Source organism: Aedes aegypti, chromosome 2 (assembly GCF_002204515.2).
Source record: "Aedes aegypti strain LVP_AGWG chromosome 2, AaegL5.0 Primary Assembly, whole genome shotgun sequence".
NCBI lineage: Eukaryota > Metazoa > Arthropoda > Insecta > Diptera > Culicidae > Aedes > Aedes aegypti.
Genome location: NC_035108.1, coordinates 300,036,696 through 300,098,322, shown reverse-complemented (window position 1 = coordinate 300,098,322; position 61,627 = coordinate 300,036,696). Strand labels below are relative to the sequence as shown.

The window sequence follows — 61,627 nt, the reverse complement described above, 5'->3', positions numbered from 1 at the left end:
TCCAGAAGAATCACAGAGTTCTTTTTTCCCAAAGAATCTTAGAAAAAAAATTCTGGATATACAAAATTATCTCAAGCAGAAACAATAAATCAATAAAATGGTTAACAATAAATCTGTAAGAATATAAGAAGGATTTCTTGATAAGTGTTGAGGATTTCCAAACAATTTCCGAGGAATTTTCGGATGATTTCCATTAATAAAGATTTAAAAAAAATCCCTGACATCTGGAAATTTCTCAACAGGATTTTCGGAAGTATTCCACAGGGATTTCTGGGAGAATTCCATGAGGATTTACAAAAGAATCCCAGAGGCTTTTCCGAAAGAATCCCAAAAATTTGCATGGAAGAAAGTGAAGTGAAATAATAGATTTTAATCATAGTCCCAGGATTGAGTATAATCTAAGACATTTTTCTGAAAGAATCTGAGGAATTTTCGAAGAAGCTTCAAAGAGTTTCATGGAATAAATAATGAAGGATTACGAGGAAAATATCAGAATTTAAATAATAATTCCGGTTGGATTTCCAGAAGAAATCCCGAGAAATTTTGTGAGAGTTCCCGAACCCAGATTTTCAAAATAGATTCCATTCCACTGGAAAGCTATCATTAAATCATTTTCGGCAGAATTCCAGGGAAATTTTACGGAAATTTTTTCTGAAAGGATTTCTATAATAACCCAAGATGGGTTTCCGGGATAATCCAATAGGAAGTCCCAAGGAGGTTATTGGAAGAATCACTGAGCGATCAAAGAAATCCCAAGTAAATGCTTTGTAGCATTATTTTAATATAGCATTATGCTAAGCGTTTAGAGTAAATATACAGTTATGCTGTCATACAAGATTACATAACCTCATTAAACGCACTCGAATCTGTAATAAATAAGTAAGACGAACGAGCACGTTCGCACTCGCTCATTACGTTTTGTGGGATATGGAAGAATAATGAAATGACCCCCATTTCATGATCAATTATTGTATTTTATCTATGAGACTCTTTTATTCATAAGGAGCGAGAAGAAATGTCGATCAATTTCTCTCCCTTGAAATCTGTTTAATGCGCTAGGGCTTTGTTTTGTGGGTTATGTTCTGTTATTTCCTCTACGAGGAAGAATGGTTATCAAATTCTTTCTATTGATGTTTCATTTGGTGAGGAAAGGAAATCAACCGCCGAAGAGAATTCTTTCCATTCGTAATAACTGGGCGAATAGTAATGTTAACACACACAGTGGCTTCGTTAATAAGGAACTTTTATCTTACCTTATCACATCAGCAGCTTTAGCACATGACACCAACGCGCCAGGCATCCAGTACACCATCATCCTAGTTGTGGATTCGAATCCTGATTCCAACAAAAAAAAAATCATTGATATGGTAAAGATATCCAAAGGTAGCCAATGGATTCATTGTTTTGTTTATTTTTAACGCAAGCCCTAAACATACATTATTTTAAGCTCTTATACATCATGAACCCTAAATATACAAACATAAATGGTTTAGTAGGGCTTGTGCATTAAAACTGCTTTACCAAGTATTGCATTAATTTGGTTGTTGTGGGGCCCTTTCCCACTTTAATTATGCTTTATAAAGCTCTTGAAGGTTATGTCACTTTAAAACAAAATCTGATAGCACACTATAGAGCAAACATAAAGTATTCATATACAGCTTCGTGGTTATTTGGGATAACTACAATTAATAATTTCAGAAGGGTTTCTAAAAGAATCTCAGTGGATTTTCAAGAAGTCTTCTAGCACCACAGCTAATATATTAACATATATCATATATACGTCACGTACATGAATGCTCAATACATAATTACAAATTGCGACGAGCTGAGTGATTTGTACGCCATCCAATTTGAAGGCGGATCGACGGTATCGATTGGATTAAAAACAATTATAGGAGAACGTGTGGAAAATAAGTATGATCCGCGCAGAATCAGACCGATTTACCATTGCTGCGCACTTCTAAAAGCATTTTATTTTTATTAATAATATTGTTTGCAATATTTTGTCACGCAACGTGTGACAATAGTAGATCGACAATGGTCATCAGTTGATTTTCCCCTACAGATTTGCTATATTTTTTCCGTGCACGCGCTCGGGGAATGAATCTGGCCATGGTGCAACAACCGCGCTACATTCGATGAATCCTATGAATAGAAAAATTAGGATTCATTCATTTATTTCATAACGCTGAAAATGGCTAATGACTCCATGCATGGCAAACGATTTGTTATCGGGAATATCGTGTTGGTTAGATTCAAATCACAAGATCGATCGAAAGAAGTTATATTGAGTAATTTGTTAGGGATGATAAATCCTATAATGAAACATAAGCAAATGAACCAGTGTCGAACTAGGGCAAGTAGGGGGAGAACCATGCTAATCTTATGAGGTAAGGAACACGAAAAAGAAAATAAAATCAAAACTAATTAGTCATTTATTAAATGTCATTCGCATCCCAGTAAAATTTATATTTAAAATTATAATCAGCGTAGGGAGGTAGGAGTATTGCCCTAATCATGAACCATCTAAGGAAATCGTTGTGAAACGCATAGAAAAACAACAAAAAAATCGTTTCAATTTATGTAACTTATACTATAAAATGTTTTCTTCATTGTTATATTTGAGCAATGTTTTTGGAAACCATGTGTTTTGCGTGTTCATCAACATAATGGGGCAGAATGGGCCACCTCATTCAATCGAAAGATTTTTTTCGTGATTGAAGGGGTGGTAGCGACTGAGTGTCTTGAAAATAGAGGTTTTTTTTGCTAGTTGTACTGGAATCAGCAAACAAAAATGATCTTATCTGGAGTAGATAAGAGTTTTATTGCGGATTTTTCAAATAATCTAGCCATACATTTCGCTAAGTGTATTTTTGAGAGTTTCATTTCTCGAACTGCAACATGTATTACTCGTGATCTTACAAATATTGTTGTACTTTCTAATGTATGGGTTTTTCCTGGAAATTCGTCAGAAACTTATTTAGATATTTACTCAAAGATTCCTTCAGGCACCCCTACTAAAATTATTTCAGAAGTTCATTTAGGGATAAGGAATTTTTCCATGAATTTCACTTAAGATATTTCCAAGAATTCAACCTTTAGCTTTTCTGAGGCTAACTCAAAAAGTTACTCCAAAGTTTACACCAGCAATGTCCTCTGGAATTTTTCCAGAAAGTCTTTCAAGAAAGCCCTAAGTCCATTTTCATCTAATGTCGAATCACTTGCCAGATTTACGTCCGGTTAAGATTCTTTAAAAATCAAGCAGTAATGTCTCCAGAGCATGTATCTATGATTTCTCCAAAATTATTGTGTAGCTTTTTTGAATTCCTTCACAATTTTTCCAGATATTCTCGCCTAGAATATTGTTTTAAGTTGTTGGATAAATAGCTGAAAAAATGGTACGGTAATGTCAGATACAATTTCTGTAGAAATTTCCTGGACTCCTAAGAAAGTCTTGGTGGATTTTCCTGATATGCTTTTATAACCTATTCAAAAAATAATTTATCGTTTTTTTGGTTTTATGGCAGGTTTTAGTGAAGTAATTTCTTGATAAAATTTTGAATAAATTTGTATTTGAGGATTTCCAAGGAGAATAACTGCTCAAATCGGCGTAGAGAATCCTGGAGGAATTCTTTGCAAAATTTCCTTAACAAATTTCTGGTGGAAAAATCTCTAGGAAACATCCTAGAGTGTGCTGGAGACTACTGGGAACTAATGGGAAAATTGTCAGAGTAATCCCTGTAGAAATTACTGGAGAAAGTTGCGCAAGATTTCCTGAACCAAATTTTAATACTTTCTCTAAGCATACCTTGGAAATTCTCTGACTGAATTCCTGGAAAATTGTTCAGAAATCTTTGGAAAAATCACAAGAAAAGTTCCCTTAGCTTTTTCTCGAGCAACCTGAGAATGCATTCCTGGAGAAACTCACGTAATAGCTTATGAAGGGTTTTCTGCAGTCTCTAGATTTTTGTACCAGGGTTCAATGTAAGAAGAAGAAGGAATATATGGCTTAAGTGACTATTTTGATTAAAAAGAAACTTAAGAAAGCTACAATCGATAATAGAAACTTTATGAAAACTCGTATTAATATATTGACTGCCTATTGAAAGTCACATGCTACCAGCCCTGTGATTGGATTTCGACATAGATCAATAGGGTCCTAAAGCCCTGTCCTAATTTTAGTACCAAACGATTAAGTTTAGGCCAGAATCACATGTTTACTCAATTTTTGTATGATTTTCGTTGGTTTACGGCCAAAAAACATTTTGTTCGGATTTCTGGGATTTTGTCATACCCTTTGGTTTAAACTCAAATTTTGGGTGTATTTTGTTTTCCGTGTCCCTTCCGAAATGTCAAATAGGAACAACCCCAATGTTAAAAAGATGAGCCCCTGTGGCGTTTTTGCCGACTCAGGGAATGTCAAACATGATCTAAAGTGTCAAGGTTCAAATTTTGAACCTATTTTTGTAATTTAATTTTAAATGTGATATAACCGTTATTTGAACAGGAAAAATTGCTAAAGTGGTTGCAAGAACATACTCTTTCGTCTTATTAAATAAAAACAAGATTTCATTAAAAAATTTAGGACCCTATTGGCGAAGACAGTACTTAGTTGTAGGGTTCAACCCTGGGTTTCATTAATGATTAGATGATAATACGATCAGAGTAGGCATAGACTGGGCGAAAAAGGGGTTTCAGTTAGAAACAGTGTACGACAGAGCTTGGCAGGAAGAATAAAAACGTAGTGCGTGGAAATTGTTGAATAGTGAATTCAGTGGCTGCCCTGCATCCTCCAAATCTCCGAATACCCATATTCTACATTAGTTTAGTTTCAGAAGTTCCTAGAGAACAATGAGTCAAGAAACAAGCTATGTAACTGTTTAACCGTAACGTCAGAACCCATTGCTTCCGCTTGAGTTTTGTTGTGGGTTCCGTGGATAAATTTTTGTGTTACGCATGGAAACGATTTCCTTATTGGCCACTCCTATCTTTCCCCTTTCCTCCTGGTCTGCTTTCTCTTTATTGCGAGCTTCCGGTGAACCCCTTTTATTTTTCCTGAACGTTGGAGTTCACTCTACCTATCTGTGGAATATCTGCTTCGAACAAAATACATCCACCCACAACGCGCTGAGCATGGCTTATGAGCGATTCATTGCTCTTGACTCTGCCGAAGCTACACTTTTCTTCGTTTGGTAACTTTGGTATAGAGGTCTCCAAGCAAACTGCCACGAATACCAAAGCACAATCAATCTTACACAAGTCGATTTCCTCAGAATGAAAACATATCGATGTTTGTTTGACGTCATTGAGCTTTCGGTCCACGCCAGTCCAACAAGGAAGTGGTTGTTTTGCAGCAATTCTGTTTATATTTGTATTCTCACAGCAAACAAAAGCAAAGTTGTGACAGTTCTCACAGCAAACAAAGAAAATTTTGTCAACATTGCACTACTACGCAGGCAATTGGATGGGTCTATACTTTTCGGGATATCTGTTTGCAGCAACTCCACGGGAAACTCGACCTCAACTGCATCCTTTCCTCTTCTAACCACTCTAGTCTGCAACCATTGCTCACTGGAAAAATTTAAGAATGCTCTGCGGGAACATTTCGGCCGATAACGTGAGGCTTCGGAGGCTTCAGCGGAGGACGTTTTCTACCTGTAATTTTCTTAAAAACACTGTTATTTTTTCCTTGACCTGAAAAATGGTAAAACCGCCAGGGTATCGTTGTTACTAAATAAATTACAAATTACTAAATAAATAAAAATGCTTTGTAGAACATAAGGACTTGTTACTTACCTTTTTGGCTTGATTTCTTGTTTTTGATTCCATTTCAAACAGAATAGGGTCCTAAAGCCCTGTCCCAATTTTAAAGCCAAACGCTTAAATTTAGGTAAAAAACACATGTTTACTCAATTTTCTAATGTTTTCCTTTAGTTCAAGTCCAAAAAATATTTTTTTAGATTTTGTCAAACTTTTGGCTTAAACTCAAATTTTGTGTGTATTATGTTTAGCGTGTCCGTTCCAAAATGTCAGATAGGAACAATCCCAGTGTTAAAACTAAGACCCCTGTGGTGTTTTTGTCGACTAAGCGAACGTCAAACATGATCTAAAGTGTCAAGGTTCATTTATGGACCAATTTTTAAAATTAAAATTTAAATATGATATAGCCATTATTTGAGCGGGAAAAATTGCTAAAGTAGTTGCAGTAACATGCTCTTTCGTGTTATTAAATAAAAACAAGATTTCATTAAAAATTTTAGGACCCAATTACAGTCCCCAAAACATTTAGGTAATGCAAATTAGATTAACTTGATGATAACGATCTAGCGAAAAGTGGAAAACAGCTTGATGCGAATAATTCACGATCTGTCAAAAATAAGTCTCCTCTGAAGCAGACTTATTTTTGACAGATCGAAATCGGAGGGGAAATAATAGGGTCCTAAAATTTTTAATGAAATCTTGTTTTTATTTAATAAGACGAAAGAGTATGTTCTTGCAACCACTTTAGCAATTTTTCCTGTTCAAATAACGGTTATATCACATTTAAAATTAAATTACAAAAATAGGTTCAACATTTGAACCTTGACACTTTAGATCATGTTTGACATTCCCTGAGTCGGCAAAAACGCCACAGGGGCTCATCTTTTTAACATTGGGGTTGTTCCTATTTGACATTTCGGAAGGGACACGGAAAACAACATACACCAAAAATTTGAGTTTAAACCAAAGGGTATGACAAAATCCCATCACGCAGAGAATTCACAACGATTCAAAACAATAATTGTTCTTGTTGTTTGCAATAAGCTTTTTCAATTTGTTGTAAATCAACAAATTGTACTGATTTAACAATGACTTTTATCAGAACAAAACAAAAATTTTGTTGAATTTACTGGCAGCATTTCCAATTTAATTTTTGTTGAAACAACAAAATAAAACATTTATTTCAAAATATAGACTGATTTGTTTCCGCCACTTTTATTTTTAATTTAAATGAAAATTTTATTCAGTGTGTATGGCAGCTTACGACCCACCATTTTATTTGACAGAAACAGAGTTGAAGTAAAAATGTCCGTCAAGAGTTATTGAAGAACTGTCTGTGGAGGAAATATTCCAGTTAATAAAACTGCGCAACTGATTCGGAATGACCGAAATCGTTATTGGAACTTTTCTTGGTAAGCTGTAAACATTTTTGTAGAATTTGGATTCTCAACAGCTTTTGTAATTGCAGTCAACTCCTTCAGCAATACAGCCGCGAGAAATCGAGCTGCTGATTCCACCCCGTCGCTTGCGGAGCGAACCAAGTTTATTCATTAAGAAGACATTGAGATAGTCGCGCAAGTACTAATGCCATTTTTAATCTCCAATCATTTTGGTAAAATATAAGGATCTACCAAAAATCCAAGAAATTCCAGCAAATAGCGGCAGCTCTGAATCACGCGGGATTCATGAACGGCCTCCTATTTTTTGTAATGTTCTGCAGGCAGATTAAATCCTTACGTAAATTGTTGGATATATGATGAAAACAAAAATATAAGGTATTCAAAGTTGTATCTGTTTTCTTTATTTTAAAATAAGAGCAAAATAAAATTCGGCGGGAGGGGCAGGAGGAAAAAGTTGGTCTGGGATCAATAAAATCTTTTTTCATTTCAATTATAAGCATTTTAAAATTAAAAACCCAGTAAGATTTATTTTAAAAATATAAATTTTTATTTTAAAGCAAACATATTGTTATTTCAAAAGAAAAAAATATTGAATCAAAAATTAATTTTGTTGAACCCTATTGGACCCAGCTGTCAAATTCAACAATTAATATTTTTGAACTGAACTACTAGTCGTTATTAAAACAATGAAAGGCTATTATAAGCCGGCAAATAATACAGGAAAATGATTGTAATGATACAGAATATTTTTGGTATTAAAAATGTTTTCTTTGCGTGCAGAAATCCGAACAAAATGTTTTTTGGCCGTAAACCAACGAAAATCATACAAAAATTGAGTAAACATGTGATTCTGGCCTAAACTTAATCGTTTGGTACTAAAATTAGGACAGGGCTTTAGGACCCTATTTTCAAACTGTCAATTTTAAGTTCGATTTTGATTTGATTCACCAATTGGGTCCTAAAATTTTTAATGAAATCTTGTTTTTATTTAATAACACGAAAGAGCATGTTACTGCAACTACTTTAGCAATTTTTCCCGCTCAAATAATGGCTATATCATATTTAAATTTTAATTTTAAAAATTGGTCCATAAATGAACCTTGACACTTTAGATCATGTTTGACGTTCGCTTAGTCGACAAAAACACCACAGGGGTCTTAGTTTTAACACTGGGATTGTTCCTATCTGACATTTTGGAACGGACACGCTAAACATAATACACACAAAATTTGAGTTTAAGCCAAAAGTTTGACAAAATCTAAAAAAATATTTTTTGGACTTGAACTAAAGGAAAACATTAGAAAATTGAGTAAACATGTGTTTTTTACCTAAATTTAAGCGTTTGGCTTTAAAATTGGGACAGGGCTTTAGGACCCTATTGGGACAGACCTGGGAGGGAGGCACCGATACTACACACGAAATATGACACAACACTTTTCCAAATTGCAAGATAACTCCCGCTCACCAACGACAATCAAGGCAGGCTTGGGGAAAATCGCTAGTTTTCTTTTATTGTGTACCTTCGATCTTTCTGGACAAACTTGGAAAAAGGGCCATAGTTTTATGTGCATTCAATTTTAATGATGATTGAGAAACAGTAAAAAGATGCGTGTTTCATTACTTTATATTCGATCAAATTTAAAGGTACTATCGTGGCATTGCTTTTGGGTGTTGCAGGAATTGATTTTCAACCGACTAATGTCAACTTTGTTGGAATGCAAAAATTTGTTTTGATCAATTACGCGCTTTTATCAAGTTTGTCCATTCTTCAAGATCTGGGCTCACAGTGACAGTTCGTGACAGCAGAATCTCGGCTCACTATGACGTACATAAATTTTGTATTGGTTTCTCCCTCCCAGGGACAGACCCTTAGTTTAATCCTTCTACTATCCTATGCGACAAAAAATGTCGGCGCTATTTGTCAAATTCCTTCACCAAAGCCATTTTAGTGAATTTACCATCAGAGCTATTGTATTTGTAGACTTTATTCTACACCATAGATAAGATGGTGTTTGAATAATGTGCAACTTATCAAATAAGGGTTCATTCACAAATTTCATAACGCCAAAACGACTGTTTTCGACACCCACCGACCCCCGCAACGCATTTTATGTGGATTTGTGGAATGTTATGAAATTTCATTCGGGTGCCCAAACGGTTTGAAACACGTGTTTGTCCAAACCGAAAGGCGCGAAGCGTTTTGCGTGAAACACACCGAAGAATTCAACCCTGAAGGGTCATTATGCGAAATAATAATAATCAAAATGCACCACCAGGGACTGCTGTAACCAGCTGTCTAACTGCAAGAAATCGCTCCGCAGCGCCATCTCCGTTTTCGTGCAGTTTTTCTCGGCGACCACAATTTTGACAGGTCGCGCATTCTCTTCGCGGAGGCATCAAAACTTTTGGTAGAAAAATTTGTTACAAGCCGCAAAATCTTTTCCTCACGTTTCGGATAGCAATTTCATTCGGATTCGCTCGAACAGGGTGAGTTTTCGCTAGGTCCGGTGAGTGTATTCCGATCCGGTGTCGGTAGTTGCCAGAAATCGTCCGGAACGCAGTTCCCTAGGCGAATGTGTGTGTGATTGAAGTTTTGGGACAGCAAGCGGAAGCCAAACAGAGGGGCGATTTGTTTTCGTTTTCTCGGTCCGGAGGCTGCGGGATTGCAATTGGAAGGTGTGCGTGCGAATGGTTTAAGGCCTCTTTATCGCGTTCTCGATCCGAAAAGATTGTTCCGAAAGTGGTTATGTAGCCGGAACGGGTTTTACCTAGACAGCCGGAAGTCAAAAGTGCAAAGTGCGTTTTTGTTTACGTTCCTCCCGGGGAAAGATTCTTCTTGGAAGTGTTGTGCAAGTTTCCCGCTTTGATTGGCCTTGAAAAGGTGGTACTGCAGAGAAGAAAAGGAACGTGCCACGGAAGAGGCCTTCAATGGCTGGCCATAGCTGACGGGAACAAATCGAGCCAAATGCCCGTTTATGATGATGAGTGCAATTTGAGAAGAAGCTGAAACAAGATCGGGAAAACAGGAAGTTTAATTTAAGCAAAAAAATGTCCAAAACGACAACGCTTTCTGTGACTGCTACGGCAGCGGTAGGGAAAAGCAGTACTGGTGGAGGGGGAGGACGAAATGCAGCTACGGCAGGGGAGTTTGATGTCCCTGCTTTCGAACAGAAGCTCAAAGAGCTCAAGGACACCCAGGACAGTATCCAGCAGCTTTCGGCGTGGTGTCTGCAGAGAAGAACTCACCACAAGAAGATCGTCAGCAGCTGGCTGAATGTGCTGAAGCAGGGTGAGTAGTTTTGATTGTTTTCTGGCAGGGCTGGGAGCAGGTCTCTTATTAGAAACATGGTCACTATTTTGATGCATGTCTCTAAAATGTCCCTATTTTTTAAAAAAGTTTTCGTTTTTGGTCTTTGAAACACTTTTTTTTTATCTTTTCTCGTTGTCAATTTATCATGGCGCAAAGTTCTTGAGCAGTGACTCCCAACGCTTTTGAAGTTCCACAAAAATTCCGGGGAACCTTAAAATAAATCGAGAGGGATTAGCGATAAGGGCCTATCTGACAAATCAATAACAACAACAAAACATCCAATGAAATTCTCATGTGGATTTTTTATCCCAATAATTTGGTAATAAGTAATAGGGATACTGAAAATCCCTCCTCTTGGTTATGCGACCTTGCCGCGATGGGAGGGCATAATCCATTAGCCCATATGATGAAAACCAAAGGCGTAACCTGTAGTGGTGGTATCACAATTTGGCATTTTTTGCTTAAAGCCGCGTCGTAATTCATATGGCATAGACGCAATAATATCTCGGATGTGATCCAACGGACATTCTGCGTTATTGATAGAATTGATGCCCATTTCAAATAATTATTCTATTCGAAGTTGACATTGGTACTATTGGTGACGATCAGTTTGCCTTTTGCTAACCAGAACGATCCGTAGCCACTCTTACTATTAGCTAGCTAGACACATCGTTATCATATACGACGTAGGGAATATTACTCTGAGGAAAATGACTAGTAGATTCAAAGTAGAAATAAGTGGCGAGAATTTTATTTTAGGATGGTTTTTACATTGCCATAATAAGAAATACCTCTTTTGTAACAATGGTATAAATAATCTAATTCCAGCTTCATTTTCTCAAAATTTACAAGTAGAAGGTAGGCGTTGTGAAGCATTGCATTTGCCACCGAAAAGTGAATCTTGTAGAAGACTTTAATAGAAGCCACTATAATAATGACTATGGAAAGTAAGAGGCTGAGATCGATCATTGCTAATTTCGAGAAATTGTTGAACAGACAAGAAAGTGAATCATTTCTTCAAGGATATATGAATATAATGACCAATAAATACTACTACGAGAATAACGAAATTAACTAGAACTACAGCCTAATTTTATTGAGACTTGACGACAATTGATATTAAAGACTCTAATCTTACGTAAAAGACAGGAGTAATCACAATAGCATGACTAAAAAGGACACTTAAATGACAAATCATTTCGACTAAACAGTATTAGTAATGACACTACTACACTACTATTTCAAACAAATTCTGTTGGAGATGCTGATTTTCACAATGCTTTCTTTTCTCAGAAGAAAGGGATTATGGGTACAGCCACATTGAGATTATACATAAGCCTCATAATGTAGAAGTAATTAAATTTATATCAGAAATATTTTCACCCAGTTCACGCAGTATGTGATATGAGTTGTACAAAATTTCAGCCTCAAATAATCACTTTAGAGTTCCTGTTAATTATTCAAAATTCTAGTTTCTTCCCATACTACCATAAAATGCACAATTGGTATTCCATTTACTCAATGCCTACTTTTGTCGAATGTTACAAATATGCAGTTATGGGCAGCTAAGCTTATTAATAGTAAACAGCAAAAAACAAACGAAAACAATTTAAAACTTATAATTTTGTTTTATGGCTGTAGCGGTCATGCGACTCAAAGGTAAAGGGAGTCTATAGAAGCAAATGATGGAAACGAATAGGTGTCGATGCTTATAATGCATTCGATGCAGCCATAAAACAAAATAATACAAAACAATCACGGTCGAAACCTTCTCCTATGTATTTAAAATTTATCTCTTAAATCAGGGTGTCTACTACCTGGAAAAACCTAGAAAACCTGGGATTCTCAGGGAATTTTATTCAACCTGGAATTCTCAGGGAATTTTGGCCACACTCAGGGAAATAATTTTGAAACAGTAATTTATGGTTGAATATGTTCACGATTAACTATTTCGAAACTATTTTTGCACACTTTATTTAATATAAAAAATTTCGGCTGCGCCGCTTCAAATTGCTACTTGAACGATTCAGTTCATTAATAAACTTGGATGTTTTCCGTGAAATGCTCTCAAATAATGCACCATATATTTGTCATAAAGTACTATAATCATCGATTGTTCGTAGTTCCGGAAAAAAATATCTTTTTGTTGCAGGATATGAATCCGTATAATTAAAGATTTCAATATTACGCAGCTTAACAAAGATAACATTTTTGCGTGTCTCAAAGATCATATGAAAATGTTCCAGCACATTACAATTTTGAGCTACTGATCATCAAAGTAGTATGAAATGCTGTTTTTAATAATAAATCTGTCGAGTCTAGTACACGACACTGAAGACGGCCTTACAGTTGAGGTCGAAATACGCGTATCTGTCAAAGGATACAAACTCTAGTGGAATTAAATGGTATAGTACTAAATTCGGTTTTTTCATCTACTTGCTGTTTTTAATGTTGAAAGTTAAACTATGATTGGTATATAGTGATCTATCCCACCAATAATCACCAGAATAGGATTATGTAGGATTTGGTTTGAATGCACGAATAAATGTTGAATAAATTGATTTTTCAACATGCTGCCATCGTCACACAAAATTATTCGTTCCTATTATATGGCATATATGGCAAGATACCATACTTTTCTAATACATCTGTTTGAGAAAAATCTTGTACTCGACGCACCGCAGGATAGCAGGGTTTAAATGTGAGAGCTTTTCGTGTGTAGACTGTTTGCGCGCCTAGACTGAAAGCTTGCTAGCGTGTGTGAAGAGGTGAAAGGTACAGTGGATTCAAGAGAAAATGCAGCTGGATGGAAGACATGAATGAACAGGCAAAAGTCCACTAGCAGACTTCGCGGAGTGATATTCTCGCGGAGTAATCAAAGTTAATAAAGTTAAAGTTATCTTGAAAATCAACCCACGCGTTTCAGTGCAAGTTAAATCCAATCCGGAGAAAAACCAAATCCCCTGAGCTACTGTCGGAACAACATCAACAAATAAATTTTAAGCTTTGAAAGTATCATGAAACTCGTAGAAAAGTATTCTCTTACACATCAACTTTGAATTCTGTAGTAAACTAAGCAAATAAATCTTCATATAAGCTGGTTCTTGCATGTAAGTTGACTGTAGTCGTTAAACAATGCATTTCAACACCCAATATCCCAAAAACTAGAAAATATTTTTGAAAACGACCATGGTTTCAGTAAGTATAATTTAAGTAAATAGCAGTATTTAGATGCTTGAAACAAAGAAAATGTTCCGCAGTGTTTTTTGATTAATGTAAAAGATTCACGCATACACCAGTAAAAAGAATACTTTTTAATGGAACTTCTGAATAGACCTTTTTCGTCAGATCTCAGCCCGATCTCAGAATATATTTTAAGCATTCCTGTTTTTGTAGAAATTCTAATGAAATACAAAAAAAAAATCATTTTATTTCCTTTGCAGTGTTGGTAAACCTCTCTTTTAAGATATTTGGTGTCTATTTTGATGTAAGTCGAAAAAAATCCTAAAGATCTCTAAAGTCGTCGTTTTGAACAAAATTGTCTCTTAAGTTACTATATTCATTATATTGCTTGCAGTTAATCCTGATGCATAATTTTACACAGTAACATTCAAAGACTATAATTCGAATATTCAATAGGCTCATCTAGATTTTTTCTCAGATCCCTCAAGGAAAAGCTTCAAGAAATATCCCAGTAATTCCAAGAGATTTGATCTGGAATACTTTCAAAGATGTTCTCTAGACTTTTTTGTATAGAGTTCTCTCTACCAATTATCCCAGAAATTCATCCACCGAATTTACGAAGGATGTTTATTGGAATTTTTCCAGATTGTGCTCCCGTAATTTTTTGGTTTATTTCTTTGATTTATTTTTTTTTTCGAAAATTATCCCAAACTATGTACTAATTCTTCAATCGATTCCTCCAGTTGTTGCTCTAAAGATTTTTCCAAACATTCATATACAGAAATTTCTTCAATAAAACCCACCATAGTTTTGAAGAAATTCGCTTACATATTTTACCAAGGAATCGCACAAGAGAAAATTATTAAATTCGGCTGGTGAAACGGCTGGTGGTTTTTGATAAAAAATGCTTATAGCGGAAATAAAACGGACTATTCTGCACGCGTTCTGCTGGGCAGTGGTTTGTTAAAGGCCAAGCGGAAGGTGAATATGCATCGACGCCAAACATTAGATTTTCGGGAGCTCGAATCTGGAGAGCCGGTCAGCGGATCGGGCTGTGAACTTGATCGATTGGTCACTCGCTGGTGCTGACCAATGGATTAGGTTTTCAGCTTGAACCGCTATCTGGTACTCTAGCTTTGTGCTCTTGAAGGTTTGAGTTTTGGTTTCGTTTTATCTTCACCAGATAAATCGTTTGTTTTTGTGTCGTAGATCTTTCTTTTCTCATATTGGTTTGCACGCGATTTGAGTTCAAATCGAGTTCCCGTTTTCGCATCGCCGGAGTGATATTTTGCTATTGTGAAATGACCATGCTGATTTAAGTAGCTTATAGCTGCTCAATCAAGGACTGATGATCAATTTGGTGAGTTCGTTTCATGCTTTCATTTTAAATTTACAATATATTTAAAAAAAAACTTATATTTATCATGAGAACGATGGAAATGTTACTTAAATAATTTGTTTTAACAAAATAAGAACAGTTCGTTATAGTAAGTGTCGACATAGATTCTTGTACATTAACATTAAAAATCCCAAACCTTTCCTTTTATTTGATTTTATCATTATAAAAAATAACCTTTGAATGGTTCTAAAAGTGTCGACTTACCATATGTTCACGTTGTCTTTAAAGTGCTGATAGGTGATTTTTTGAACTGAGGTTGCATGAATCGCATCACTTACCAAGGAGTTTTGTTAGAGGGGAGGGATCATAGCTGCTTGATCAGGATTCACTGATCAAGCAGCTATGATCCCTCCCCTCTAACAAAACTCCTTCCCGTGACAACCATGGAGATGCAGAGGTGATCTCAGTTTCTGGATGTCACACTAACATTCCTTCCCTTCCCCGATGACCGTAATGACGTGGCCGGCGCCGTTATTGACTTTTCAATGTTTGGAGTTCTCGAAAGTGTACATTGAAGATGGAAAGCTACTCCCAAGCTACATCTCTTGCAGAGGCGACTCGTAACCGCACTTTTTACCTGTTCTACGCATCTAAAAATGTCGTTTTTCGACAAATTAAGATCATAAAGCCAATAGTAAATGATTGGAATCTTCCTTTCTAGCAAATCTTCAATTAATAGATGCAAATTGGTTGCATAAAATCAAGAATTTCTATTTGTGGAACAGGTAGATTTGAGGTTGGGGAATCGCCACTGATCTCTTGGTTCCTTGTGCAACTTCGATTATTCTGGTCAATCACGTAGTAGCAACTACGAATTGTACGGTCATCAATGCTCATGCTTATGCTTTAGATATTTTACCAAGGAATCGCACAAGAATTCCTACGCTTTTTCATGTTAATTCCTTTAGAGTTCATTTATGGTTACTTCCAGGAATCGTTCCAACAGTTTCTCGAGGGGTTATTCGAGGAAATCTAGTGGGAAGGAAGGACTTCCCAATAAACTCGATCGTCGATTAATCATAATGCTTCTATTAATTTTTTTCTAGATGTTTCTTCAGCATTTCATCCAAACGTTTTCCAATGAATTTCTCGAATAAAATACCCTTGGAATCTTCTAAAGTTTATTCAAGGTTCCACACCAGTTAACACCACTGCAAATTTTCCAATAATTACTCCGATCATTCTCTTACAAACTTCTTTGGAAATTCCTTCCGATGTTATTCAAGGAATTATAATTCTGAAAATCCTACGGGATAAGCTATTCGATCGATTTTTGTTTTCAATATCTTAACAATTGATCTAGGAAATCTTCTCAAACTTCCTCAAGTGTCTAGGAGTTCTTTCGGGGATCCTTGTTCATCAAGAGTTATGTACTTTGAACCTTACACAAGCTTCATCGGAGTTTACTTTAGGTTTTCTTCTAAAATATTACTCGTCCATGTATTTATCAAACATTTAACTAATAATATCTGAAAAATTTGCATGCAATTTCTTTAGAGATATTCTTTTAAAAATGCCTGAAAAAATATTCGACGACTTACTTGGGAAATATCTCAAAGAATTACTGGAGTAATTACTCAAGAAATCTTAGAAGGAATCTCTAGGGTACATTCAGAAAGTATCCACAGAGAAATTTCAAGTTGAAATGTTGAAGATATTCCTGAAAATCAATGTTGTAGGTGATTCTAAGAAAGACCCAGAGGTGCTTTCTGGAGACGATACTGTTTTTTAGATGTTCCAAACGGGTATTTTTGAGAGTGCCCAAAATAAAGCGATGGAAGAATCGTTGTCTGGAGAACTTAAGTCTTTGTTGGGGAATCTTTGGAGGAATTCCCAATGAAATCTCTGAGGTGTTTTCTGTGGTTCTTCTTCAAAAAACCCATATTGTATTCTTGAGGTTTCTAAAATAAAATTGTAGTGTTTTCAAGCCATTTAAGACCTATTGTTAGAAATGAATTCAAATTCATTCAAAATTTATAATTCAATAATCATCATAATTTAAGAGTTTTTCTTGAGCCTGGAATTATTTCTTAAGACCTGGAAAAAACCTGGAAATATCAGGGAATTTCATTTCAGTAAACGAGTAGACACTCTGCTCTTAAATAGTTGAGCTTAACATACACAATTGCTTGAAAAACATTTTTGGAAAATCTAGGTTCATTGATCCAGTTAATACTCGATGTTTGTAGCGTTGGAATCCATGCAATAAAAACAAAGGTGTAGCATAAAACTACTGAGTACAGGACTTGGACAGAGACTCGCCTGTTCCATTAGTAGATGTTCAAATGTTTATATTGGAATATTACGCTGTCGAGCGATCAATTCCCGTTGTATTCGACGACAAAATGTTGTTGAGGTGTCGTGAAAGTCGAAGATCGAGTGAAATTCGTTGAACCGTGTGGTAGTGAAACGTATCGGGTCATGCATGCCATAAGGCTTCATTCACAAATTTCATAACGCTGAAAATGGGCATTTGTGACACCCTCCCACCCTCTTGTAACGCATTTTGTATGAATATTCTACAAATATTGTATGAGCTGTAACGCTCTTAGGACAGCCACCCATCCCTTTCAACGTTATGAAATTTGTGAATGGGCCCTAATTTGATGATCGGATACCGAGGCGCAAAAAAGTATCTTGAGCGAAGATTTCGTTCAGGAACATAAATGCCAATTTGGCCTATTATTTCGAGGTTGTCGATTTCTCCGGTAAAGAGTTTAGCTACAAAAATTGGTTGTACGCCTATGTTCGAGGGTTTCTATACCCAATAATTGGCAACTTTTTTCGTAGGGCGGAATGTTTGATGGATCGTTGGTAGATACCGAAGGGCATAGCGAACAAATTTTCTTTGGATGGCCTCAATCCTCGCTATCCAGAATGCGTGATATGAACACCAAATGACTGATCCGAATTCTAAAATCGAACATACAAGCGCACAGTATAACGCTTTGAGACACAGAGGATCGTGGATTTCGTCGGCAATTTTGAATATAAAACCAAGTTGTCTGTTTGCTTTAGTAAGCATAACCGAGTAGTGTTGGTTAAACGTTAATCGGGCATCCAGTGAGATTCCAAGATCACGAAGATTGTTGACGCGTTGGAGACTCTGGCCGTTCATCTTATAATCGTGCAAAACAGGGCTCTTCCTGCGATGAAATGTGATTACATTGCATTTGTGAACACTGAGAGTTAGACAATTATCTGAACACCACGTTTCGAAGCTGTGAATTAGGTTCTGTAGTTGTAAGCAGTCTCTGAAGCAACGAACAATGATATACAGTTTAACAGCATCTGCGTAAAATGAACGGCATTCTGGTGGGAGGATCAGTCCAACATCATTGTTGAAAATCGTAAACAGCAACGGTCCTAAGTTGCTGCCCTGTGGAACGCCTGAAGGGTTGGTGAAGTGATATGATTCAGCTGTACCAATTTTGACGCAAAGAAGTCGGTCAGTAAAATAAGAACTGAACCAGCGTATCATTGCTCCAGACACACCAAGTTTATTGAGCTTTGCCAGTAGAATACCGTGGTCTACACGGTCGAAAGCAGCTTTGAGATCCGAGTAAACGACGTCGATTTGCGCACCAGTTTCCATATTGAGGACTATCGACTATAGCGTCCCAAATCAACCGAAGAAGGATTCAGAAAATCGGCGAATGCATGTTGAGTTACGAAATAGCCGGAAGCCTGGTAACAGTGCCATTTTTTGGATTCGGTTCAAAAGCCCGCACTGTGATACCATCTGGCTAGTACCACTGATTGCCGACTACGCTCGAAGCAGATTTACTAATCGTAACTATAAAAAATACAAACGAGACATCCTCAACATTCTTCCCACGGAGAACTAATTTGGTTACGTTCACCAGGGACGGGTCGGTATTGGAGATCTCGATAACATACTGTTTAACTTCATCGGCAAGTTGATCAGGCGCAAAAGGAGTCGCATAAAAGGACTCAATGTCACTAGGAGTTTGCATGCTGTTTGCAACTTGAAATGACGGTCATTTTGGCATAATGACTAATGATAATTTGAGAATTATATTCACGGTGTGCCATAAACCGTTATTAACGCAAAACAATGTCAAAGGATTTGGCACCCACCATTCGAAAGATATAGTATTCAAGCATCTTCTCCGTGAATTTGAAAATATTTTAACGAGGGAATCGAAAGTTATCGTGATTTGAAGGTTTTGAGCTGTTTTGGAAGAGATTCTTATATACTTCACAATTTTCCCCGCCAGTGCATCATTATTAACTTGTAATCTAGCCAAGTAACCATCAGTTTTGCATTAAGCATCTTCTATGAAAATTTGAGATAATTTCGTCGAAAAAATCAAAAGTTACAATGATTAGTATATTTACCATTATTTCTATGACGTTTAAATAAGAGCTTATTTATAAGGCTTTGCTATATTAAAGTACATAATTTACAAATAAAAATGTTTATAGGACTGACACTCGGTATTCAAAACATATAGTTCTCAAGCATCTTCGCAGTTAGTTTGATGAAACTTTATCAAAAGACAATATAACTGGAGTACTTTGTAGTATTGGAACTGTATTTAAGATTTGTTTTTCAATCGTCTAAAATAATGTTCGCGACACGCATTTTATCATTGCGACACAAATAACTTAACAGATTTGTATTGAACTTGTATCTTTCATTCAAGAAAGGCAGTGCTTCATTACAGCATAAGCAAATGTGTTCATTTTTAACAATTTTATATCATACTCGGCGTTTTGCTGGGCAGTGATTCATTATGGCCCAAATAAGCGTATTGATGAACCTGAACAATTTGAAAGTGGTTCCTTGTTGCTCAGTCGAGAATGGATTATCAACTGGTGAGATCGCTTTATGCTACTGTTCTAAATAGGCTAAATATGATTGTTCAGAATTGGTTTGGACAACGAAGGGGATACGTTTAAATATTTGTTCAAATAATAGTTCGTAGTCGGTTATTGTCGAAACAAACCTTGTTTCATGTTTTCAAATATTCGAATGCAACAAGTATCTTATTCGGTTTAGTTTCACATAATAACACAAGATCCTTGAATTGTTCGATACTATAAATATCGACTTTTCCTTTAGATACTATTATTTCATTTATTATTTTGTTGACTTCATTATGTTTGTAGAGAGGTGTATCATATTCACTGAATGCGATGGTCTCTAAGACTCTTGTAATTATGCGTTTTATTTACCAAGACGAATCCTGTAATATAACCCTTTCCCATTTTCCAAACTCAAAATGATTTCTCTTGAAAGTGCAGAGGACCCCAACGGCTTCCTTAGAGATAGCAACACGTTATACATTTATTCCATAACCCAAATTGACCTGTATTCGGACGCAGCCGGCGCCGATATTGCTTAGTACAGGGAATAAGAATTCCATTATTTGCATACTGAGGGTGGTGCAACAAGTCCTAAGTAGCATCCGTCGGTTCCATGTGCAAGTATAGTTGCTTTAATAACAAAGAAACAGCATCGAGAGGTTAATCACGTTGTTTAATCACAATGATTAACATATTTACAAGAGTTTGTTGGGTTTAGTAAAGGTAAAAACATTGAACATGCTAATCAAAAATATTCAAAATTCGCTTTTCCAAAACTTCAAAGTACTCTAGTTATGGTGTCTTTTGATAAAGTTTTCTCAAACTAACTTCGAATATGGTAGACAACTAATGTGTGTAGCCAACTATATCTTTTGAATGCCGAGTGTCAGTCCTATAAACATTTTTTATTTGTAAATTAGGCTGATACAAATATTAAATTTCTTTTATGTCCGAGACCACTTGGAAGATACGAGGGGGGGGGGGATAAAAATAAATAAGGAACAAAAAAATAAAAATGAAAAAAAAGTTAATTTTTCGAATTTTTATTTTGAACGATAATTGTTAAACTTTTTTCAAACGTCCTCTGGCTCATTCTTTTACTTGTTTTTTACTTTGAAAATTGAAAAAAATCAAACTGATGTCAAAAAAATTATGATTTGTTTTTCTCCCCTTCAAAGTTTTCGGATTTTGGAAGGGGGGGGGGGGTGACATAAAAGAAAATTAATATTTGTATCAGCCTTATGTACCATAATATAGCAAAGCCTTATAAATATGCTCTTATTTAAAATTCATAGAAATTATGGGAAATATACTAATCATTGTAATTTTTGATTTTATCTACGAAATTATCTCAAATTTTCAGAGAAGATGCTTAGATATCATATGTTTTGAAAGCTTAATGCAAAGCTGAGGGTTATTCGGCTAGTTTACAAATTAATAATGATGCACTGGTGGGGAAAATTTTGATGTATATAAGAATCACTTCCAAAAGAACAGCTCAAACCCTTGAAATCACGATAACTTTCGAGTCCCTCGTTAAAATATTTTCAAATTCACGAAGAAGATGCTTGAATACCATATCTTTCGAATGGTGGGTGCCAAATTCATGGACATTTTTTTGCGTTAATAACGGTTGCTGGCACACCGTGTATTCCTTTTTTAAAAAGATGCATGTTCTAGATGAAAACAGGTTATGCCAAAAGACCTTGATGCCTAAAGGCGTTATGCCAAATGACCATATGCTAAATGGCTTTATACCAAATGTCCCAGATCTATTCCATTTGGCATAAAGCCATTTGTCTTAAGGTCGTTTGGCATAAGGTCTTTCGACATAACAGTCATTTGGCAAAATGGCCATTTGGCATAAACTGAGTTTTGTTGCTTTTTGTTCCAAAGATGGCCGTTCTTCATGAAAAAATCGTCCCCTTGATGCTACGACTAGATAGCTCGTAATTTAAAATTTTAATATGTCAAAACATTTATCTTAATTAGATCTACAAACTATCTCGTCAGGCATTTAAGCGCATCGTGTCATGGGGTGTGGGTTCGATTCCCGCTTCAGCTGTTGAAACTTTCGTCAAGAATGTTTCTTGGTTGTGCCACTGGAGCATGCTTGTCCGTTGTCTAGTGTTGAGGTGATTATAGAACGAAGCCGCACCTCAAATTTTCAAGAGCACAAGACTTCAGAACCAAACAGCGCCCCGCGTTCAAAATTTATCCCATTGGTCACCACCAGTAAGCATGTAATTTGATCGATTTTCAACACGGACAGTTGTCAGATTCTCCTGTCTTGTCTTAGCAGCTAAATGGCTGTCCATGTCTTTTAAATTACACAAGGTAAAGCTTTTTTCTCAATCATATTCTCTGCGATTAACCATCACCTTGTAAAACGGTCATATTTTCAAAATTGCACCTCCCAAAATTTTGATTTTTGAGTTATCTAGTTATAGCATTAGGGGACAAAATGTTGTGTCAAATGACGGTTATGCCTAATGCCCTTTATACCAAACGGCGTTATGCCAAATTATTTTATGCCAAATGGCTTCATGCCAAATTACTCAGACCTATTTGAACCTGCAATGCCCATGTAGATTTTCATTTACTCCCACCTCCCTCTCCGTGGGCTATCGTGAGGTTTTTTGTACCCAATATAAATTATCCCCGTGGTATATGGAGACATTTTTTCAATTGATAATGGCGCCATCCTTGGAGTATTTGAACGACTACGATTGACTATACACCATAAACAATTAGAGCTGCGTTGAGGTTGTCAATGATAGTTGGCGGTTTCACGGAAGGCATATTCCATTTTTTTGTGATAATGTTTAATTATCTTTTCGGTCATATCGTGCACGTTTAGGGACTCATCAAAAGACTCTTTCAGAATTTCCTCCAGAGATTTCTTCAGCAATTCTCACATGGATTCTTCCAAATATATTTCTACTGGTTTTTCTTGGTATGCTTAGAGGAATTTTTAAAGAAACCATTCAGCGTGAAAACGCTCCAATAGTTTCCACAATTCTACGATTTCCAGCAGAAATTTCCTATGGAGATTCTTCCATTAATTTATATATCTAGGGTAGGTGTACCAGTTATGGCCATAGTGGTTCCCTATTTCGCCATACGTGATATCTTGAATGCCTTCACATTTTGAAAGATCTTTTGTGTTTTAGCAGTAAGATAAAGGATAAATCTTGATGTTAAAACATTCAGAAAGATTAAAAATGTAAAAGTTATCCATATTTTGCATATGGCCAAATAGGGAACCACTATGGCCATAACTGGTACACTTTCCCTATGTCTCCCGTAAGATTTTTAAAAGATTTTCAAGGAATTCTTCCAGAGGAACTAACAAAGGTATATTCCAGGGTTTATGAATCAATTTGTTCGAAGATTTGTTGAAAAAATCGCACAAAAATTCATCTAAAAATTTCCACGTTAATTGTTTTAGTATTCTTCTGAGCTATTTTTACAGAGATTTATTAAAAAAATAACAGATTTTTCCAGCAGTTGTTCTAGAATTTTTTCCAGGAAGTTAATCAGGAATTCTTTCAAAAAATTCTCTTTTTTATTCTATTATTTTTATCTTATATATTTTAATTTGTCTTTATGACAAAGCTGATAAAGCTGCTACAGAATTTCCTCACCCAGGAATATTTTTAAAGCATTTTCTACAGATTCCTAACACTTTCTCAAGTTGATTCTCTATAAAATCTTGGAAAACTCATTAGGATGTTCTATTACGAAATATAACAAAAATTATTCCAGTATTTTTCCGATTTTTCTAGTACATTATTATAATAGGAAATACGCCCGTTGCTTTTCAGGTATTAGTCAAGAAAGTCTGGTAGAATATTTATGACGAATTTGTTTGGTATTTTTTTCAATGATTATTATAGCAATTTATCTGGAAATCTCTCCCAGGTTTCTCAGGGATCTAAAATTTTGAGATCCTTGAATGAGTTTGTCAGCTATTTCTCCAGAAGTTTCATTTCTGATTTGTTAAGTAGTAAATACCTTGAAGAATTTGTAGACGGATTCCATTAGCACTTCCTAGGGATTTCCCGGAAATATCTCTAGAGGAAATTCTGAAAAAAAAAATCCGTAAAAGATACACTGCATATATTTATGGAAAAATACTAAAAAACTTTCGAAAAATTTGAATTTATTGATTTAAATCTTTTTTTCCCTACAGTGAAAGTGGAAAACCGTCTCACGCTGTTCTACTTGGCAAACGATGTCATCCAGTACAGCAAGCGTAAAAACTACGAATACGTCGATAGCTGGGGAACGTATCTACAGAAGGCGACCACCTTGGTTCGGGACGAAAAGGTGAAGCACAAAATCCTCCGAATCTTCAAGATCTGGGAACAACGCGAGATCTACAACGATGAGTTTCTGGCTGACCTGAACGGTTTACTCAGTGCTACATCGGCCAAGAAGAGTGACTCGTCTACGAGTGTTACTTCGACGACCGCACCGGCCACTACGGGTTCACAAACCGTCACTCTGGCAAGTGGGCCATCGCGGTTGACGGAACAAACCAAAAGCGTCGTCATCACGTTGGATGTTGACGATTTCCAGAGTGCTTCGCTGGTTTCGACCATCAAGGATTGTGTCAAAAACGAAACCGATACGGATACGACGTTCAAAAGCCTGAACAAGACACCGCTGGTTGATGTGGAGATGGTCCGGAACTCCATCAAGGGAAAAGGTGAGATAATGCGGAAATTGAGTAAGGAGATAGAGGTAACTTTTGTTTTATTCTGCAGAACGAAAACGAGTTGAAGATATCGAACATGAGATTGAAGAGAATCTGGTTCATTACCAAAGTTACGTACATAGTTTGAAAACGGAGATCAAATCGAGGAAGCTGCTTCTAAGTTTGCTGGAACAAGCTGACACGTTCTACCACAATCAACGAGGGGAGGTCAAAGTTGTGGTGAATGTAAGCTAGATGTTCTCTAAGTTTTTTCTGTCTTTCAATAACGTTCTTCTGAATCCATCCCGCAGGCCTATCGAAATTTCGGCAACCGACTGAAGAGCATGAAGAAGAAGTTGGACGAGCTGACGACGACTTTGCCGAGTCCGATGCCGTCGCCTGATATCAATGCACCTTCGCCGGAGCCGGACATGGATCTGCAGCTGCCCGACGATCAGAGCTTCTTTAACGTCAACGGGATGATGAACAGCTACATGGACGGAAATCTGCCGTTCGATATCAACGATTTCCGGAGAGATTCTCCAACGACGAGTGCGGGTGAGTGATAGGCAATTGTGCGATCAACACTTGACTTGCGTGAGTTTTCGGATGTAGATAGCTAAACTTTCTTGATTGGTGTTGGAGGTAATCGGTGAAGGTACAAATTTCCAAGTTAAATTCATCAGAAAAAGCAAAGTGAAACAAAGAAGAAATTTGATCGACTTTTGTTTTATAATTATTAATGCTAAGTTCATTAGAATCGGAAAGTGAATTTGAGGTATTAGTACTTAAAAAAAGGATAAATACACATTATCTATCTTGATACGATTATAATCTGATGTAATCGATACAATATTTGCTCTTTAAGAGTGGTTGGATGAAATCATGCACAAATGGATAAATTTCCTGAATGCTCTAAAACGGGAGGAATAGAAAAAGTGAGGCGAATAGAAACAAAGCGACCTACAGTTAGAAATACGTCTATTATGCAGTCTTCTCAAACGAACATCGAACACGTTGGTTCAGACGGTTTCGTACTATCCTTGTACATTGTTCTCGTGTGCAAACCGAAACGCTCGAACCTGAACCTAAACCCAAACATGTGTAAAGTAATCATCGGTTCAAACGCCGGTTCGAAAACCGGTCCATTCACAACCGCGGTTAAAATTTTGGTGCAAATCTTCGGTTGCATTCGAGGTTAAGAACGATGCACAGTGCGTTGAATGTATGGAGATGCGGGACAAAAATCAAAACTGGAAGATCAAGCCATTTGAGCACCTTGGTATGGAAGGGAAAGTTGTTTCTGGTCAAAAGTGCTACAATTTGCATAAATAACATATATCGCATAATCGCAAAACTGTCCTAAGCGCCAATTTTATTATTTTCCAAGAAAACAAAGCGACAAATATTCTCACTCGTAGCTGCAAAAGTGACTTATACGCATTTATGCTAAAAAATCGCATTTATTTTATTGTCAGTTTTTAATATAAAATTTAAATAAAATCGTGAACACTACACTTAAAATATATTATTTCAAGCATAAATGTGCTCTGGTGTTATGTCTGGTTGAGCCGAGACCACATAGCGTTGCAAAATTTTCGGATTTTTAATCACAAACAACTCATTTCGTACTTGTGCTGGTTAAGGAGTATACCTAAAAATAGTCAAAAATCTCGAAGAGTTGCAGGGAGTTGTAACTGTATCTTTCAGACCTCTTAGAGGACAATCTACGAAACATTTCTGTGAGTGATTTAGGGTGGAACTCGGTTGAACTTTTTTTGAAATCGATAATCAAAGTTACATGTTACTATTTCATAAGTATGATTTCATAGCCAACTTATCGTGCCGATTTCATATTCAAATTTAAAATTGGTGTGCTTATCCCTAATAACCTTTAGTCATGTTCTCTTTTAGATTTTGATTGAATAGATTGCTTTCAGTATTCTCCGTACTGGTTGAAAGGAATGCTGAAAACATGCGATAAAATTTAATTTTCTGCTACTCCGACATCTGTCACTTTCGACGCTTGTTGTAGTAGTTTTAGTGCTCTGTATATCTTATCAATACTTGTTTCAATAGTGGATGCTATCTATAAGCACTTGTAGATACTGCGCGGCAACTAAGCACAAGCAATATTGGAATAGTTCAGAGTCTTGTTTTCAAACAAAATTGTTGCCATCTCCAAGAGTGGCGAAGTTTTTAACAAATCTGTCAAAGAAGAATTGCAGTCTCTTGGTCAGAGCGTTGACAGGCCACTGCCGACTCAACTATCACATGGCAAATATTCAGCGTGCTGACTCATTTGTGTGTGATAGTTGTGACTCCGATTATGAAACTTCGTATCATCTGATATGTAATTGTCCAGTTTTTGCGCAAATGCGATTCCAATTACTTGGTAAACACTTATTAAGTGAAAATGAATTCAGAAGCCTGAATCTTCAGGACATTCTGTTATTCTTAACCCGCTGTGGTAATGAGCTATAGGCTCTAATTACGCTCATGCGTTTTGGAAAACCGCATATTCTAAGGGCATAAAGTAAAAAACCGTCAAAATTTAAGTAAACTTAATTAAAATTTCTAGGTGTCTTTCGATGATTTAACATTTCAAAAAGTTGAATTACCAAATATAGTTGTGTGTTGGCAAACTGCTATTGATTATTTCATATTCATACCCTTTTTATATTGAACCACAAGAAGTGAATATAATTTCAACCAAAATAAGTTCATCTGACCGTTGTGCACAACCCATGAATAAAAGAAAAAGGTCAAAGACGGCAAAAAAACATGCCAATTATCAGTGAGCTGTCTACTCTCTCTCTCTGACTTCAACCATCCTATTTTGAGCACCCTTCTCGCAGCCAGTTATCTATTAACAGCTTACAATCCTGAAATTACTCTTATTGTGCATGCTCATGCATTATATTAGTTATGATCATAATCATGCAACATATTTTTTTTTACATGAGATTATATAAAAATTTTCTATTTTTTTTGGAAATTTTTATATTTTTTCATGTAAAAATCCTCCTTCAGTATCAGATGGTGACTGAGACAATTTGACCCTCTTCGCAGGCAGCTAACAGCAGAGCTCTCTCCTACCTGCTCGGTGTGAGAGTTAAAGAGTAGGAGAGAGTGAACGTAGGAAGTGAATATAGATAAGTTGAAAATAGATCAAAAACTAAAAAACATACATCGCTGAAAATTTGACAGTTAACGTAAAATTTTCTGAACTTTTAAGAAAAAAAACAAGTACAGCAATAGCCCCTTTTGTCCCGAGGCCTTCAAAACACGAAAAAACGGATTTTTTTGATTTTTTTCATGTAAAAAACAATTTTTGTGAAATTTTATATTTTTCTTGAAAAGCCAAAATCATTAGCTTTCATTTCGCCCAAGAAAATTCAAAATCGGTCAAGCGGTTCAAAAGTTTTGATTTAAAAAAAAAAAAAAATAAAAATTTTGCATATTCGTTTTTTTTTGGTCACCCTATTTTGGAAATGGTCAGCCTAATCAAAAAATCCAAAAATACGTGTATCCTTATTTCGGATAAGGAACAAAATAGCAAATTTTCACGGAATTCGGTGAACCACTAGATCGGTTTTTCATAGAATGGCTGTATACTAGGGTGCGGCTTATTTTTCAAAAGTTCTCATAACCAAAAATTCGTGTGCTCTACTGAATTCAAATCACATTAAAAGAGAAACCTCGAAATTTGAGCCAAAAATATTAACATTTAGAGGTGGCGCAAGCGTCTTGAAGTTGAATTTTCAGGTTATAAAAAATGACCTTCAGTGAAGTACACATAACTTTGTTGTTTTTCAACCAAATTCAAAACTTCCAGCATCAATACCTTCAAAATTAAATTTGTAAAAACTTTGTTGAACACCAAATTTGTATAAAATGAAAACAAGTTTTAGTTAAAAGTAATTTATTCCAAATTTTTCCTCATTTTACTAAAATTTTCAACTTTGTTTGACCATAACTTCATGATTACTCAACCGATTCCAAATCTTTTTACATGCTTTTAAAGCTAATTTAATTGTTTTCAAACCTTTCATACATCACATTTCACTAAAAAAATGTCTTGACCAAGTTATTCAACAAAAACTGCACAAAAACATTATTTTTAACGAAAAATGCCAGTTTTGTCAAATCTTTGGCAGTTAAATATTGTCTCTTAAGCTGAAACTGATTTTTTTTAAAAGACAATTTACACCGTTTTCAGCCATAGGCTGCACAGACTGAACATAACGAACATTAGACAACGGACACACGGAACGACCAATGGACCAGTGCAGAATTTTTCGTTTGACGAAAAGTTTTCTCCGACTGGGGCGGGAATTGAACCCACACTCCGTAGCACAATACGCCTAAACGACTGACGCCGCTAACCGCATGGCTACGAAACCCACATTTGTTAAACGTTTGGGAAGGACTTTGCAACAATTTTTAAATAATTTTGAAACAAAATTATGTTTGCATATGTTAAACAATATATGCACTATTCAACTCGTAATTAAGGCAAGATGCTTTACATATTTAAGTTTTATAGAAAAAATGCTATTTTCGGCAAAAAAACTTAAATAATTCAAAGAAATTTGATTTTTTCGTTGAAAAATCATGTTTTTGGGTAGTTTTTGTTGAATACCTAAGTCAATATTTTTTAGAAAAAAATGTTGTATGTACAGTTTGAAAACAAATAAATTTGCTTCAAAAGTATGTGAAAAGATTTGGAATCGATTGAGTAATCATGAAGTTATGGTCAAACAAAAATGATTTTTTTAGCAAAATGAGGAAAAATTTGGATAAAAGTATTTTTAACTAAGACAAGTTTTGATTTTAGACAAATTTGATGTTCTACAAAATTTTAATAAATTTAATTTGAAAGAAAGTGGTGCTAAAATTTTGAAATCGGTTGAAAAATAACAAAGTTATGTTTACTTAACTGCAGATCATTTTTTATAACATGAAATTCACCTTCAACACGCTTGCGCCACCTCTAAATGTTAATATTTTTGGCTCAGATTTTGAGGTTTCTCTTTTAATGTAATTTGTAGAGCACACGAATTTTTGGTTTTGAGAACTTTTGAAAAATAAGCCGCACCCTACTGTATACTAATCCATATTGCACATCCAAGGGTCTGATTGTGCTCTTAATCCTTCCTCAGTTTGTAATCTTTTCACCAGCTCAAAATTATATTTTCTTGGAGTTTCAAATATTTCAATCAATGTTAACCATCTTATGCAGTAATTTGAAAAGGATAGCTGAATCAGAATATCCACAAATTCTGATTATTGTAATAAAAACGTTGCCATTGTTTTGAAGCTCATGCAATTTTTAATCAACACTGCAAAATACAATGTATAATGTACAGCGATCAAATATTTAAAATCATCGCCCCCTGGAAAATATTATCCAAAGCCCAGAGATAAAGCAATATGCACAAGTAAACGTTGTTGGACAAATAACTAGAGTAATTCCTGGAAAAATCCAATGGGCAATTTTTTATAAGAATCTTTGAATGAATCTCTGGATTAATTCTTGCAGTATACTTGTATATACCGGGTACCCTCGTTGGTTTGATCACATTTAATCTGAACACATTTAATTTGTACCCCGCTAATTTGCACATCGTTCAGATTAAAAATGGTTCAAACGTCATTTAGCTTCTGGAACGGAGTAATGTGAAATGGAACGCTGTAAAACGGAACGCAGAATCAAAACCAAACAGTGAAAGAGGTGACCAGAAACACGTTTCTAGGGTGACTAGATGTTCAAAATAAAAATGAACCCCGATGGTTTGCATGAGGTACTGTTCAAATTAACGGGGGTGTACGGTATACGATATTCATAGAAGAATCCTTGAAGGAATTTCAGGATGAACTCCAGGAAAAAAATATTTATGGCACCACTTGGAAAATGCCTCCTTTTTCAGAAGAAACTTTGGCAGGATTTCTAATGGAATCTGTGGACGAGCTCTCAATAAGATCTCTCGAAATATTCTTAGTGGAGTCACTTGACTTTATTATCGCTATTCAATTTTATCAGAGATTCTGCTTGAGAATTCCCAATGATTCCTCCAAAATATTTTCCAGTTTGTCATTTGGTTATTTTTCCAATAATTGTTCCAACTATTTATCAAGATAATCCTCGAAAACTTTCTCAAGGGCCCAGAAGATCCTTCAGATATTTTTGACTTTCTCCTGATAAACTGCTGCAGAATATTCCTTAGGGTGTTTCATAAAAGATTTAGTATATTGTTCGAAAATTTTATTTTGTTTCATTTCGTGATGCTTTCCAACAGTTTATGGAAAATTTTCTTAAAAATATCCTCAAAGAAATTTTGGATTTATAAAGAACTGTCTAAAAGACTCCCGGGAAGAATTATACCATATCTCAGATATAGTTTATGGAAATACCAATAGAAAAATATCCTGATTAAAATAAAAGCAATCCCGAACGAATATTTTCAAGGAAATCCTACAGAAACCTTTGAAAAAAATCCTAAAGGCATTCGTAAAAGGAATCCCAGCAAATTGTATGAAAGGTTTTCGACACATTTCTGGAAAACTAAAGACTTCCTTGAGACATTTCAGAAAGAATCATTGAAGGAATCTGTGGAGGTGTTTCTGAAGACATCTTTAGAAATATCGTGCTATCCTGAACGAAAATCTTGAAGAATTCCTAGGGAGATCCGTGGAAGAATCACTGCATTTCTGTACAAATCTCAAGAGTAAAATACCTGAAGGGAATTGTGGGTACATTCCTGAATTAATAATTCCTTGAGAAATCATTCACAAAATCCTAGAATAATTCTGGCGTAATTTCACGAGGTATTTCCGAAAAAAATCTCAAATTGTCCTCTGCAAATAGATCGAATTCTCTGAGGGATTTTTTTATAAAATTCTTGTAAAACTAAGATTGGAATGTATCCTGGAATTTTACACGGGTAGCGCGAAATTGTGATTTTACCGATCGTGATGAAACTTTGTACAGTTGTTATAGGATCTAAAATGAGAAATAAAAAGTTAAAAGGGGGGCCTTTCTTAGCCGAGTGGTTAGAGTCCGCGGCTACAAAGCAAAGCCAAACTGAAGGTGTCTGGGTCCGAATCCCGGTCGGTCCAGGATCTTTTCGTAATGGAAATATCCTTGACTTCACTGGGCATAGAGTATCATGGTACCTGCCACACGATTTACGAATGTAAAAATGGCAACTTTGGCAAAGAAAGCTCTCAGTAAATAACTGTGAAAGTGCTCTTAAGGCTAAGTAGCCCGTCATTCGTTTTGGCAACAATGATGACTTTTCAGCTTGCATTTCAAAGTGATAAAACTCAGTCTTGATAGTTTATATTGACTTGAAAACGTATCACTGTACGCGCTTACATGCATAAAGTATGCTGATACTTTTTCAGCTGTGTCAGTGCAAAACCAACTGATTTTCTTTGATTCGAAATCGTGAGAGGAATTAGCAACAATCATCAACGACGCGTATAAATTTCAATGACGGCCTACTTCGCCTTAAGAACCCTAAGCTTAGAAACCGGCTCTGTCCCAGTGGAGACGTTAATGTCAAGAAGAAGAAAAAGTGGAATGGAGCAAGAAACTGAATTTCGTCCCACACTAATGTATAAGGAGGTTTTCCAAGAATTCCAATGATAATAAACAAAACACTCACAAAATATTCAAGTGTTGATGCATTGACCTCGTAGACCCTCTACAGTACATTGTACATACTAACGTTAACCTTTATTTCTTTGACTGCTAACTGATATCTGTTGTACCTATTCTGTGTGTGTCATATCGCCCGCAGTGCAATCTATACAAGTGATTAACTCCAGAAAGGAAGAATCGGAGGGAGTAAATGATTTTCTAAAAACGTTTTTCCCAGATACGCCCAGTAGCCAGCACTACGGCGGCGCTGGTCGCGGTGTTGGACCCCCGGTCGGAGGACCCCCACCTCCTCCAACGCGTAATTCCGCTGGTTCTGGTCCGTATGTTCCGTCGCACAGTAGCAGCTCTTCGCTGGAGGAATACGGCAATGGTGCTGGCGGTCCTGACTATACGTCCGGGCTCAACAGTTACGGAGTTTCGTCGAACGTTGTGGTAGGTGGTGGTGGTGCTGACTATGGACTTGGTCCACGTCCAAACAATCACCACAATATGGGTATGGCGCGCAGTTACGGTGCAGGGCCACAGTACAATCAGCCAATGCTTTCGGATTATCCTGCGGGTAGATCTCAACCTGGGGGTCCACGAGGGCCCCATCTTCCGCCCCCTGCCCCCGTTAACCTGGATCGATCTGATGAGTACAACTCAACGTGGGATATGTCGATGACCTGGGATGGTCCACATGTAAGTATGGCTTTAAGGTTGTTCGTTTTTATATGAGTAACCGTAAAAGTTTGGAAATTTGATTATTTTGGGCCATGCTATTTGGCATCTTTGTTGCCCTTTGTTGGATATTTCTTAAGTTTTTATACTTGCAGGATTCATCTTTCCAGAGCTTGGACACTCCTGTATCGCCTCCTCATTACGAAAGGAAAGGTGTGAATTCGAACGTGATCGAGTACATCGATGGCGTCAACGAAGATGGCCCACTGCAGGATGTAGATCACCGACAACTTCCCAACATGCCAATACCCGCCTTCATGAAAGATAAGGGAAGGTTGATGGACGTAGATCATCGCAATCTTATTTCGTTAACGGGTTCACCGGGTCCACTGCTAAGCAAGTCCGGGTTGGATGATCTCGAGGACATTGACGATGATGACGACGATGATGTGCTGCTGTTAGAAGAAAATGATAAAACGGATTCCAAATCGAAGGAACAACCCGTTCCTGCCCCTGTGTCACCGCCGGCCAGGACAAAACTGGCCGAACCTTCGCTAGGTGCTTTTCCGTGGGGTACTGGCACAGGTGATGTCGATCTGAGGCAAACCAATCTAAATCTTTTGGGACATGCATCTATCGCGATAGCTCCGACGACCAGCAGTAGTAGCACAAGTATAGCCACAAGCTCCACCAGTGAACCAAAGGATCTCGACATGCGGATACAGTCGATGCAGCAAACGCTCGATTCTCGATTTGGCGGAGGTGAATCCCAAGATGAGTCCAAAGGAGCCGATGATGCTCTACAACTGTTGCAGACACCAACCTCTTTGCTGGAAATTGACGATTTTTTGGTAAAATTTCTTGCTGTCGAATAAACATGGCTTTTGAGTTTGATGATGCTTTGTTTCTCTCTTGTAGCAAAACTTTGAACGGGAAAACTTCGATTTGAGTAAACCGCCGACGGTTCTGATGAGCAATCAAACCGAGTCGTCACCATCACCGCCACCTTCTCTGATGGACGTGACCGCATCAACACCCAAAAACGCTGCGCAGATAAGTAATGGTGAGTTGAACGATGTCGCATCTTAAGGTTCCCTCAATATTCTGTCTGTGCCAAAAACAAAAAGTTAAGTTATCTGTGCCTTGAGATCATATTGGGGCTACCCTAAATGACATAAAGTCGTTTGAGATAATCGAATGATCAAGAACCATTTGGCATAAAAGTCATTTGGAGTAATTTCAAGATATTTCAAAATTAAGACAATTTACCCATTCCAGACGCCGACGAACACTCTGGACCACCAACGGATAACAATGAGAGTGTTGATATGGATCTCTCCGACGAGGAATACGTCCCGGAGCATCCCACGGAAGCGTCGACAGGTAAGGGCAGTTCATCTGCCAAAAGAAAATCTACTTCTTCTCCTGTGTCGACTTCGGTACTTCCGGTGGCGGGTAATAACAAAGCTATCTGTTCTACTAAATTAGCTAAATCCGACACTGGTCCAATAGCTGATGCTGCAAACAATACGACGGATGATTCTCTTTCAGCGTTACACGACGAACCGATAGAGGACTCAACGGAACCGTACGAGCCCTTCGAAGGAGAAGACATCGACGATGCGTTTATGCCTTTGATGAATCCCACGCTATCGAGTCAAGACGAAAGTGTAGCGAGCATACCAACGCCTCCGGTGATTCCTCAGAACCAGCCGGAGCAACAACAGCAACCACAACAAATTCCGCTACCTCCGCAACAACACAGGCCACCGTTACTGCCCGATCCGGAATATCCGCCGCCGTTTGCATTTCAAGCGCAACAGCAACAGCCCCAACGGAAGCAGTGGGACATGCCCCCACCTCAGTTCAACAACTTTGGGTCTGGCCTGCCGAATCTGGCCGATCTGGCTAACTTTGGAGAGTTCCCGAACTTGGCGGCGGGTCTGAACAATCTGAATCCCCCGCAACCGGCGGGACTTCCGCCCCATATGTGGAACAACCAGCAGCAGCCACCACCGATGGGGCCAATGGGGGGCGGAGGTGGTCCAATGGGGGGCAATCAGTTCAACTCGCCCAACAGGCCACCTTTCGGGGGATCGCCGTTCAACAACAATAACAACAAGATGAACAACTTCAGGAACCACAACAACAACAGCTGGGGAGGAGGTGGTCGAGGGGGCGGTGGAGGCGGTGGGCCCCGACATGGATCGCCCTACTTCCGAGGAGGCGGTGGGGGAGGACGGGGTAATTTCCGCGGTGGCAACAACAAGTTCCGCGGTGGACACCACAATAACAATCGAGGTGGAAACTGGTAAATTGGAAGTTTTTCTTTTTGGTTTATGTTTTTGTATGAATGCGTGTGCTTGCGATTGCGATGTGAGAGAAAGAGAAAATTAGGAGTCCGATTTTTGGACAGGATTTTGTTCAATATAGAAAGAATATTGTGGTCTGATACCAATGTACATGATGTACTGCCTATATTCGCATAACCAGCCTAACTATAAAAGAAATACCATAGAACATGGGACAATTATGCGAGCAGGGACAGATTATGATCAGTTAAACTTTGGACGAGAAGTGAAGATATGAACAACGGTTTTGATAGCATAGCAAAATTTAATATCTGTTACTTGGTAACAGTCTAATAATATATATCGTTGTGCAATAACAGCACTATGAAACTGAATTGCTTCGGAAAGGGAAATGGCCCATTTGGCATGAAACCATAAAGCGTAACGTCATTTGACATAATTATCACTAGTGCTCTGCTGAGGTAGTGCTCATAGATAATATCGGTATCGGTTGCATTCAATATCAATATAAAATCATCATTAACGTTTATAGAACAAGGAACAATATTTATTTATTTTATTATGCCTTTGTCGGGCTCGGTTCCGCTTTTCAGCAAGTGCCTTTCGGCGTATTCACCACCAAACCGCTTCACGTTTCAGGCGGGTGTACAGATCTGTCACCGTTCCAAATGTTCTGCCGACTATATCCATATCATGAAACAAATTGGCTGGATTTTGTAAAAATCGTATCTGTGTTGTTAAACCTGGCTCTTTGCATGACACCTTCTAGCGCGATGTTGAACAGCAGGCACAAAAGTCAATCACCCTGTCGAATTCCCCGGCGAGATTCGAACGAACTGGAATGTTCACCCGAAATCTTAACGCTATTCTGCGCACCGTCCTTCGTTGCTCTTATTAGTCTTGTGCAGAGTCTATGAATGGAGAGTTACGCAAAGAGAACTGGCAACACGTTCCCCAATCACAAATCATTTAATTATTCTGGCCACCTATTTTATTGTGTGCGCTTTCCCGTGACTTCACTCAAATGCACTCTCAATTCGAATGTTTTTTTTACAAAGTCGCAAAGAACAAAATTAAAATTGAGCTCTGGTTTTGTAATTATAAAGTACACGGAGAAATCAGACTACCCAAAAAATAAGTTCTTTTTACTCAAATTTGGGTAAACTGCATTTAGTTTTTACCCACGGTTGGGTTGTTTTGCCTCTCTCGCAACAGCAATGTTGTCAAAAACAGAGAGAGACGCATCGACCCAGCGTTGAAGTTTAATGGAATAAGCCAAATTTGGATTCTTTCGAGTTTACCTAACGTTAAGTTGTTTTAACACATCCCGGAGACTTCGAAAGCTAACGCTGGGTAGATTTTTTTTGCACTGAGTTGTTTGTTTTGCCGCTGTCAAATGGAAACAACCTAATGATAGGTATTTATCAGTTAACCCAAATTTGGGTTATCCCACGGAAGAGCCGAATTGCGTCAAAAGAAGTCAAAGTTGGGTTGATTTGCGGCTCCGTGTAATAACAATGAAGTGTTTAGTAGCGAATTGCAACAACACATACGACAAACAGCATGAACTCAAAAACTTTATCATTTTCGGTTTCCGCACGACGAGCAACTAAAAAACCAGTGAATTTCTCTTAGTCGTTTGCTGCCCCTCTGGGAATTGACCGAAATCAGCCGCATCAGTAGCGTAAATCTGGGTTGAATAACTTATATAGTTTTCGAACTATCCACTTTTGTATTTAGTTTATTGAATTTAAGTTGCATTTCAACTATGAAACGGAGTTAGGGTCGAATTTCGTTCGTTGCACTATCTTTAGGTGGGCTTCGTTTTGATTGGGCATCCGTTAGGTTGGCTATAGCCCACTTAAAACGAAGGCAAACGTCACTTTTTGACATAAAGCTCGATTTATCAATGTTGGTAGCCCTGCATTTCTATTCTATTCAACATTGTGGCAGCTGAAAACTCAGCACGATTTGTGAAAGTCTTTCACTAAGTGGGCTACAGGTTTTGTGCAACGAACAAAAGTTGACTGTATATATTTCCACTGATGTAGGGTGATTACTTACATTACCGTTACATTACATGCAACAAAAAGCGGGTTCATTCATAAATTATAAGCCTCAAAGAGCAATTATTTTGTGACATCATCATATCACACCGCAACTTAAACCGTGGCAATTTTTTTATTTCGTCACGATAACAATACTACTCTTGCCCCAAAACGTGTTTGTTTATTTTGCTCGATAGGTTGACGATTTGACGGTTCAATAGGTAGACTTGGTTTCAGTCTTCGCGCAACTCTTCATTCATAGGGGGGGTTATATTTTCATAATCGGAACGTTTTAAAATATTCCATCGGTGAAATTTTGAAAATCAATGAAAATCACGTTTTCCTACACATTTCAGCCCATACAAAATGTATGGGAAAAATTTCACCGATGGAATAATTTGAAACCTTCCGATTATGAAAATATAACCCAAATACTGAACTCTAGCCGAGAAAAATCCGAGGTACATTCGATTTGCATAATCTGCTGGTTTAGACATAGCGTGTACCCTTCCATAATTTTCCATAGCCCTTTGCGGTCGATGCTGTCATAAGCTGCTTTAAAATCGATATTGATGATATATTGGCTTTTCAGTCTTGACAAAATTAAAAACTGTTATTTTATTTTGTCCGACAAAATTTGTTGGACAAAATAAAATAACAGTTTTTAATTTTGTCAAGACTGAAAAGCCAATATATCATCAACAACGAACTACAGTCGAACTACCAACGTTAAAATCGATAGACAGGTGACGCGTTGGGACTTGATATTCACGGCACTTCTAGAGGATTTGCCGTACAGTGAGGATTTGGCCCGTCGTCGAGCGGCCGGTGATGAAAGCAGCTGGTGATACTTACTTACTTATGGGTCCTGGGCACCCATTCTGGCACATAGGACCGACGTGAAAGATTTCCATCCTGGGCTATTGCTAGCTATCGCCTTGACCAGGTCAAATTATCGTCGACTTCTTTTATTTCTTTGTTGAGGCTGCGCCGCCATGAGCCTCTGGGTCTGCCTCTGCTGCAATGTCCTGCTGGATTCCAATCCAGCGCTTGTTTGCAGATTTCGTTTCCGCCCCGACGTAGAGTGTAGCCGACCCACCCCCACTTTAGTTGTCGAATTTGGGTTTGTATCGGCTGCTGATGGCACCGACGATGGAGCCCAACATTAGAGATTCAGTTGTGTGGCCACCATGCCCGAATTACATACCGTAGGCATCTGTTGATGAACACGAAGTAGCGGTGATAGTATACATCCTTGCCTCACTCCAGCTATAATCAGGATGAGTTCAGCAAAGATCCCGTTGTGCAATACTCTGCACTGCACGTAAAGGCCTCGTACTGCGCTTCGATGAGGCCGATGATTTTCTCGGGAACACCTTTGCGTGTCAGAGCACCCCACATCTTTTCGTAAAGCTTTTTCGTAGTCAATGAATACCATATACAGTATGGTCCACACAGAATTGTCCGACACGGAATCTCGCTTGCTGCCGACGGAGAGTCCCATCGACCTTTTCCTGGATCCGGTTTAGGATCACTTTGCATAGAACTTTGAGAACAATACATGATGCCCCGCCAATTATCGATAAACAGTGAGATCACTATTCACTAACACGCCTTGCATCCAGTCGGCCGGAAAATTCAAGGTGTCCCAGATATTGCGAAATAGTTGATGCAACAGTTTATAGGATATTGCGGAGTCTGCTTCGAGCATCTCAGCTGATATGCGATCGACCCCAGGGGCTTTGTTAGATTTCATACTTTGAATGGCTGTTTCCATCTCATGCAACGACTAATACGCCGAACTCTAGGCGGATCGTGCTGAGGTAGGTGGCCGGGTTGGTACTTGAAAAAGTTGTTCGAAGTGCTCAAACCAACGTTTTAGTTGGTCAGTGGGGTCGGTTGACAGCTATCCAGTCATGTCTTTCACGGGCATTGTCGTATTCATCTTTGCCCCGCTAAGGCGTCGTGAGATATCGTAAAGGAGATGAATGTCGCCGGTTGCTGCGGCTTTCTCACCTTTGATAGCAAGGGAGTCCGCACGCGCTCGTTTGTCCCGCCTACATGAGCGCTTAACTTCTTTTTCAAGAGCCTTGCTCCTCTGGTTTTCGCCCGCTCTATCGCGGTTTTCGCTTCTCTCCGCTCCTCTAACTTCCTCCAGGTTTCATCGGTAATCCACTGTTTTCTCCGAGTGCGTAGCTCACTCTCGCTGGTAGTGATGAAGGCATTATTGATGGCGGTCCATCGCTCTTCTACGCTGCAACCTTCCGAAATATTTGCAGCACGAGTCTTCAGTTCTTCGACGAAGAACCTTTTCACTGTGGCGTCTTCTACTCGGCGTGTGTTAAATCGACGTCCGACTCTTTCCTCCTATCAATGAATCCGCGCAATGCGTAGACGCACCTCGCCGACGAAAAGGTGATGGTCGGATGCGATGTCTGTGCTACGTTTGTGCCGCACATCAAGAAGGCTCCGTTTCCACTTTTGGCTGAAACAGATGTGGTCGATTTGATTTTTAGTAAAGCCGTCAAGGGAGACCCACGTGACCTTGTGAACCGGACGATGGGAAAAGAGCGATCCCCGATCACCATGTCGTTGTTGCCACAAAACTCTGCCAACAGCTCTCCGTTTTCGCTCATTTCTCCGAGACCATGGCATCCCATGACGGGCTAATAGCTCAAGTTGTCGGATTCGATCTTCGCATTGAAGTCGCCCATGTAGATCTCGATATTACCGTTCTGAATCTTATCCACGACAGCATTCAATTGACTGTAAAAGTTCTCTTTATGCTGCAATTCGGCAGCATCGGTTGGCGCATAACATTGGACTATGGTAAGGTTTCAAACCCGTGTTCTAAATCTGGCGACGATTATTCTCTCATTTTTAGCTTCCCACTTCATTAGCGCTGCGTAAGCTTGGGCGCTAAGCAGAAAGCCAACTCCACGGTGCCAAGGAGCGTGTTCACCTCGCAGGCCAATATTCTGCAGAATTAGAATCTTAGGTGAAGCTCCCGGGAAAGAGCATGTCTTATTCAGCCGCTGGATGCCAGTCAGACGCTGTTTGGGCCGCACCCAGAGTTGGGAAAAGTTCTGAGATTCACACTACAGTAGGCATGCGTAGCGACCCGAGCAGGAGAAAATAACTACTGAATACCAAATTGAGGTATTCCATACCAGATAATTTCCAATACTTACAACCTGAATGAGGTATGAATGAGCCCTGCATAAGAGGTAGAATACCTCAAATAATACCTTATGCATATTCTAGAAATACCAAGCTGATAACTAGATCAGGTATTGTAATACCTAAATAATATTTGATGGATTTTCATATAAAAGTGAAATTTTTCAATAATAGTTCAATACCTCCAGCAGTCCTCAATAGCTATCGAATACCAAAATGAAGTATTTTTAATTGTTTTAAACATTTTTTTTCAAATACCATTATAATACCAAAATGAGGAATTGATAACTTAACAATACCTAATTGGGGTATGATACCAAAATATGGTATGCATGAGTTATTGCCGAGTTATTCTTTCCTCCTCGGGGAATCATAGTCACCGGAGCCAGTGAAACTCACGCGTATCGCTGCTGTAGGCAAAATGCCTTGAAAATAGCAAAACACCCGTTGCTAAGGGCAACCCAAAACTACTGTAGAAAAATGTTCTATTTTCCGTTGCATTTCCCGCATTTGCAGCCTTCAATGACACTCCTGATTTAGAAAATTCATGTACCCAACTACTGTATTAGGAGAGCCACGTGATTTTCGCAAAAACTCAAGCCTACTACTATTACCGTTCCCAGCACTGGCCGCATCCTTGGTGAACAGACGCTCGGTGGATGTACCTCCTCAATCTAGCTGAAGTCAGATGGACAACAGGACCCAGGCTGCACTACTACTTAAGCACGCAACTCATAGCTGGCGGTCATTTGTCATCTTCACTACCAGTTAAGCACGCAACTCTCAGCTGGCGGTCATTTGCCATCCGTCGACTCGTGGAAGCATGAGGTAGGAACTTGTGAGGACTCCGTCGACACATCATTTTGCAGCCCACCAGCTGCTGATAGACGACGGAGAATAATCTTGTATAGCACTTTGTTGGCGTCATTCAGGATAAAGATCGGATGATAGTTTTCACATTCCAGTTTGTCGCCTTTTTTGTAGATGGGGCTAATGACCCTTTGCTTCTGCTCCTCCGTTAGCTGTTCCGTTTCCCAGATTCTGACTATCAGCCGAAGCAAACAAGCCTTCAACTTCTCCGGGCCAGTTCCACTCCGATATCATCCTTACCAGTCGCCTTGTTGTTCTTGAGCTGGTTTATGGCATCCTTAGCTTCCATAATTGTGGGAACAGGTTGGTTTTCATCATCCGCCGTGCTGACGTAGTAATTTCCCCCGCTGTGCTCTCTATGCCATTCAGGTGTTCGTCGTACTGCCGCTTCCACCTTTCGATCTTCTCACGTCCGTCCGTCAAGATGCCTTTCCCTATACGTTCGACTCGCGGTACAACGCCTTTTCGCTTCTTATTGTCCCGGAATAAGCGGGTTTGCTTTCGTTTCCTTATGTATCGCTCCACGTTTTGTCGCGTATCTCACTGCAGCATTGCAACCCGCGCTGCACCCTGCCTGCATTCTTCTTCGAACCAGTCGTTACATGTCCTCCTTTCCACGTACACGACTACGCTCTCGGCTCTGTTGGTGATGGTTGCTTTTATGGCACTCCAGCAGTTCTCAAGAGGGGCTTTATCAAGCTCGCCCTTTATCGGCAACGCTACCTCGTACACTGTTGATGACCCGTACATTGTTGATGGCGGATAGTTTTGGGCGCAGTTTCACCTTCACCTGGTGGTCTGAATCAATGTTAGCGCCACGATAAGTTCTGACGTCGTTTATATCGGAGAAGGGTCGTCCATCGATCAAAACGTGATCTATTTGTGATTCCGTCTGCTGTGATGATCTCCAGGTGTACCGATACGAAAGACTGTGCTAAAGCAGGTGCTATGAATGCGAAATCAATCAGTCGAAGGCCGTTCTCGTTCGTCAGGCGGTGGGTGCTGAACTTTCCAATTGTCGGTCTGAACTCCTCTTCCTGGCCAACCTGAGCGTTTAAATCTCCTATAATGATCTTGACGTCGTGACTTGAGCAGCGGTCGTACTCGCATTCGAGCTGCGCGTAAAATGCGTGCTTTTCATCATCAGTGTTTCCGGAGTGAGGGTTCATGATGCTGAAGTTGAAGAACCGGCCTTTGATCTTTAATTTGCACGTTTTTTCGTTGATCGGCCACCACCCGAACACGCGCCTCTGCATATCACCCATCACTATAAAAGCCCAGTTCACGTGTGTTGAGATTCAGAAATACACTCCTCCAAGGGTCTCTTCTAGATTCTCCGGAAGTATTATTGAAGTCTTCAAATAACTACTACAAAAACTCCTTCTTTTCATTTCGTGTAGGGATCATAATTTCAGGAAATTCCACCAAAGATTTCTCTAGGCATTGTACCCAAGGTTTTAGAGATTCCCTAAGCATATTATCCAGGGTTTCGTTTGATGTGTTTTCCAATACTTATCCTAGTAACTTGTCGTATGTAATGGAATCACCAAGGCTTCCTCTGCTTCTTCTAGGCATTACGTCCTCACTGGGGCAGAGCCTGCTTCTCAGCTTAGTGTTCTTATGAGCACTTCCACGTTATTAACTGAGAGCTTTCTTCGCCAAAGTTGCCATTTTCGCATTCGTATATCGTGTGGCAGGTACGATGATACTCTATGCCCAGGGAAGTCAAAGAAATTTCCATTACGAAAAGATCCTTGACCGACCGGGAATCGAACCCAGACACCTTCAGCATGGCTTTGCTTTGAGGCGTTGACTCTAACCACTCGGCTAAGGAAGGCCCCTTACCAAGGCTTCCTCAATGATTCAGGAGCTCACCCATTTTTATCACTTGTATCATGTTTAACCTCGACCTGACTCCAAGTCTTTTCAAGATCTACTAGATAGTTGATATAAATCCAAAGCATGATACCGATAAAAAGAACTAAATGCATCCAAAATTCAAATTACCAGATCAATAATTCTGGGGTGAACAAAGAACGATACTAAGGGTATGTTCGGTAGATCTTACCTCGTAAAGCACTAAGGGTCGATTTCTTCACCTTCGCTTAACCCGTAAACCACGTTTACCCATACGATTGAACCAGGTTTAAGGCCTAAACGGTGGTGAAGAAACCGCTTATAAGTAAAGGATCTATCTGCGTACTTCCCACTTCCCTAAGGAATGAGTAACAGCGTGTTATAGGAGACTCGACCACACTTGCCCATTGACGCATAATTGGCCCATATGCATAGGAATTCCGGAATTCATGGCACTGATATGCGATTATGGGCTGCATATAGCATATTCTTGCTGCCTGAGTCCGTATCTCCATTTTTCGCAGATTCGTCAGTCGATTATTGTAATGTCGACGAGTGTGTTCGGTGTGAATGATAATGTTCATGTGTGAGTGTAGTGTTTTTTATGTTTCCTTTCATTTTTTCGTTTAGCACAGTTCCACCCAAATAGAACAAAAAGAAAATCAATTGAAACAGTCCGTTAAGTGAGTGCAGATTAGAAACATAACAAAAAACCTCAAATTATAACTTGGTTAGATTTTAGGCGAGTCTTTAGGGTACGGTTCCGTATACTTCATCGACGTTGTAAATATGTATGTGTGCATGTGAGATCATCTGCAAATCAAACGCAGTATAAAAGAGTACGTTTTTCAAGGCTGCATATAGTCAAATAGACAGACAAGTTAAGAGTTTAAGGTACATAGGAGGAGTATATTACCTGTGTGTTAATTAACAACTAACGGTTTTTCTCTCACCATTATCAACGCCCATTCGCTAGGTTAGATTCGTTCTTACGAAACGGTGGCGACATTCTTGAACTCATTGACCGGTTCGCCCCCCGCTAGTGCAGATGAAGGAAGTTTAACGAACCTGCCCAGCTCACAAACACAACCAATTTTAAAATACAGTTTGTAAAATAGTCAAAACCCGAACGGACAGGGCCCGTTCGACACGAACTACTTTTCTATGTTGAATTCGTAAATCAAATTGTTAACAATTTATCTTCTAAACTGTAGCTTTCGGCAAATAATGATTTGCAAAAGTGCACTCACATCTAGAGTTTATTAATAATAATGTCATGAATATGACACAAATGTAGAAACAGACTTACTGAAACAAAAGGATCAACTGTAAATATAGGTATACATGATAGTGCTCTGTATTCAAACGGAAAGTGTGCATGTGTTTCAAACCAGCAAGATTACTCTCTAGCAATAGAGTGAACCTATAAGGCAGAAGTTGGTTTTTGATCGTCCTGAGCTAGTTAAGTTGATGCATTATATTATGAAACAAAACAAACAAAAAGGTAACAAAATAAAATAAAGATAGACACAATTTTGAAATAATAAAACATGAACAGCTAGCAGAAGTTGATGGAAATAGACCAGAAGCAAAGCCCACATATACTATAAAGCTCAAGTCAGCAGGGTAGGGTTGTCTAGATTTCAGCACATTGATTTATTGAAATGTTTTAAACTTAATTTTGTTTGATTAAATCTGGTTCGTCTTATCGCAGTTCTAGCAGTAGATGCTTCTTGAAGTTTCTTAAAATATATAAAATATATTTAGCATAGTTCAACAATAACATCAGGACGATTTAAGTAATAACTATCAATAAATTAAATGTGTTTTATTTTAGCGTTTGTCTTCTAGAAAAAGTATCCTTTGGTAATCAAATACCCCACGAAGTTGTAGGTAACTGGGAAAAGCATTTTTATTTATTTTAAACTATGGGTATATCACTCACTTCTAGGTGAGTTCCACGTCTTTCGTGCCAAAATACTTAACTCGGATCTATCACAGCATAGGGTAGGTGTACCAGTTATGGACATAAGCCTGGGACACGGTTATATGAAAAATTTAGATTCTCGCTCCAGTCCACTTTTGGACTGCATTTAGGTCCCATAACAACTGCTCAAAATTTCAGCTCGATCGGAGTAACTATATTTTAGCGCCAGCCGTTCAAAGTTTGTATGGGATTCACTATGGGAAAACTTACTTTTGCAAAGAAAAATCGCCAGAGGTTGCCCATTGACCTCTATAAAAATTCTGAACACAGATCTCGATAGGTATTTCTACGATGAACAATATTGCCGAAGACCGCAAAGCAATCCGATGCTTGTGAAAAAAGTTATTAAGCACAGAATATTCGGAAATTTGGCCCGATTTTGTTATTATTGTTATTCCTTTATGTGTTAATCAACGTCGCCTTGCCAATAGGTTTTCATTGAATAACTTTTTTCACAAGTGTCGGATTGTTTCGCGGTCTTCGGTAACATTCTTAATCGTAAAAATACCTATCGAGGTCTGTGTTCAGAATTTTTATAGAGGACAATGGGCGACCTCTGGCGATTTTTCTTTGTAAAAGTAAGTTTTCCCATAGTAAATCCCATACAAACTTTGAACGGCTGGCGCTAAAATATAGTTTCTCCGATCGAGCTGAAATTTTGCACAGTTGGTATGGGACCTAAATGCAATCCAAAAAGTGGACTGGAGCGAGAATCTAAATTTTGTCCCACACTAATGGACATAGTGGTTCCCTATTTCGCCATACGTAATTTCTTTAATGTCTTAAAATTCTGAAAAAAAATGTGTGTTGTAGTAGTTAGATTTAAGATACACACACTTAATATAGAATGCCGAATCTCGGCTAATTTTAACCGAGATCCGCACAGCCGAGTAGTCGGCAAACAAATTTCCTGGGATCTCAGCAGATATAAGCCGAGAATCAGTAAATCGTGCTTCGTTGCTAAGCAACCGGGCAGTTTGTTAGCTGAGTCTTGGCTAAAATCGGGAAACCGAGATTCGCACAGCCGAGCTCGTGAAAAAAATCTAAGTGTGCACACTTAATTTAGAATGCCGAATCTCGGCTAATTTTAACCGAGATTCGCACAGCCGAGTAGTCGGCAAACAAATTTCATGGGATCTCTGCAAATAAAAGCCGAGTATCAGTAAATCGTGCTTCGTTGCTAAGTAACCGGACAATTTGTTAGCTGAGTCTCGGTTAAAATCGGGAAACCGAGATTTGCACAGCCAAGCTCGTGAAAAAAATCTAAGTGTGTATATCTTGATGTTAAAACATTCAAAACGATTTAAAATGTGAAAGTTATCAAAATTTCACGTTATTTTTTCGCTAGATTTCTAGTCATGCGCATGTTCTCGCTTATGGGATTTGAACCCAGGTTCTCAGTGTGAGAGTCATGTGCACTATCCCTTAAACGTTACACGTTGGACTTAATATATACATATGCTACCATGGCCATGTTCTGAATAGCTGATCCCTATATTCGATTTCTAGCGTTAAGTATCACTAGGTCGTATTTGCAATGGTCGATCTTCTTCTTTTTCGGGGCATCAACGACGAAACCTGCTTTTCAATTTAGTGTTTTAAGAGCACTTTCACGGTTATTAACTAAGAGCTTCATTTGCCAAAGTTGTCATTTTTGCATTCCTATATCGTGTTGCAGACATGATGATACTCTATGCTCAGGGAAGTCAAGGAAATTTCCATTACGAAAAGATGTCCTCTACATTCCGCTCTCACGATATAGATTGATCAACATGTTAGCGCGTTTAATTGGATCACTGGTGAGATGAAAATTAAGAACAGTTTACTGATACTTGGCGACTTCAACATACCTGGAATTCGTTGGAAATTTAACACATTAAATTATCTCTATCCCGATGTTACTAGCTCGTAGATCAGATCATCAGATGCTACGCTAGATGATAGTTTAAACATGGCACACATATCTCAGTTATATTACGTTGTAAATCACAACAACCGATTACTGGATTCGTGCTTTGGGAGCATTGGTGGAGATGTGCGTTTCTCATTGATCGAGGCACCTTCTTCTCTTGTTAAATCAACAACGCATCACCCGTCCCTGCTAATCGATTGGGGACGGACCTGGTGTAGTGGTTAGAACACTCGCCTCTCACGCCGAGGACCTGGGATCGAATCTCATCCCCGACATAGTTACTTATGACGTAAAAAGTTATAGTGACGACTTCCTTCGGAAGGGAAGTAAAGCCGTTGGTCCCGAGATGAACTAGCCCAGGGCTAAAAATCTAAAGTCAAACAAAACCTGCTAATCGAAGTAATAGGTCCAACGCTCTGTGTTTTCGTAGAACCTGTCGAATTGCTTTACAGCGATGGTGATTATTCTGGTATGAGCACCTTTTTCTGTCAATATTAACTGGCTAGATGTTATCAATCGCGATCTCGAATTACCAGTCGCAACATTCTCCAACATAGACCAATTTGTTGTGTTCATAGACTTCCAACAAATCCACCTTGGAGTAATAACCGTTTGACGCAGTTGAAAAGGTTTAAACGGTCTGCTTTACGCAAGTATTCGAAGTTTAAACCCCTGAGCTGTAAGCTAGATTACCATGCCGCTAATGTTCGCTACAAACGATTAAATAAGAAACTGTATCTTTCGCATTAACGGGAAATTCAACATGCGTCATAATCCCAAGGCATTTTGGAATCACGTCAACGTTCAGAGACAGCGTTGAGGAATCATCTACAGAAGGCATCTGTAATTTCTTTCTAAGTCAGTTTTCGAGCGTCTTTACATCGGAGTATCTGGACGAACAACAGGTTGGCTTAGCAACGAACAATGTTCCCGTTAACCCTCCAGTTGATGATCACCTATTCGTTGGTTCAGAAATTATCTGCAAGAATTGCTCTGCTTTGAATGCATCAACTTGATGTGGTCCGGATGGTATTCCTGCAATAGTTTTGAAGAATTGCTCCAGCATTCTATCCGTGCCTCTATCACAACTGTTCAACCTATTTCTAGAAGCAGGATCGTCCCCAGAATGTTGGAAATAATCGTTCGTCTTTCCGGTGTTCAAAAAAGGCAACAAACGTGATGTCAAAAATTATCGTGGTGTATCTGCTTTTTGCGTTGTTTCTAAATTGTTCGAAAATAGTTATTTATGCAACAAGTTGCAAAATAATGATTTTTTCAGCACGAGTTGTACATTTATCCAACGAGGCTCGCCGAACAGCAGGCGTGATCTCGTCAATAAGCAAAAATACACCGTGAACTAGATCATGTATACGAGAACATTCATGGTAGTTCTACACCGACAGTTCTACAGTTGACAGTTCACGTTTTCCAGAACGCTTTTTTGAGCGTGTACAGAACGATCCATACTGCTCAACTGTCGAAATGGAACTTATCCTTGATTAATAAGAATGATATACTCCACTGCACTGTGACGTCACGCATCAATTTTGACAGGTACTGGTCCTGTTGTTTACAGTTTGGACTTAGTACTTTTTTCGAATCATTCTTAATTTTGTGAAAGTTTGCTGCGAGGAGAGGTCAAATCCACTGCAGATACCCACGGATCGTATTATTCTATCTTCCTACCGTGGAAAATCGTCACCATCAGCATGCTGGTGATAGAAATGCGAAGATGAAAAAATGATGGAAAAAACGACTAAGTCCGAAACGTAAACAACAGGACCAGCAGCTGTCAAATAAGTGAGGTTAGGTTCGTCATATGCAGCGCTCTATAGCACGTATCATACTTTAGCCTGAGCACCATTCACAGTGAGAAAATCGGGCTCCAAAACGCGACTAAATGCAATATCTCAGCTGGGTAACGGTTCCAGGAAATGATTTTAGCCATTCTAGATCGGAAAAAGGCTGCTCAATCGATTGGTGGCGGTCCCATTGACCGGAGACTTTGTCCTGGCCACCTAGAGCCCTGGAACCATCCTGAGTTCCTTACAGCAAGTAGAATTAATGGAACTGAAATAAACTGGCATGATTAGGTTTTGCTGCGAAGCAGCACACCAAATTACTCTTAAATGGAGGATTTAGTAAAATGAATGATTGACCGTTATGGCCATTTTATGGTTCCGGAGCAAACCCGGAACATCCGTAAAATTGGCAATATTAAAAAAATATGTTCTGATAGTTCCTCTGTCTCTTGTTTGTTAGCCATTTTATGGTTCCGGAGCAAACCCGGAACATCCGTAAAATTGGCAATATTAAAAAAATATGTTCTGATAGTTCCTCTGTCTCTTGTTTGTACTATTACAATTCGTATTTAGTAATCTGAATGTTTGACCATTATGGCCATTTTATGGTTCCGGAACTAACCCGGAACATCCGTAACATTGGAAATATTGAAAAAAAAAAAACAAATGTTCTGATAGTTCCTTTATGTTCCTACAAGAGTTCCACTAGGAAACCCTTATGGGATTCCTCCAGGAGTTTCTTCAGAAATTACTTCAGGAGCTCCTTCAGGATAATCCTTCAGGAATTTCTTTCAGAGTGCATTCAGAAATTCTTCCACGAGATTTCTACAGGGTTTCAGGAGTTCCTTCAGGAATTTTAACAAGAGATCTTTCAAGAGTTCCTACAGAAGTATTTCCAAGAATTCCTCTAGGAGTTCCGTAAGAAATTCTTTCAGAAGATCCTACACGAATTCTTTCAGAAATCCCTTCCAAGAGTTCCTTCAGCAGTTTATTCAGGAATTTCTCCAGAAATTGCTCCAGGATTTTCTTTAGAAATGCTTTCAGGAATACTTCCAGGAGTTCATTCTGGAATTCTTACCCTTAAGAATTTTTTTCAGGACTTACACCAGGAGTTCCTTCTAGAATACCTTCAGGAATTCCTTCAGAAGTTCTCTCAGAAATTCCTCCAGGAGTTCATTGTGGACTTTCTCCAGAAGTTCCTTCAGGAATTACTCCAGAAGTTGCTTCACGAATTTCTTTTCCTTTGATCAAACATTCATATCACTAAATCCAATATGTTAGAATACTTAATTTTAATCAACAAGGAACATATGGATAATAATTTTTTTTTATATGAAAAATTTTACAGATGTTCCGGGTAAGTTCCGGAACCATAAAATGGCCGTAATGGGCAAACATTTAGATTATTAAATACGAATTGTAAGAATACTGATTTCTAACAAACAAGAGATATAGGAACTATCAGAACATATATTTTTTAAATATTGCCAATTTTTCGGATGTTCCGGGTTTGCTCCGGAACCATAAAATGGCCATAACGGTCAATCATTCAGTTCACTAAATCCCCCATGTAAGAATATTTTGGTGTGCTGCTTCGCAGCAAAACCTAATCATGCCAGTTTATTTCAGTTCCATTAATTCTACTTGCTGTAAGGAACTCAGGATGGTTCCAGGGCTCTAGGTGGCCAGGGCAAAGTCTCCGGTCAATGGGACCGCCACCAATCGATTCAGCAGCCTTTTTCCGATCTAGAATGGCCAAAATCATTTCGAATTAACTGTATCACTTTCCGGAAGACTAAAGTGGGCTTGTTACACATTATGAACGCCTAAAAAAGATGTTGGAATTCTAGTTGAGTTATTTAAAGAGATCAATGACTCCATGAATCGTTGTGAACACTTGACCATCTTGAAGTAAATATGTGTGTACAGGAGCTCTAGTGATTGATGGGATTTGGGGAAATATCGACTAAGATGGGGCTCTGCAATGCGGTCGGCGTGAAGCTGAGTTGTTGTTCAAATGACTAAATCAAAAGACACGATGGGGACGGACCTGGTGTAGTGGTTAGAACACACGCCTCTCACGCCGAGGACCTGGGATCGAATCTTATCCCCGAGATAGTCACTAGAAAATTCAGTAACGACTTCCTTCGGATGGGAAGTAAAGCCGTTGGTCCCGAGATGAACTAGACCAGGGCTAAAAATCTCGGTTATAAAGATAGAAAAAAAAGACACGATAATATTTACAAAAAATACAAATTTTAATTAAATTTAAAAATTTAAAAATTTAATTAAATTGCCAAAAGCGGATCCATTTTGTTGCCAAAATCGGGGGGGGGCCAAAAATGGAGCATGCCAAAAACGAAGCATGCCAAAAACTAAATCCCTCTGTACACAGTTTTGGTGAGATGAGCCAATAATCTTCTTTGAAAAACGACAAAAATTGTACTAGATTGAGCTAAGCAAAAATCCATTGATTATTTAAAAGTTTATCAACGTTTTTGAAATATTTGTAATAATACTGAGTTTTAATTATAGATTCGAGATTCCAGAAATCCCCTTAAAAACCGGTTTCGCCAAAGTTGTTTTTTTTTTAAAGAATGTCTCAAAAATTTCCAACAATCTTCCCCATGGTTACCCGAATTCGGGCCAATGATGTATCTTTCAGTGAACTTTTATTGCATTCCTTCGCGGCCGAGAAGCGTCAAAATGGTATGCTGTGTCAATCTTTAGCAGTCCATGCCAGTCGAATTCAGGAGCACTCTTGATATTTAATACAATTACTAAAAATAACGCAATCGGAGAAAGTGCACTATCCACTGGATAACTGTCTGCCACCTACATGGATAACATTTCCAATTATGCCGAAAAAATAACTTACATATATATGTCTTCCTGATGCGAACCATGCTCTGCTGCATCAGGATCAGGCTAAATTGGCATCACCCACACTCCAGGCAGTGTCAAAACTTTGGGGGAAAGTATGCAATAAGCTCCGGGACTAACAGTGAGCCGAAAAGCGTTTTGTTCGCGGGTGATATTCGATCGGACAAGACAATTTTCTTTAATAACGGGTGTCATTTTTATGCGATGGGCTTGACGGTCTCTCCTTCATTAAGTGACTCAAAAAGTGAAGTTCGGATTCAAATGCGAACGATAATTGACGGTATTTTTTTTTTTTTTTTTTTGAAAAAGTGAAATGCTTGTCAGAATTCCCGTAGAATTAGCATCAGAATTATTCAAATCAATCAGAATTCTTCCTAAATTTCATCAGCATCGATGCCGAATCCTTTAAGTATTCGAAACAGAATTCTTCTAATTCCACGATTCTTATCGAAATCCTTCCAGTATTCTGGTTAAAATTCTTCCTGCATTCTGATCAAAATTGTTCTTGGATTTTCTTCAGAATTCTTCCCGAATTTTCAACACGATCCTTCCAGGATTCACATCAAATCTTCATACGATTCTTATCCCAACTTTTTAGGATTATCATAAAAAACACTGCATAGATCTCATCTGAAATCAGGATTTTCACACTTTCAAAAATCACAATTCTTCCAGGATTTTCATTAGAATAGTTCCTGGATTCTCATCAAATCCTACCAGGATTCTCAGGACATTATTGTCACCAGAAACTGTCCAGTATTTTCATTAGAAACCTTCCAGGGAACTAATCAGTAACCTTCTTGGGATTTACTTAGAATCCGTCTAGGATTCTTATATTTCAATCAGGATTTTTATCAGCTCCGTTAATTTTTTTTATTAGAATTCTCTCAAGCTTCATTCTGAAATCGTTTAAAGGTTTTCCACCTCCTAGTATAACAAGAATTAAAAAAAAAAAATTAAACATTAATATTCCGAAATCATAAAGTGGAATTAAGCCTAAAGTTCCGGCATAATGTTCATCCGTGTCCGAAATACTCCTATCTAGCCTCCGATAGTTTCACTTTTACGAAACAGTTGGATTTAATATTCCTCATGAAGAGAGTTTCCTTCAAATTTGCATTTTAAGCCAAAAGATATAATTTTTGTTAAAAATATAAATTTGTATCCCGGAACCGGATTCAAAACATCAATTCGTATTCCGGCTTACCAGGCAGTATCCTTTGGAAGGACATGTCCTCCTTTTTGATCATATGTCCTCCCATTCTCCTTTGGGCAAAAGTGTCCTCCTTTTTTAAATTATTCAAATGTTCAATTTCATATTCATTACTTTTTTGTTTATTTATTTGTTGGGATCTTTGTTTTTTTTTTTTAATTTCTTTATTAGTATCATTCCAAACATTACATTCATTATTTCTTATATCTAGGTGTTCTGTATTATTAGACAACACTATCATCCTAATTTGGTAACACAAATCTAAGATTTTATTAACATTTTGTTAACAAAATATTACATTTCATTTGCCGTAGCAGTTCAGTTTTTTTACAGGTGAGTTGATTTCACCTGCTTATAAGAGAAAAAAAAAACCTTTTTAATATACTTAACCTAAACATATAACGCATTAATCGTGGCAATAGAAGATTGTAACGATTTTTGCCTGAAATCATTAATTATTTTATTTGACATTTGTTCCAATGTTTCAACATGGGATATTCTATGTAACTCATTGGTACTATACCAGGGAGGAAGCCTCAGAATCATTTTCAAAATTTTATTTTGAATTCTCTGCAGAGCTTTCTTCCTGGTATTACAGCAGCTAGTCCATATTGGTACAGCATACAACATGGCTGGCCTGAAAATTTGTTTGAATATCAAAAGTTTGTTCTCAAGACAATGTTTTGATTTTCTATTAATAAGGGGATAGAGACATTTTACATATTTGTTACATTTGGCTTGAATGCCCTCAATGTGATTTTTGAAAGTTAAATTCTTATCTAGCATGCGCCCTAGATACTTACCTTCATCTGACCAATTTATTGGAACCCCTCTCATCGTGACAACATGTCTACTTGAAGGTTTCAAATAAAGAGCTTTTGGTTTGTGTGGGAATATTATTAGTTGAGTTTTGGAAGCATTAGGAGAAATCTTCCATTTTTGCAAGTATGAAGAAAAAATATCCAAACTTTTTTGCAATCGACTACAGATGACACGCAGGCTTCGTCCTTTGGCGGAGAGGCCTGTGTCATCCGCAAACAAAGATTTTTGACATCCCTGAGGTAACTCAGGTAAGTCTGATGTGAAAATATTGTATAATATTGGTCCCAAAATGCTGCCTTGAGGAACACCAGCTCTTACAGGAAGTCCTTCGCACTTGGAAATCTGATAATTAACCTGAAGTGTACGATTTGACAGATAACTTTGAATTATTCTAACAATGTATGTTGGAAAATTTAATGAGTTTTTTTAATTTTACGATCAAACCTTCATTCCAAACACTGTCGAATGCTTTTTCTATGTCTAGAAGAGCAAGACCAGTAGAGTAGCCTTCAGATTTGTTGGAACGGATCAAATTTGTTACACGTAAAAGTTGATGAGTGGTCGAATGTCCATGGCGGAATCCGAACTGTTCATTGGCAAAAATTGAATTTTCGTTGATGTGGGCCATCATTCTGTTCAAAATAACCTTTTCAAAAAGTTTACTGATGGAGGAAAGCAAACTGATTGGACGATAGCTAGAGGCTTCTGAAGGATTTTTGTCTGGTTTTAAAATTGGAACAACCTTAGCATTTTTCCATTTGTCAGGAAAATATGCTAATTGAAGACATTTGTTAAATATATCAACTAAAAATGATAAGCTACTTTCTGGAAGTTTCTTGATGAGGATGTAGAAAATTCCATCATCGCCAGGAGCTTTCATATTTTTGAATTTTTTAATAATAGTTCTCACTTCTTCCAAGTCAGTCTCCCAGGCATATTCGAAAACGTTCTCTTGATTGAGAATATTTTCGAACTCCTGAGTAACTTGATTTTCAATTGGACTAGTAAGTCGTAAATTAAAATTGTGCGCACTTTCAAACTGCATATCAAGTTTTTGAGCTTTTTCGTAATTAGTTAGTAATAATTTGTTTTCCTCTTTCAATGCCGGTATTGGCTTCTGAGGTTTTTTTCAAGATTTTAGATAATTTCCAAAAGGGCTTAGAGCCAGGGTTCAATTGAGAAATTTTTATTTTCAAAATTTTTGTTTCTCAATTGAGCAAAACGTTTCTTGATTGCTTTCTGCAAATCCTGCCATATAATTTTCATAGCAGGATCGCGAGTGCGTTGAAATTGCCTTCTCCTCACGTTTTTAAGACGGATCAAGAGTTTAAGATCATCGTCTATAATCACGGATTCAAATTTTACTTCAAAAAAGTTGAAATTTAGCGTGACATAATTTGTGTACCATCCCTTAGAGTCAACATACTTTTCATATATATTCCAGTCGGCTCGTAAATAATTGAAAGTGGAGCTGATAGGATTGAGAATCGCTTCATGCGATATTTGAAATGTAACAGGGACATGATCAGAATCAAAATCAGCATGAGTAACTAATTGGCTACAAAGATGACTAGAGTCGGTTAAGACCAAATCAATCGTAGATGGATTTCTAGAAGAGGAAAAACATGTAGGGCTATCAGGGTATTGAATTGAGAAATATCCTGAAGAGCACTCATCAAATAAAATTCTGCCGTTGGAATTACTTTGAGAATTATTCCATGACCGATGTTTGGCATTAAAGTCACCAATGACAAAAAAATTTGACTTATTGCGAGTCAATTTTCGCAAGTCAGTTTGGAGCAAATTAACTTGCTGTCCAGAGCATTGAAAAGGCAAATAGGCAGCTATGAAAGTATATTTACCAGACTGTGTTTCAACAGAAACACCTAAAGTTTCAAAAACTTTAGTTTCAAATTACGAAAACAGTTGATGTTTTATACGCCTATGAATGATGATTGCAACTCCCCCACATGCCCCATCAAGTCGATCGTTACGATAAACAAAAAAGTTAGGATCTCTTTTGAGTTTAGATCCAGGTTTTAAATAAGTTTCGGTAATAACTGCTATATGCACGTTATTAATTGTAAGAAAATTAAACAGCACGTCCTCTTTACCATTCAGAGAACGAGCATTCCAATTTAAAATATTTAAATTATTATTTGGATCCATTAGAAAAACGTAATCCAATAGCAATTTGATTTGTAAAAACTCCCTCCAAGCACACCAGAAGTAAAAATGAACGCGAAAATAATACCTCACAAAAATGGTTCAACTACAACGATAGCAACATGAAGCGCAGAAGCAATGGAGCGGTTTCTACTGGTCTTCCCTCGGATAAGGATTTACTCGCAGCAGCAAAGCTGACTTTTTCCAAGCCTCCTGTTAAGCAATGTGGGATCAAATTTCAGAGAGGCGAAATTTTGAATCCGTATCCTGTCGATGATGCATTCCCTTCGTGCTCAACCTCTAGTTCCAACTGGTTGTTTGGTCCTGCCTTAAGAAACTCCTTTTCGCAGCATTGTTCCTCGTGCTCCTGTGAAAAAACGTGTTTTCGATCAACTTGACGCAGTCTTCAGACGTAGACCCTGACGATCCAATCGTGGCTGATGAACAACCAGTTGGTAATATTTTAAATAATGACAATGTATCTAATGATAGATCTGAACTTTCAAATATTGTTATGCAAAGGGATGTGTTACCATCAACTTCTTCAGAAGCAAATGCTACCGAAATTTTAGTATATTGCCAAAATTTTAATCGCATGAAGAGTGCATCTAAAATGAACGAAATTTATAAAAGAATTCTAACTTCATCCTTCTCAGTTGTTATGGGCACTGAAACTAGTTGGAATGAAAAAATTAAAAGTGAAGAAGTTTTTGGTAATAGTTTTAATGTATTCAGAGACGACCGAGATTTGGTCCTTACCCAAAGAATGTCTGGTGGTGGAGTTCTCATCGCAATATCTACTAAATTCAATTCAGAATTAATAATTTCATCAAAACATAAAGAATTTGAACATGTGTGGGTGAAAGCACACATCGCCGGAGAAACACATATATTTGCTTCTGTGTATTTTCCGCCAGACCAAGCTTGCAAATCATCATATGAAATTTTCTTTCAAACTGCTGAAGAAATCGTATCCCAGTTATCTCCAGAATTCAAAGTGCATATCTATGGCGACTTTAATCAGCGTAATGCTGATTTTATTCGTGATTCCGAAAACGAAAGCATTCTGCTTCCGGTTGTCGGTGAAAACGAATCATTACAATTTATTTTTGAAAAAGCTGCATTTTTAGGTTTAAATCAAATAAATCATGTGAAAAACCGGCAAAACTGTTATTTGGACTTCTTATTCTCAAACATTATGGAAGATTTCTGTGTGAATGAATCTGTTTCTCCACTATGGAAAAATGAAGCATTTCACACAGCTATTGAGTACTCAATTTTTGTTCACAATAATCACAATTCTGACAACTGTGACTTTGAGAATTTCTTTGATTATAAAAACGCCAATTATGACGGAATTAAACGAAAATTAAATAGAATAGATTGGCAATCCGTTTTGAAAAACCAAGGAGATTTAGAAAGTGCAGTGACGGATTTTTATTCAATTTTGTCGGAAATTATTCAGATGGAAGTTCCTCTATTGCGAAGACGTCGTAGAAATGGGTCGAAAAACCCTGTTTGGATTAATAAGCAAATAACTAATTTAAAAAATCGTAAGCAAAAGGCTCATAAAATTTACAGGCAACAAAAATCTCGAGAAAGTTTAGAAAATTATTTGTATATTGTCAACCAACTTAATCAAGCCATATCCGCTGCACTTGAAGAGTACAACACAAAAATAGAAAATGATTTAAAATCTTGCCCTAGGAATTTCTTCAATTATGCTAAATCGAAGATGAAGTCCAACAATTTTCCATCTAAAATGACATTGGATGATAGAGCAGCAGATAATCCAGATGGTATGTGCAATCTTTTTGCTACTTTTTTCCAAGAGACTTTTACTAACTTTTCGGATAAAGATCGTGACTTTGAATATTTTACTAGTTTTCCTGATTTCACAAGCGATATCGGTGTAAGTCAAATACTGGTACAGGACATTTTAACAGGACTGAAGAATTTAGATTCCACCAAAGGATCAGGGCCAGATGGAATCCCACCTATTTTACTGAAAAACTTAGCTAATGAATTTACAGCACCATTATTTTGGCTATTCAACATGTCACTTGAAATGAGCAGATTTCCAAAAGAATGGAAAAGATCGTATCTCATACCCATTTACAAGTCTGGTAGAAAATCTGATGTTCGAAATTATCGTGGAATTGCTATTATTTCATCCATTCCGAAACTATTTGAATCAATTATAAATAAAAATGTGTTCAGCCAAATAAAACATAGAATAACGAATACACAACATGGTTTCTATAAAGGTCGTTCTACTACAACAAACCTTCTGGAATTTGTAAATTACACTTTGAATGCAATGGATAGAGGTAACCACGTCGAATCACTTTACACCGATTTTAGTAAGGCATTTGACAGACTAGACATTCCTATGTTGATTTTCAAGCTCAATAAAATGGGAATTGCGATGAGACTCCTCAACTGGATTGAATCTTATTTAACAGATCGCCAACAAATAGTTAGATTTGAGGGAAAAATGTCTAAACCTGTTCACGTTACATCAGGAGTTCCCCAGGGTTCGCATTTAGGTCCATTGTTATTTATATTATTTGTTAACGATATTTCATATGTGCTTAAACATCTTAAAATTCTGATTTATGCCGACGATATGAAACTTTATATGGAAATCAATAGCAACAAAGATAGCGACATATATCTGAATGAAATAAGTATATTTGATAAATGGTGTAGCAAAAGCTTACTTCAATTAAACGTCAAAAAATGTAATTTAATCACATATAGCAGAAAACGGAATACACCACAGATTACTGTCTCTTTAGGAAATCAAATTGTTCAAAAGTGCGATAAGATTAGAGATTTAGGTGTCATATTAGATTCTAAACTTACCTTTACTGATCATTATAATACGATTATCCATAAAGCAACCAATATGTTGAGCTTTATTAAGCGTTTTAGCTACAATTTTCGGGATCCATATACGATTAAAACCTTGTACATTGCTTATGTAAGATCAGTTCTAGAATATTGTAGTATTGTGTGGTCTCCGCATATAAAAACACATGGTGATAGAATTGAATCAGTACAGAAGCAATTTCTTTTATATGCCTTACGCAAATTAGGCTGGACAACGTTTCCACTGCCATCATACGAGGCTCGATGCATGCTTATCGATATTCAAACTTTAAATGAGCGTCGCGAAATAGCCATGATTTCATTTGTCAATGATATTGTATCGCAGCGTATTGATTCCACCCATCTTTTATCATGTTTGAATTTCTACACGCCCGCTAGACAGTTAAGAAATCGGAATTTGTTTGCATCAAATAATCATCGAACTAACTATGCAAAATTAGGCCCAATGAATCGAATGATGTCGCTTTATAATCAGCATTGCACAGAAATTGATCTGACCATGTCGCGAACAAAGCTAAGACAATATTTTAATTCCTTAAGATATAATACAACATAGAATTAAGTAAACGTGTAGTCTACTATTGATTGACGAAAAATAAAAAAAAAAAAAAAATAAAAAATTTTACACCAACTTGGACTGCTTCAGTCATAGTGGTGGCTTTGAACATTGCATCAATCATTAGATTCAATTGTTCAGCTAGAAAATTAAAATCAGAGGCAGACATGTCATGTGATTTCCCATTAGAATTTCCGGTAGACGAAGAAGCGGAGTTACCTGTGGTGGTAGGGTTTTTTTTTCATTTGATTTGAAACAAGTAGAATGGGTACTCATGGAACGAATAGGGGAAGAGTTTGAATTACCTGCTACGATATCGGCAAAGGATTTTCCGTGGGTAGATACATTCGAAATTGAAAGATTCGAACGGCTACCCGACGGATTAAAATTAGTTTGTTAATGAGCATGATTATCATCTTCCTGATGGGTATGATTCCTAATCAAGCGATCGTTAACTGAAAAATGAGCATTGTTCGATATTCTACCAGGCAAATTCCGGAAACGACCGTTATCGTAACGAATATTATCTTTCATCTGCCTGGCACGAGCCTCAATGACTCTTTTGCGTGAAGGACAATTCCAAAAATTTGACTTATGATTAGCCCCACAATTAGAGCATATGAACTTGGTGGTATCTTCCTTCACTGGACAGACGTCCTTGGCGTGAGAAGAACCTCCACAAATCATGCATTTAGCATCCATGCGACAATTTTTTGTACCATGACCCCACTTTTGGCACCGACGGCACTGAGTGGGGTTCTGGTAATTTCCTCCAGGTTTCTGGAAATGTTCCCATGTCACACGGACATCAAACAGAAGTTTTGCTTTTTCTAAAGCTTTAATATTATTTAGTTCTTTTTTGTTAAAGTGAACTAAATAAAATTCTTGAGAAAGCCCTTTCCGAACAATGCCAGATTGGGTTCTCTTTTTCATAATGATTACTTGGACTGGGGAAAATCCAAGTAAATCATTTATTCCATTTTTGATCTCTTCAGATGACTTATAGTCACTTGAGAGACCTTTCAAGACAACTTTGAACAAACGTTCAGTTTTGTCGTCATAAGTAAAAAACTTGTGCTTCTTCTCTTCAAGATGTTTGAGAAGAAGTTCTCGATCTTTAAGAGTTTCCGGCAAAGCGCGACAGTCTCCTTTCTTTGCGATTTGGAAGGAAACCTTGATTCCCTAATGGAGTTTAAGATCTCCTGCCTAAATCCCCCACAACTGACCACGATAGGCGGCACTCTTTGCTTCCTCACTTGAATCAAAGAGCCTGGGCTAGAGGCTGCTTCGATTTGGTGTTCGGAAAATTTGTCTAGAGCATCAAACTGATTGCTCATTTCGATACAATTATTCATTTCACCCTTGGAAGGAAGTTCGCATTCCGGAGAAACGTCCTTTCTTCCATTCTTGCCACGTTTAGTGACAGTTTTAAATCCCACTTTTTTGGAAGGAAGTTGTGAATTCAAAGATTCACCCTTCCTTTTGTTTGTTGTTGATACCATGTTAAGTTAATAAACGGAAGAAGACGTGACCTCCTGAGAGGTTTTTTCCCAAGACGGTGTCCAAGAAGGATTACCACCGCTAGCTTTCGCCAACGGGTCCAACGAAAAATCGAAGGCACGGGTCCAAACAAGGATCGTAAAGGGATCAATAGTAGAAAAAATAGTACTGAAAAGTACCGTTTTTAATTTTAGCTCTGAAAAGTACTGATTATGTAGCACTGAAAAGTACTGTTTTATTGCTTTAGGTAGTTTTTAAGAAAACTTCCAAGAGCAGAGAGAATTCGTGTACGCACAGCATGAAGGTACGATGCGCACTGATGGGGATCTCTAGCTATTTAGTAGCGTTCAATAAGGATGAAAGATTTTTGACTTTTAAGGCCAAGGGTATGTTTGGTGGGAAAAAAAATCACATGTTTTTCTGTATGTTGTTGAACTTTCGAATTGGAAATAATGTTAGATACCTATTAATAAATGAAAAACCCAAATTTTATACTATACCATTTGATTCCGCTAGAGTTTGTATCCTCTGACAGATGCGCGTATTTCGACCTCAACTGTAAGGTCGTCTTCAGTGTCTTTTACTAGACACTCTTTATTTTCGCTTTAAAACATGATACTAGAAAATGAATACGATGGGACCGTATAGTTTTTTTTTATATAAATATCAAGGGACAGAATAATTTAGAGTGATTCTCCAAATATCTTT

General features: G+C 37.8%; 1 protein-coding gene and 1 long non-coding RNA gene across 5 annotated transcripts; both read left to right on the top strand.

Annotated features, from left to right (window-relative positions):
- Positions 1–6,947: 6,947 nt before the first annotated feature.
- On the top strand, positions 6,948–7,547 carry LOC110675717. Its single transcript, XR_002499737.1, has 2 exons — positions 6,948–7,172; positions 7,229–7,547. It is a non-coding gene; the product is annotated as an uncharacterized LOC110675717 (long non-coding RNA).
- Positions 7,548–9,498: 1,951 nt separating this feature from the next.
- On the top strand, positions 9,499–44,783 carry LOC5571655. 4 transcript variants are annotated; one of them, XM_021845505.1, is made up of 10 exons: positions 9,499–10,449; positions 24,081–24,599; positions 24,658–24,833; positions 24,899–25,145; positions 32,474–32,937; positions 33,072–33,767; positions 33,835–33,979; positions 34,195–34,299; positions 34,468–35,227; positions 44,160–44,783. In XM_021845505.1, exons 1-10 carry the CDS (start codon positions 10,209–10,211, stop codon positions 44,224–44,226), a joined length of 3,420 nt encoding a protein of 1,139 aa, XP_021701197.1. In that variant the 5' UTR covers positions 9,499–10,208; the 3' UTR covers positions 44,227–44,783. The 4 variants fall into 4 exon arrangements, with proteins under 4 accessions (XP_021701197.1, XP_021701194.1, XP_021701195.1 ...); XM_021845502.1 differs by having other exon boundaries at positions 32,396–32,937; XM_021845503.1 differs by having other exon boundaries at positions 32,396–32,937; positions 43,814–44,732.
- Positions 44,784–61,627: the final 16,844 nt, after the last annotated feature.

What these genes read in the sequence shown, in the direction of transcription:
- LOC5571655 (XM_021845502.1), top strand. Translation starts at nt 10,209, where the DNA reads ATGTCCAAAACGACAACGCTTTCTGTGACTGCTACGGCAGCGGTAGGG. An exon ending in GCTGAATGTGCTGAAGCAGG is followed by an intron (nt 10,450 to 24,080) that starts GTGAGTAGTTTT and finishes TTTTCCCTACAG; the next exon opens with TGAAAGTGGAAAACCGTCTC. An exon ending in AACAATCGAGGTGGAAACTG is followed by an intron (nt 35,228 to 44,159) that starts GTAAATTGGAAG and finishes CCCATTCGCTAG; the next exon opens with GTTAGATTCGTTCTTACGAA.